General features: G+C 43.8%; 9 protein-coding genes across 17 annotated transcripts in view; 6 read left to right on the top strand and 3 right to left on the bottom strand.

Annotated features, from left to right (window-relative positions):
* Positions 1–1,712, top strand: part of armc5 (armadillo repeat containing 5) — a 5,736-nt gene extending 4,024 nt beyond the window's left edge. For both annotated transcript variants that reach the window (XM_084676547.1, XM_084676546.1), the window contains one exon: positions 1–1,712. This exon is cut by the window's left edge and continues 421 nt beyond it. In XM_084676547.1, coding sequence (XP_084532673.1) covers positions 1–1,104 — 1,104 coding nt within the window. In that variant the 3' untranslated portion in view covers positions 1,105–1,712.
* A 262-nt stretch (positions 1,713–1,974) lies between these two features.
* Positions 1,975–3,396, bottom strand: cox6a2 (cytochrome c oxidase subunit 6A2). Its single transcript, XM_084676564.1, has 4 exons — positions 3,238–3,396; positions 2,612–2,689; positions 2,367–2,509; positions 1,975–2,208 (listed from the first exon to the last, which is right to left on the bottom strand). Exons 2-4 carry the CDS (start codon positions 2,685–2,687, stop codon positions 2,119–2,121), a joined length of 309 nt encoding a protein of 102 aa, XP_084532690.1. The 5' UTR covers positions 2,688–2,689; positions 3,238–3,396; the 3' UTR covers positions 1,975–2,118.
* A 6,433-nt stretch (positions 3,397–9,829) lies between these two features.
* Positions 9,830–25,355, top strand: LOC146252964 (uncharacterized). Its single transcript, XM_084676801.1, has 39 exons — positions 9,830–10,002; positions 12,114–12,158; positions 12,275–12,322; positions 12,456–12,527; positions 12,904–12,933; positions 13,033–13,104; positions 13,254–13,343; positions 13,433–13,459; positions 13,765–13,806; positions 14,239–14,289; positions 14,644–14,694; positions 15,195–15,251; positions 17,242–17,289; positions 17,459–17,503; positions 18,237–18,272; positions 18,539–18,574; positions 18,691–18,747; positions 19,072–19,116; positions 19,211–19,261; positions 19,586–19,642; positions 19,753–19,779; positions 19,863–19,907; positions 20,397–20,459; positions 20,573–20,659; positions 20,753–20,896; positions 21,002–21,100; positions 21,593–21,631; positions 21,953–21,997; positions 22,171–22,233; positions 22,553–22,606; positions 23,037–23,183; positions 23,391–23,432; positions 23,503–23,562; positions 23,690–23,761; positions 23,936–24,013; positions 24,257–24,292; positions 24,463–24,501; positions 24,869–24,928; positions 25,061–25,355. Exons 1-39 carry the CDS (start codon positions 9,936–9,938, stop codon positions 25,063–25,065), a joined length of 2,232 nt encoding a protein of 743 aa, XP_084532927.1. The 5' UTR covers positions 9,830–9,935; the 3' UTR covers positions 25,066–25,355.
* A 444-nt stretch (positions 25,356–25,799) lies between these two features.
* Positions 25,800–29,121, bottom strand: prf1.1 (perforin 1.1). Its single transcript, XM_084677886.1, has 5 exons — positions 28,877–29,121; positions 27,920–28,459; positions 27,628–27,766; positions 27,224–27,438; positions 25,800–27,060 (listed from the first exon to the last, which is right to left on the bottom strand). Exons 2-5 carry the CDS (start codon positions 28,450–28,452, stop codon positions 26,193–26,195), a joined length of 1,755 nt encoding a protein of 584 aa, XP_084534012.1. The 5' UTR covers positions 28,453–28,459; positions 28,877–29,121; the 3' UTR covers positions 25,800–26,192.
* Positions 29,122–32,146: 3,025 nt separating this feature from the next.
* paqr4a (progestin and adipoQ receptor family member IVa) lies at positions 32,147–40,975 on the top strand. 2 transcript variants are annotated; one of them, XM_084678247.1, is made up of 4 exons: positions 32,147–33,469; positions 33,581–34,364; positions 35,742–35,960; positions 36,294–40,975. In XM_084678247.1, the coding sequence occupies exons 2-4, from the start codon at positions 34,091–34,093 to the stop codon at positions 36,725–36,727; spliced, it is 927 nt and encodes a 308-aa protein (XP_084534373.1). In that variant the 5' UTR covers positions 32,147–33,469; positions 33,581–34,090; the 3' UTR covers positions 36,728–40,975. The 2 variants fall into 2 exon arrangements, with proteins under 2 accessions (XP_084534373.1, XP_084534372.1); XM_084678246.1 differs by having other exon boundaries at positions 32,147–34,364.
* On the top strand, positions 36,808–47,036 carry coro1a (coronin, actin binding protein, 1A). 3 transcript variants are annotated; one of them, XM_084678240.1, is made up of 13 exons: positions 36,808–36,923; positions 41,258–41,358; positions 41,725–41,808; positions 43,224–43,427; positions 44,268–44,390; positions 44,585–44,714; positions 44,990–45,171; positions 45,341–45,460; positions 45,563–45,667; positions 45,830–45,975; positions 46,101–46,158; positions 46,279–46,491; positions 46,645–47,036. In XM_084678240.1, the coding sequence occupies exons 4-13, from the start codon at positions 43,230–43,232 to the stop codon at positions 46,732–46,734; spliced, it is 1,365 nt and encodes a 454-aa protein (XP_084534366.1). In that variant the 5' UTR covers positions 36,808–36,923; positions 41,258–41,358; positions 41,725–41,808; positions 43,224–43,229; the 3' UTR covers positions 46,735–47,036. The 3 variants fall into 3 exon arrangements, with proteins under 3 accessions (XP_084534366.1, XP_084534365.1, XP_084534364.1); XM_084678239.1 differs by having other exon boundaries at positions 41,702–41,808; XM_084678238.1 differs by lacking the exons at positions 36,808–36,923; positions 41,258–41,358; positions 41,725–41,808 and adding an exon at positions 42,104–42,206.
* On the bottom strand, positions 47,032–49,378 carry cldni (claudin i). The gene is made up of 3 exons (XM_084678248.1): positions 49,261–49,378; positions 48,286–48,418; positions 47,032–48,189 (listed from the first exon to the last, which is right to left on the bottom strand). Exons 2-3 carry the CDS (start codon positions 48,415–48,417, stop codon positions 47,692–47,694), a joined length of 630 nt encoding a protein of 209 aa, XP_084534374.1. The 5' UTR covers position 48,418; positions 49,261–49,378; the 3' UTR covers positions 47,032–47,691.
* A 2,003-nt stretch (positions 49,379–51,381) lies between these two features.
* ppp1caa (protein phosphatase 1, catalytic subunit, alpha isozyme a) lies at positions 51,382–57,438 on the top strand. Of its 4 annotated transcripts, none has more exons than XM_084678242.1 (8): positions 51,382–51,531; positions 51,798–51,915; positions 55,034–55,165; positions 55,308–55,538; positions 55,641–55,745; positions 55,907–56,130; positions 56,231–56,365; positions 56,552–57,438. In XM_084678242.1, exons 2-8 carry the CDS (start codon positions 51,861–51,863, stop codon positions 56,666–56,668), a joined length of 999 nt encoding a protein of 332 aa, XP_084534368.1. In that variant the 5' UTR covers positions 51,382–51,531; positions 51,798–51,860; the 3' UTR covers positions 56,669–57,438. The 4 variants fall into 4 exon arrangements, with proteins under 4 accessions (XP_084534368.1, XP_084534367.1, XP_084534370.1 ...); XM_084678241.1 differs by having other exon boundaries at positions 55,025–55,165; XM_084678244.1 differs by having other exon boundaries at positions 51,384–51,515.
* A 7,792-nt stretch (positions 57,439–65,230) lies between these two features.
* gas7a (growth arrest-specific 7a) overlaps positions 65,231–67,217 on the top strand; it is a 20,654-nt gene continuing 18,667 nt past the window's right edge. Inside the window, exon 1 of one of the 2 annotated variants that reach the window (XM_084678781.1) lies at positions 65,231–65,318. The gene's annotated coding sequence lies outside the window, so the exon portion shown is untranslated. Of the gene's footprint in view, positions 65,319–65,576; positions 65,694–67,217 lie in introns of those variants that run through there. The other variant, XM_084678783.1, reaches the window with a different exon arrangement.

Genomic DNA, 67,217 nt, shown 5'->3' with positions numbered 1-67,217 from the left:
GTCGTGTCCGGAGCCGAGGGAGCTGACGTTGGGTCCGAGTACTTCAGGGCTCTGCTGAGGGGGGGCTTTGGGGAAGCAGCCGGCGGCTCCGCGGAGGCCATTCCTATCAAGGACGTCAGCAGAGGAATGCTGCTGCCGGTGCTTCACTACCTGCACGGCTGCCGTCTGAACGCTGCCGCGGAGAACGCGGAGGGGAAGGCCGGGAGGGGACACTGCAGGGTTTTGGGATCCTTGGCCAGTGAGGGGATAGATATGTGGAGACGGGGGTCAGAGGGGAACTCGGTTGAGGACCTGGGTTTTCAGAAGACGCCTTTGGCGGAGGTGATGATTGGAGCGTGCCGTTTTTTAGTGACTGAACTGCAGAGGGAGGTGGAGGATATGTGTGTCGCCGTGCTCCTGTCTTCTGGTCGCACTGCACCTGATCTCTCTGAAGAGGCTGGAAAGAAAGCCTCTTCTAATATGGATCAAAATGGACCAGAGGGGGAGTCCGCTGATAAGTGCCTGGCAGAACGCACATCTGGGCTGGATCTGAGTGGTTCTGAAGTCCACGCCAAGTCCCAGACCAAACCGTGGACAGTCGGGCAAGTGGATAAGCTACATGTCTCTGGATTCTGTTTTCCTTCACAGGCAGAGGGCGAACTGAAGCCTGCCTCTGTACGAAGACCAAAAGCCAAAGTTATATCAAATATAATCTCAGACATAGAGACAATCTCCTCGATGGTCAACCAAACCCCAAGATCAAACCCCAGGTCAATAATTGGCAAAACATCGCCCCCTACAGGATCGAAGCTCACATCAACGCCCTCTGAAGGACATCTGCAACGTGACACAAATTCAACATGGGAGTCTTCTTGTTCTAAAGCCGTCCATAGGCGCGGTGTCCTGGGAGCCCTCCTTCCTCAGATATACTGTTTCTCCCAGGTCTACAGTTACCCCAGGCTGGGCAAGGCCTGTCTGTCTGTGCTGCTGGGGTCCCAGGGGTCCCTGCAGCCCTTCCCCTCCTCCTGGGCTGGAGACTGCCTCTGCAGACTAGCCAGAGAGGCCTATTGTACAGACCGTCTGAAACAGGACATAGTAAGCCTGGCCACAACGGCACTGAGCTGAGAGGGAGGAGGCCCTGGAGTTTGTTAACGGACGCAGTGGGGAAAGGGGGGGAGGGGGCGGGGGAGCTTGTTTAGGATGGAGAGGCTGAAAGAGATGGTGTGACGTGACTGAAAGAGAAACACATGTCGCAAGCGTTAAATTGGCGTTTTTTTTTTTTTCTTTCAGTCAAGCAATTTTGCATTGATAGCATTGATGTTTACAAATGAATTGGCCGTTAGAATCCAGCATTTACGTATAGATTTCAAAGGATCTAGCTGCCATGTAAAATGATAGTTGCCCAGTGAGCGCACAATGTAAAATTTAACAAATGGTTATAAATTGCTATATTATAATTTATTGAGAGTATTTTCATGTAATATGCTAATGACATTTAATTTAGAAAATGTTTTCCGTTGTTATTTTTCTTTATAATTTGAAATGTAAATACATCAGGAAGTAGTTAAGAAGACGAATAACAAGCTTGGATGACTGAAACAATCAGGGATGGACTGAGTGCCATTTGGTGAATGCTGTAAATAAAGGGTTCTAAAAGCTGCTAGCTGATTCAGAGATATAGATTTCACCCTAATGTGGATTCACACACCGAAATAAATTTTTGGTAACATTAATGCAGTTGCATTACCATAATACGTCTGTCATTGATACTATATCTGAACACCATCTGAATTTCGGCTACATTTTCTGCTACTATGAAAGCTAGTTTATGCCACATTTAGTTACTTACTTCTGAGGTGCTGATCCAAATCTAGACCCAGTCAATTTTAAGTGTGTTTACCTTCTTTTTTTCTTCTGTAGCAGGATATTTTACCAACACAGTGGTCATTGGTTTCAGGTAATAAGACATGAATAAAGGAAATGGCACTCATAGCATCAAGTAGTAAGTAGGATAAACTCAATTTTATTACATCAGACAGGGAACACCACACTGTAGGTTATTATTGGCCCCAGGCTCAGTGTTATCAAGCAAGGCATGCTGCAAAACAATACAGGGAACACAGTCCGGTATAGGTCCTTTCAGTGGTCAGACCCCTCAAAACCAGTAGGAAGAGCATTTGTGTGAGGGTTGTGGAATAGAGAGTGGTTTCCATCACCCCAGGGCCATGCCTGATGGAGAATAGACAAATAAATGGAGTCAACATTTCCAAGATAGTTTAACCAACAAAGTCATTTGACACTGAACTGTAAAATGTACAGTCGATGAATGTTAAACAGATGCAGTTAATCTCTAGTCGTGGAATATGACCCTTTGTGGCGTGTCTCACCTTGGTGCGGATGCGAAGGTGTGGGTAAGGGACAAACTCAGGATTCTCGTGGGTGTGTCCCTGTGTCTTCATATAGACGTTGGCCATGCAGACACCCACACCAGGCAAGGCCAACACAAAGCTCAGGATCTTCCAGGTCTTTGCTGCGAGATGTGACACTTGATCAGATCACAACGATCAAACTCACCCATATCTAGCGACAGAGATACGTTTTATATGACTGGGATTGAGGAAGACAGACCCACCTGCTTGCTCGTGCCCTCCCTGGGATGCGGCTGCCATCACCCGTCGGGCCACCATTGCGGTAGGAGACAGAGCCATATCTTGAAAAAGAGTACACGAAAGATGAAGCGTGTTAGTTTGGCGTGTGTTCCATTGAGAAAGAGTGTGAGAAAGAGATATGCTCAGTTGCCATTTATTTATTTTTATTTTTTGGTCCCACTTGCAAAGCTGAAATGAGTTGAAACTCTAACATACAATATCTAACATATTTAATATCCTATTGCCATATCACAAAAGCTAGGAAACTTAAATGATCAATGATCGCAAGCCCCTTCCTTATCTGCATGTCGAAGGTGTCCACTCGGGCACTGCTTAACCATAAACGTCACGTACACCAGGATCTTCATAAATAACAGGACGTGTCACCTCATTGCGATTTTAAAACTGGCTGTGCATATCTCATTCAAACCTTTCAGACTGAATTTTTTTTCAAAACATGTCGAATACATTATAATAAAAGAAATTTAAGCAAAAAAAAACAAGAGGCTGAGTTGAAGGCCTAGGTCTGTTAAAGGTGATATGCAAGAAAAGGCATGGTAATAATTCAGTTCTCATTAAATGGTACAAAATAATCAAATTGCAAACTTACCGTCCTAGATTCAAGCAGGTTTTTAATATGTAATAACCTTTGTTGATTTTTTTTTTAGGCCTTTCTTCCCGTTGCTTTCTCTTTCTCCACCTTTCAGTGTGTTTGTCCTTCAGTCTGTCCTGAACTGAACTTCACTAAGGCTCCTCCCCATTGCTGTCTGTCGCTCTGCCAAGAATCATGAAGTTTATATTTGGTCAAGTGCAAAGGCAGGCGAAATGTGTTCGAGGAAAGCAGAGAAAGTGGAGGACTTGTTGATCATTCTGCAGTTTTAGTTTGGCCTGTGTGATTTTAGGAAAAGCTTTTGAGTATGGTTGCTGTAAATGAAACAACTTTCTAAAACCAAGTGACCTCAAGTAGTAAAAAAAAAAAAAGTTTTCTGAATCATAGGCTTGTATAAGCCAAAGCCACTGTAAAACATGACTCCTAGTTCTGTTTACATATTCATGGCTGATAAGTTTATCTGCTAGTTACTGAACTGCTTGTCCTTTTAAATAACTGATGTCTCTGACTTGAATTAATTCCAGTTGGACTGTATTACTGTTCAGGAATAGCTCTTACTATGTCGCCATAACACGTGCTGTCCAAATCCGTGTGACTGCCCCACTACACAAACCTCTCTCTCTCTCTCTCTCTCTCTCTCTCTCTCTCTCTCTCTCTCTCTCTCTCTCTCTCTCTCTCTCTCTCTCTCTCACTGTATTTCTTTTTTTGTCTCTCATTAGGTCAGACAAGCTAGCATTAACAGCTAGAAAAGTGCTGTGTAACACAAAAAAAACATGTTTTATTACAATTTACAGCAAAACCCTATTTCAAACATATGATGGTTAACTGTCATGTCATGGCATACTGACTGTAATACATATCTGTTCTGTGTGTTTAGGACTGTTTTGTAAATTAATTTTTTTATGTGAATCCTGCATTTTCACACTATTTGTTGAGCGTGAACTGTCTGTGTCTGAGCAGCTTCCAGATCCAATGCAAACATCAGCCATCGCCAGGCCGTGAAGTCAGTGTGTCAGGGCCGGGGGTTAGTCACTCAGCTGGGCAGGCAGTCGGGCTGTCTGGGCCGGTGTTATTATGGGCACAGCCCATCTCTCACTGTACATGTGTGTATACTCATCAAGATTTAACAAAGATACACACACACACACCAGCTCATTACACATACTAGACAGTTTGACTCATGAACACCATTTCCTATCCTTTAACGGATCTCTCGTACCACGTCCACCTGTTTATGTTAACCTGGCATGCAGCGCCCAAGTTCAGAGACATCTAGACTCAACACTGCTCAGTGCACATACACGGTGCACACACTTACACACTCACATTTCTACTGCATGTCTTCCCAATGCCAAGACAAAGACGGAGACAGATAGATGGCTGTAGGTGCCACGTTGGCGTCGACACGAAGTTAGTGAGTGCGTGTGCCTGGTTGGATTGGGTCAAAGCAGGTCATGCTCCACTGGGAAGGCCTGCTTCAGGGTAGTTTGTAGACATTTCGGAGCTTCATTTCTCCTAATCCGTTGACATTACCCATTCCCCCCCCCCCCCCATCACATTAGTCTTCCCTCCCCCTAACGTTGCCATGGCAGCCTGCTTCAAGTTCTCAGTGACACGCTTAGAGTTGGGGCCGTTATTGCGAAATCCTATCCTGTCGCAGTAACTTGGTACACTGTATATCCAAACATTACCACATGCTCAAAACATAGTATACCGACTGAGCATGTGATTAGGACGCCTAATCTGTCAAATGGAGAGTCTGTTATTTATACAACCTTGAACTGAACTCAAACATCAGTCCGCATCAGTCTCTTGGATTGTACAAAACCATTAATTTCTTTCTGTGGTGCCAAATCAAGTTTAGGGCCGTAAAATAAGATCAGAAAGTAGTTTTATCATTCGAAGGAGAGCCTGGTGTATCTTTTCTGTGCAAAATCTGCTCGAATCTGAGATTTCCTTTTCTGTTTTGCCACCTCCTATCACTGAGTTGGAGGGGATATAGAAAGGCTTTGTACAGCCACACCTTCATGTGAAATTCTAGGACAGCGGTGACTACAAACATTGTATGGGGTGGCTGTTATAACCCAGATGTGGCAGAGAGTACAGGTCGAGCTGTACAGGCAGGAGGAAACAATCGATTGATGGAAGGGGAATAAGATGATACAGGACAGCCGTTGAGAGGATGCCTGCAAAAGCAGGTAAAAGAGAATGGGATAGGATCCAAAGGATTCAGCTAAGTAACGAGTTGCACTTGGCTCACTAAAGAACGAACAACACTTAAAGGAACACTGCAGTGTTTCTCTTCTTCTAGGGCAACATTTGCCCTCATTGTGCATGAACAAAAAATATATTTAAAAAATATGTTTTTTTTTTACTGTCTAGTATCTGAACTAGAGGATCTCTCTGCCCTAAACGTTCCTGACAACGGGCCTTCACATTTGGAGTAAAATTCAGCGAAAGCCGGGCCCTCCCATAAAAGCACATTCTGAAGGATATGATGTGTGTCTCTCTGCCTCTGTTTTTTATGTGTCTGTGCTGGACAGGGACTGGGCCTGTCTGCTTTGGGCTGGGTAACCCTGGCTGTAGACGCTTGAACAAACCTTCAACACCGAGAATCCACCATCAATATTGTCACTGTCTGAGTCGGTCAGCAGGGGATTGGGAGGAGAGACAGAGAAGTAATGTAAAAGGAAGGACATGTCTTTACAGTGGAATCTTCCATACTCTCGAGTCAACAGGTTAACAGGGTCCATTGTAGATGGAAAGGCAGCGTAGTGTCAACTGTATTTTTCTGTTTGGTTTCCGTTTAATTTCTGTTTTGTTTCCATTTAAATTACCGACTATAATATGATGACCGAATTCAAAGCTAACGAAGCACAACGGATCAACACTTTGGTTGAGTTTTGCTGCCCAGTGCATGGAAATTAACTAGACCAATACGGTTTACCAGTGTGAGGCTACCAGCATGGCTACTCTCACTGTACAGTATCCCCATGCATTACAGCCTCAATCACATCAATACTCTGACATCCTTTGAGAGCAGTGGTGTATCCAATTAGCATCTGCCACATCTGAACAGTGAATCCACACACAGACAAAAGGGTCTTAATCGTTAAGGCGCCAACCCCTTCCAGATAAACTGTCTCCATATGCCAATGATTTAGAGTTTCGGTACTTGGCACGCTGATTGCTACTGTCAGTGGACCTTATCATTGCTGCTTGCCTGACCTGTGAGGCAGGAAACAATAGATCATCAGAGCAGCCGAGACTCCCCTCATTCTCTTCGGCTGTCGTGGTGATTGGGCAGACTGGTCTGTTTGTAAATGTGACCGTCTCTCATCTCTGTTTTCGTCAGTCTTGAGACCCCTGTGTCCTTGAAGAGCATGTCTCTATCGATTTTGTCAAGGGATCCGTTCATCTCTAGTACATGCATTGATTTGGTGTCAGTTAGGGGGCGTCAGTCTGTTGTTGGTACAGTTCCTCGTTCGTCCTGTCTCTTGCACCTGCCCAGACAAGCCGAGTCTGGGAGTCAGGTGGTCTTTGTGTTTTCAGTGGTCTGTGTGGTCTGTCCTTTTGGACACGCTACACAGGGCAGCGCACTAATATTAGGACCTCCAACAGTGCGAGCAGAGCAGCTCATGAGGTAGCAGCGTGTGTCGCCCGAAAAGAATGAAACAAACACGAACATATTTCAGAGCCTGGCTTTGTCTAACCCTAACCCGGAATGTGATCCCGGGTTGGGATCATGTGACGCACTGGCGCATTATGTTCCCAGGTGTTCATCGCCAGGATCAAGGTTTCTACGGAGACAAATTATTGGTATTCAGAGGAGGAGCTCCGCCTGTCTTCTGTAGAGGGCACAGGCGGCCCAGACTGTCAGACCCAACCAGAGGGCATGGGGTGCTGTTAGCGACATTGAAGTTGCCGGCAATTATTTATTTTTAAAATTATGGTGTGTGTTCCTCTGTTTAAATGCATGTGAATCTCTCTGTGTGTGAGCACATGATATGAACGGTTGTATTAATCAGCGGATAAAGATTGCTTTGGCCTGTAGACCTTTGGGGATCTTAGCCACACTTGAATATGTAAGTTCAGAAGAGCAAAGTATTCTCAGTGTTTTCTGACCACACAGAAGCAGCTGTCCAGATGTCTGTCCGCACGTTGCGACCCCTTTTCCCACTTCCTCTCAGTCATCGAGCCAACACCGTCTGAACCACCTCGCTCCTCCTCCCCTCACCTGTACGTTCTCTCTAAAGAATCTCAGAACCAAGACCACACACCAGAGTTGTTCAGTTTTCAACAAGGTGCATGCAGTAGTTGTGGCGTGGTGTTTTTAAGATTGACGCTACTCTGATGTTGACAAAAGACACTCAGAGGTAGAACGTGGGTGGTAAAGGTACATTTTATCACAGATGAGTCAGCCGTGGGGTTTGTTATTCCCTTTACAACTACTGAAGACTAAGCTATGTGGTGTGGGGGTGGTGACTAAAGAAGTCCCACATTGTATTTTAACGTTGACATTGCTGTAACAGTTGACTGAGCAACTTATAGCCATAGTTCTGGATAGCACCTTGTTATGATACAGAGACGAAAAGAACACGTTTCCCAGGACGATGATAGTCATATTGTTTACAAAATGTTTTATGTGCGCTTAGATGTTTACTGTAGGTGAACAGTGGGCCACCTGGAGAGGAAGCAAAAAGTTGGCTCCTTCTGGAAGGGTCCACAGGTCCATGGACCAGCGCCTCTTGTTTAGGACTGAGATGGAAAACTTACGTTGAGCCTTACAAAGAGCTGAAGAATAGCTCTCTGAGTATTTGGATGGACATGATTACAATGTCTCTCTGTTAGAAGCTGATGAAAAAGTCCTTGGTTTTTGTGAACAGATGAGGAATATTTCAAACCGGTAACATAAAATTCCACTTTAAACATTTATACGAGAGTGCTCTTTGCTCAGACGCACAGCACCTGGCATAGGAGTCACCCCCAAAATGATGTCATTTTTACTCACGTCTTTCTCCCCATTAAGCTGTTTGTATGCATTTAGTACTTTCTGTTTGCTTGTTCTTATTCTTTGACTGTTCTCATTTTTTACGAGGTGCAAAGTCATGCTTGTTTGGTCAAAACAGGACTGCCATTAATTCTGTCTCACAGGTTCAGTGTTCCACTTGTTTTTTGTAACAGTTTTCTCATAAAACTGTCTCTCTCTCTCTACAAAAACATCCTCGTCCATCTATGCTTCACGCTGCAACCGTCAACTTGTCAACTCTCTCTTTTTTGGAGCATCGCACGTTGGTCTACTTGAGCGTGTGTGTTTTGCGAAAGATAAGTGAGTGCGAAGGACTGTGCACGCGTGTGTGTGCACGTGTGTGTGTTGCATTTGTATGTGCGTGTGTGTGTGTGTGTGTGTGAGATCATTCTCTCCCTTCTCCCGCTTTCTGTAAACAGTACAGTAAGTGAAGAAGACGCCAAGCAGGCATTGGGAGTGTTTGCTCTGGGCAACATCCTCAGCTTCGCTCCCTCGGGCAGGAATTTATCCCTCAACTTCCAGTCTTTCTCAGGCCTCTGCCTTCTCATAGTTCACCCTGGTCCTCTACGTCTGTCTGTCTCCTTTGACTGGCCTCTGCCTTCTCATAGTTCACCCTGGTCCTCTACGTCCGTCTGTCTCCTTTGACTGGCCTCTGCCTTCTCATAGTTCACCCTGGTCCTCTACGTCCGTCTGTCTCCTTTGACTTTAAATCTGCTCCAAACCAGCCATACATTATACTGTGGTGACTGTAAATCGCCCTGTGTGCTGAGGTAATGTGACCAAGTGACCTACACAAACATTGGGTGGGGTTTAGAAGAGGGGTTCAGGGAGGTTGTTAGGAGGCAAAGGGGAATTCTGGGAAATGGGATTTGATCTATCAGGATGAAAGGTGGGGGCAGAGGAGTTTGGATGGGCAACCCATAGGTTTAACCCTGTATACCCTCTCAAACGGGAGTTTATGGAACGAAGATCATTTTCAAGTGGTTGCAAATTCATGATTGACTTAATGTAAATCCCAATGGAGGAAACAATTATTATATACATTATTATATACATTATTATACAATGTATAACTATGATACATTGTACGATAATGCATCACTATGACAACTACGACAAGAATATATTTTGGCAACGCACCTCAAATGCCTATAAAAATTTCCCATCTAGCCAATGTTAACCGCTGTCTATAGCTACAATGGCTCTCTGTTTCTTTGCCCATACCTTGCCATGATGTCATCCATGTGTTCTTGAATCAAAGAGATGGTTCAAACAAGTCATGTCGTCAACACACATTTATAACAGATCAGTGTAAATAGACTTCTTCTTCCTTCTTCTTGATCAGCCGCTTTGTGTGTGTGCGTCTGTGTGTGTGTGTGAGAGAGAAAGAGAGAGAGAGGTAAAAAGTTGAGTCTGACTGTTTGCAGATGTGGAGGGTGCCTTGATTCAGTGATGCCCAATAGCATGGTAGAGGCCAGGCCTGATCAGGGGGAGGGCGTCAGCGAGAGAAGCATATAAAGACCAGGACAAACACTGGGGCTGTCTAGTTGTGCTGCATCCCTATCCAGCCAGCCAGTCTTCCACTTCCTGTCTCTTTGTCTCTTTTCTTGTCTGTTTGTCTGTCTGTCTGTTCATCTTTCTGTCTTTCCTCGGACCAGGTCTTCCCATCATGCTGGTACGAGCCTTCCTTCAGACCTCGCTGGTCCTTTGGCTGGCACGGCACACTCTGCAAGGAGGTAAGACAAACAGAACGACGTGTGTGATGGAGAGACATAGCCAGAAACGAGAAAAGCAAATTATTTTAATTACTGTAGTCCAAAAGCTGTACTAAGGCCGAGGGAGAGAGGAGAGGACAGAAGACAGGAGTGAGGGGAGAGGGGAGGGGGGAGAGGAAAGACAAAATTAGCACTTGATTGATTAGACTAAGAAGACGTTCCTGTCTAAAATGATCATGCATGTAAATTTGCCATCTTAAAAAGGGGGCTCCAGAAATTAAGCTACTTTGCACGTGGCTGCAAATGAATGACCTGATCTTTCCTACTCAGTGAAACGGTGTCAAAAGAAAACATACATCTTTAATTAATAGTTAATGTGTTCAAAATGTGTTGGGAAAAAAAATCACATAATGAATGAGCTTTTTACATCTAGAGTGCATGATTTCTTGATATTGATTGTGAATTATATCCTCAACAATTATTTTCAAATTACTAGCTCATTCCTTCTGAACAATCAACCTACGTGTTCTGAAAAACCGTCTGAAAATGAATTACAATATTTTTTTACTGGATGATCCAGGTTTTCAGTGGGAGTTTGGTTAATCCCAAGTAAAGTAGCAAAAGTAATAATCTGATAGTCACTAAAACTACTATAACATTTCCAATCTTTTATTTGGCTTTGACAAGACATTATCCTGTACAAATTATCATGTTTAATTTGTACTTATTCAACATAATTGAACATTGTACTGTACTACATCAACTCTAGATGGCATGGCTTTCATAAGGACATGCTGTGTGCAATGACTGATGTACAGTACAAGATTTTACAATGTGTCTAAAGCTATTAAAAATCTATTTGAATATCAAGGTCCGACAGTTGGTATACTCTTCTGACTGTCTCCAATATAGCACTGATGTGTCAAATATTCGATGACTATGACAGATCAGGTATATGAAAAATCAGGGCCGAGTTCCTAGAGCTCAGCTACGTGAACGTGGTCCGCCCGAGCCCAGCGTTTTTGGCAAGTCTCTGAAGTTAATATGGTCCGATAGTTTGGAATCAAAGCGTGGAACGGTGGAGTGGCAACGGCGGTCAAAATTTGACGACCCGTCGCGAGTGAAGACTTTACAACTGAAGCACAGTCTCTTCACGTTGTCTCTCTTTGCCCTCCATCAATGGATGACTGTTTCACTCTCCTACTGAGCAGTGAAAGCTGACTCTACAGAGATCGGTGCCACTCTTTGACGTCACCCAATATTTAGTCAGATGTCAAGATGAGATTTCCCATAAAAAGTCATGAACATACTCTTTTCTGAATGACATTTAAAAAAAATTGTATTTCAAATGTCTAAATTTAACATAATACATACATTTAAAATCATTTTGGATTGTTAAGTAACAATGGTACAGCCAATAAGACTAATCTCAGTAGGCCTACATAACAGTGCTGGTAGTTTGGGGCCAGGGGCATGCTATCCCAGGTACAAAATATTTCGGCCTATTATGGTGTTCTTATAAATAGAACAAAAAATGATTTCCTTACTTTTAACTGTTTCAGTAATTTCATATGAGACATAAAAATGTGTGGTAGGCGATGTTCAACCCTGCATAGTCTGAGAGGGCCTTGCCTGTAAAAAAAATTGTCCAGGCTTGTCTGAAACCCTAATTTAAAGAGTACTTTAATTTGTAAATTATTACAAGAAGAACATGTTTTAAATCTTTAATATGTAAACGTCAATTTCTGCATAATCACTACACTGTATTTCTGCACTATCTTGATACTATAGCTTGTTGCATGGTTCCGATTTGAACTTTAATTAAACAAGCTCTTAATTAAAAATGTATAATATACATAGACAAACTATTAAATTGTTCATGTATCTAAGAGAGAGATACAATTCTGTCCCATGAGCGTATGCAAGGGGATACATGTGAGTCCTTCGCCATAGCATCGAGGAGTTTGACACCTCAGGATTAGGTTTCTGTCCTTTGTAGATGTGCTTTGGGGCAGCATTTCTATTGGTTGTCTCGGCTACGGTGCATGTGACAACCATGTCTGAGCAACGTTTTGTCACTGACCCATAAAGACATCCAGCTCAACACAAACATTCTGTTTTCCTCCTCTTAGGAGTGAAACCTGGTGCAGGCATGGGAAGAATGATGCCAGGACGGGGTAGGAACAAACAATTCATGAAATCTTCCACCAATAATTGACTTTGAGTGTGTATTTGCATACATGTTTGTGCCTTATAACCACTCATCGCATCTCTCGTTCTCCTCACTCCTCAGGTGCCAGTCTTGGCCCGGGTGCAGGGATGGGAGGGGGCAGAGCTGGAGGTCAGTGGCCGGGGGCTACTCACATCCTGTGCTTCGCATCACCACACAGTTAATCAGAGCAACCAAATCTGTTTCAGTTCATTGTAGTAAGTCCTGGCAGTGTCTAACACTCTTTGCTTCATCGGTCTCTTAGGCACGGGCTCTCTGGGGATGCAAGGAGGTCGAGGTTACGGTGCCAAACCTGGGAAAACTGGTGGAGGCGGAGGTAAGCCGGACACGCCAACTACACACGAGTAAACATAGTCTGACGCCAGTGGGGAAAATCTGCTATCCACTTTGGCGGGGACAATTATAGGACATTTTCTCAAGAGCAATTCCTGAGGGGGACACCAAAATTACTGCTGTATAACAGCACATTAAAAAAGCGCCATTGCGTCCATAATCAGCAAAGCACTTTCATTGAGTATTATTAATATTATTGAAATTACAACGTTATGTTTACAGTGATTTATTGGGGGGGACGAATCCTATTTTTTGCCCAGGATAGGGGGGTCGTGTCCCCCCTGTCCCCCCTGGGATTTACGCCTATGTCTGACGCCCTTGTATATCTTACCGTACTTGTGTTTTCTGGGGAATCTCAGGTCGTTATCCAGGAGCTCAGCTTGGTGGAGGTGAGTAGTGTGTGGTGTCTCAATGACAGCATTCACTCTCCACACGCTTGTATGTTGTCATGAGTTTGTGATTGCGTGTCTCTACTGGTGATCCCGCAGCAGGCTACAGAGGCCCAGTGGGAAGAGGAGGAGTGAAGCCAGGATATGGGCTCCAGGGAGGGGCAGGTGGGGGTAAGGACAGACCCTCTTCTGGATATCTAAAAACCAAACTGAAGGCGTCATCCGAATATTAAAGCTTGAGTCTTGATTCACTACTCACGGATAAAGCCTCACATCTCTTAGAAGCATCCCACTGCTCAATTCTATTTGTCTCAATGCAGGTGCCAGTCTCGGAGCTGGGATGGGAGTGGGCGTGGGGATGGGGAACGGACTGGGAATGGGCCTGGGCACTCAGGGAGGGAAACGTGGAGGTGAGTAAAATATGACGAACACCAGAATGTATTCAAATCATGTTCAGCACAGTGATTAATACGCTGGTGTGTGTGTGTGTTTTTGTCAGGGTATGGTGGCTATGGGACACAGCCAGGTGAGTGTATGCTTTGTGATTCTGCTGTTTGTTTGCACAGAACAGAATGCGCAATTAATTCCTTGTCTGTTCAATCATGACCCTCCACCATATTTGTTTGTCAGATTTAATCTCAGCACAACTTTATCATTATCTGTAACCTTGGGATATCTTGTCAATTGGTTCTTATTTGCCAAATCACAATTTGACCTTGAAATACATGACAACAGTGCCAGGTTCCCTACAGTAGAACATGATTGTATGTCGTAGCTGAGATTTGCAAACGTGTAGATGTCCTTTGACCTTGCTGCTGGTCTTGTTGCTAGGATACGGGGCTGGAGTGGGACCAGGAGCGGGCGCCAGACCTGGTAAGACCAATCACAGCTGACCAATCACAGCTGACCAATCACAGCTGACCAATCACAGCTGACCAATCACAGCTGACCAATCACAGCTGACCAATCACAGCTGACATGGCTCCCGCTTACTCAAAGTCCATACTGCTTTATCCAGGGGAGAGATTTCTCACACAGCTCAAACCCATCAGTTCGTCCAAGAGACCGTGAATTGTCACCCTTGGCTGTGTGCGTTGTGGATGGATTTAACATAAAATCTCCCCCACCACAGAGGTGACAAAGGAACTTTCAGAGTTTGGTCACTTTCGAGACCTTAACAGAGTCCAGGTCACCTGCCCCTTTCCACCTGCCCCCTTCCAACCTGCCCAGGGGGTAGCAGGTCGCCTCCTGCTATCCCCTGGTTTAGCTGGCTCCAATGACCATGTCCCTCTCTGACATCACTAGGTGCTGGAGGTGGATACCCCACTGGGCAGGGGGCTAAGGCACCTAAACCGGGTAAACATTCCATCACTGCTGTCTACATTCATGTGTGTTTGTCATCGTCCATGTCGGTCTGTCTGTGTCTGTGGGTTGACTCCATACCAGTTACATCCATATCCTTTGCGCAATACATTGTGTTGCGCAAGAGCCATGAAACAAATGCATGTGGGTTGCACATGCATTTTACGCACGCAGGAAAGATCACCCATGTGATCATCAACACCTGCTGTGTCTGATAACAGGATTAGTGGACTGCATGTGAGCGTAGCATGAGCACATCCAGTCTAAATGAGTTCTCCAAGCCCGTAAGCATAGAGTAACAGGTATTTACTATGCAGGGTTGAGTCATATTAATGTTGTGGTCTCCAGGCAATGGTGCAGGAGCTGGTGGAACCAATGGACAGGGTGCTAGATCCAACGGTAAACTTGTACATATTTGCCTGCTGCCCCATCCCATGCTAACGGGAACGCAAAGTGCACAATGCATGCACCGTACCTTGATATTAATCTCTGGGGATAGATTTTTCCTGTTATGGATCCTGGCGGGTTCATATCAGGCATGTATAATTCATTCGCATGTGATGGTTGACACAGCGTGCTAAGATCTATCCTATGAAATACTGTACACGTCCAATCGCAACAACAGTAGGTGATTGTTGACGTTCACGCGCGGTTCTGTTTCTAACTGACCTGTGTGTATCACTTGATTGGGTTCCCTCTAACAGCACGTGTTTGTGTTGGCATGTTGGACGAAGCAGTATTAAGTCATGATCAGTATGAAGTGTGTTAAGTTACTTCAATACATGTTTGCGCTTCTCTGGATGATTTTAACGATGTTGTCGTCTGAAGTAAGTGAATGAGGTTTTCTTCCTGTCTCCGTTGGAGTAACTTGTTTTTAATATGAGTGTTGTGGTCTCCAGGCTATGGTGGAGCTGCTGGTGGGCCTACTGGACAGGGCGTTAAACCACCCAAATCTGGTAAAGCCTTCTCTTCTCTAAATATGTGCTGAGTTTCTGTGAAATTTATATCTACTTAGAAGTTACATTTCAACTACTGTGTGTCCTCTGCAGATAGATTCAATCCATATTCCTACGGTTTAGGTGCAGGTTTTTCAGGGACTAATTCCTCACTCTGTTTGTGGCGTTCCTGTTCTTTCTGTTTCTCACTGTTCATCCTCTGGCTTCGTCAGTTAACGATGTTGGCTGAATGTTGTGTCTTTGTCCCGCCAGGTCACACAGACTGTTGTCTTGTGTGTGCCAGACATGGTGGCAGTGTCTTGTGTTTCAACGTTGCGTAAAACCTGTCGATGTTGCTTTGTCTCCGTCGCTGTCTTTGTGTGTGTGTTTCTGTGTTAGTCCGTGTGACTAATCGTCGACCTTGTGGCTCAGCGGGTTGTCATAGTAGCGGGTTGTCGTAGTCGTCTTTGCTGTTTGTCTGTGTCTCGACGTGGAAGTGAGGGGTCATGTGACCCAGGCCATCTTCAGCTCACGTTAAACCCTCGTTTCTCGTCTTGTCAGTGTTCCTTGTCTGCATCCGCTCGTCCAGTCCTGTCTCTCTGAGGAGTGCTCTTAGTTTAGTTTCTAATGAATGCTTTGGGACCTAGAGACATAACGGCTGATTTAAGTTTAATTGGATTTTCAGCCTTGCGAACGTTTGAAGTTCTTACCCATTAGAAAGTGCCATTTGTTGAGAACAGAGGCCAGCTCCAGGTCCCTTGCAGTACTGGCGCATGGTGATGATGTCTCTCTGCCAGGTGTGTCTGCGGCAGATTTAGGAGGTCCTGGGAAAGGCAATGAGGGCAGACGTGTTCAGACACAGGATTTAAAAGGAGCGAAAATCCAAGGAGCTCTCAAAGAAGGTTCCAGCAGCTTTGGACCTGCAGTGCCAGACACCAAGGGGCCCAAAGGGGGCCTTGGATCACCTGTTGTTTTTTCACCACAGACTGGAAAGGGTCTGGGACCGGCAGCCTCACTCGGAAAGGAGTCCGAAAGTGTCAGTCCCGGAGTTCAGCAGTCATCCCAAAAGGTCATAGGTTTTAGTACTTCTGTCGTAGTCAATATGGGAGTCAGGAGCCTGGGGCCCCAGGGCTCAGCTGAGAAAGGGGGGGTTCGTCTCGGTCCGTTGGCTCAACCAGCACAAGGAGCCCAAAACAGTGAACCCCAAACCCCAGATGGTCAGGGAAGCAAAGGTCTAGGTTCTGTCGCTCATGATGGGCGGGGCTCTAAAGATGATGTCACTGTTGGACAAGGCGCAAAAACTCTTCCCCCTGTGGAGCAAGATCTCACAGGCTTCAAAGTGAGCGAGTCCACATTGCTTGCTGGGAAGAGCATCCAGTCGAATAATAAGGGTAACGTTTTCATTACTTACTCTATATCTGTTTCTGTCTTTTCATAATTTATTTTCCATCCTTTATACCATTCAAACTGTCTGGCCCCTAGACTCACCCAGCATAAACTTTATCAATCAGCCGACTGGGAAAACTTGGGATGTGACGCCCATTTTCTGTCATATGTTTGAGTAGAATGTGTGTTTCTTCAGCCTACTTCCCCAGTTTTACGTCTTCAAAGAGTGGACCTCGGAGAAAAGTTGTAGCTTCTTTCTTTGGTTCCAGACGTGCACATCAGGGATCAAACTGGACATGTTTGAGGCAGATGCGTTTCATGGTGTCAGTTGATGAATGAATGCCCCCCCCCTGGTTTGGTTTTGAGCGTGGGACAGACATTTAAACATTGCTTGTGGCATGCTGGGAAAGACGTCTCAAAGTGCCTTGCCTAAGCATCTGGATTGCATGAGTAGTAATGCATTTATTGGGATTAGGTACAGTAACTTGAGGTCTCAGTAGTGTTAAAAACAACTGCCGCAGCATTCTCAAATGTGTTTACCTTTTCTGCTGAATTGCAAAGATGATGATTTAATCTGAGGTTCTGTGTAGTAACCAGATTTCAGTAAAGCTGTTGTGGTCTCCAGGATATGGTCCAGGAGCTCGGTTGTCCACTGGAGTTGGTGCTAAGAATGGTAAAGAATCTCTGTATGTCACGACCACCAGTTTCTCTCTGTTACACAGCATGTCAATGGTCTTCGCCACTCTTTATGTGTTTATTATGGGTGCAATTGAAAGCAGAAGTATCTTGATGCCACTGAAAAGGGTTGTGTGAACAAAAGTAACCACTGTTGTGATCTTCAGGATATGGACCAGCAGCTGGGGGTTCCAATGGTCAGGGAGCCAGAGGTAATGGTGGACCTCTCTTACTCTGGTCTGTCTGCCTGTCTTAGTGCATCTATTAGTGGAAACCACTAGAGTTCCTGTCATGCATGTATGGAGATGCTACTATGACATATTAAAAGGAACAATGAAAAGCATGTCTTTGCCATGTTGATTATATGGAGCATGTTTGGCAATGCACTGCTGCCACTGGTCTCAAGAGTACATTCCTGGAGCATAAGGGTCACCTGGTGCTAGAAGCAATGTATGTGCTGTATGTGATGTGTATTGTGATCATTTGTTGCATGCGTCCCAGCCCCTGTTTGGAATGAATTGAACATAAGGCCTGAGTCTGTCTCAGATGTTTCCGAATGGTGAACAAACATTATGGTGGTTTGCTGGGTAAAAGCCTGCTAACTTATTTTTCTCTGCATTTCAAAGTGAACCTCTATCTATTTCCACCGAATGAGGTTTAGAAACATTATTGCATGTTGTTTTATGCTGTGATTGGAATGAGCATCTCAACTTGTTACAGATTAGTTGCTGTCTTTGCTTTTGAATAGTCACGATAAGATTAGTTGTGATCTTCAGCAAATAGTTTTGAAGCTGGAAGTCCTTCAGTTCCTAAAAGCAATTGTAAAACTATCTTGCATTTTAGGTTTTGACTGGTGTTTGCATGATAAAACAAAATGTTAGAACACCGCTGTTTATGCGTCCCTGCAGACAGTTTTTTATAACGAATGTTGTGGCCTTGGTCTAGGAGCGGGTGTGCCTGCTGGAACTGGTGCTAAGAATGGTAAACTTATTTAGCTATTTTTGCTTCAATCTCAATTAGAAGGTAGTTAGAAATAGATTGTGCGTTGACTGTTGTTGTGATCTCAAGGGTTCAGTCAATGGTAACCCTCAGCTAGTTCAGAGTTAAGCTTTGACTGTTTATGGTTGCTGTTTAACAGTTTGGTTCTGTTATTACGACACAAAATATTTGTCAAGAAACACCTGAACATCATGGAAGTTGAGACATGATAAAATCCAAACTATTTTGGTCTCTGTGATACATTCCAGGAGCTGGTCAGACAAATGGAGGTGGTGCCACAACTGGTAAATGCTTATAATAATTGATTTTCTGCTTCCATCTCTATGTAAGGATTCTGCAACCAATTGTTTTGAGATGTTGGCTAAGTAGGTTAAGTATGTATGGCTGTTGTGACCTCTAGGGTACGGTCCAGGCGCTGGTCTGGGAACACTTAATGGTCAGGGGGCCAAAAGCAATGGTAAACCTTTACTGGCATGTCCCTCTTTCTGCCTGTCTTAGTCGAAGTGAAGCAGTTTTTAAAGTGCATGTTGGGAGCCATTGTTAGTCAGGCAGGTTATGGTTAAATCAAACTATTGTGATCTGCAAGATATTTTCCGAGAACTGGTATGCCAATTGTAATTGTTGCTAAGAATCGCAAATTTAGTTTTCCTTTCGATGTGTCTGTAATCATAATCTGTCAAATTAATAATCTCTGAATGCACGTCTAGAGCTCTCATTGATTGATTGGTCTAGAGTATTCTGAAGTAGATTATAAATGTCTGTAAAATGTTATGTTCTACAGGCTATGGACCAGGAAATGGAGGTCCCTCGGGTGCTAAAAGCAATGGTAAATGTCTGCTGGCTCAGTCATATCTGTCGCAGTTGAATTCAGGAGGATCATGTAATTGTCTAGCTAAATAAAGTTTTATTGCGATCTTCAGGAAATGGTGCTGGAGCAGGAGGTCCCAATGGTCAGGGTGTTAAAGGCAATGGTAGTCAGTCTGTCTCTCTGTCTGTCTGTCTGTCTGTCTGTCTGTCTGTCTGTCTGTCTGTTTGACTGTCTGTCTGTCTGTCTGTCTGTCTGTCTGAATATGTGTCTGTCTGTCTGACTGTCTGACTGTCTGAATATGTGTCTGTCTGTCTGTCTGACTGTATGAATATGTGTCTGTCTGTCTGTCTGTCTGTCTGACTGTCTGACTGTCTGAATATGTGTCTGTCTGTCAGCTTTTACCCTGTGGTTTATTATCTGCCTTGATCTTCATGTAAGAATTCAGTTGAGACGGTGGTTAAGTATGTACGTCTGTTGTGACCTCTAGGGTACGGTCCAGGCGCTGGTCTGGGAACTCCTAATGGTCAGGGGGCCAAAAGCAATGGTAAACCTTTAGTGGCATGTCCCTCTTTCTGCCTGTCTTAGTGGAAGTGAAGCAGTTTCAAAGTGCATGCTAAGATTTGATGCAGAATCTTATCGGTTTACTCTGTGTAGGATTCGCCAACCCAGGCGCTCAGAACGGTAAACTTATTTTACAGTTGACTCATTCAGATTTTTTAACACAACGAAATGGAAAAGGTGTAAATGAGAATTGCGATCTTCAGGTGCAGGAGCTGGAGGTCCCAGTGATCAGGGCGTCAAAAGCAACGGTAACTCCTACCTTCCATGTCCTACAGCCATGCTTATAATTGCATGTCAAAGGTGATGATGCCCTGATTTCTCCACCCTTTTCGATGCGCTCGGTTCTTTTTTCAAATCACTTTCAAAAACGTTGCCGTAAATGTTACTGACTGTTGAGAAGGTTCGCTTTCACTTTTGGCTTGTTTTCACTCTAGCTGAATTCATTGCAAAACACAGTCTTTCTTTCCGGTCACACCTACGTGGTGTGCACGAACGAGGTCTGTAACAAGCCACAGCCTAGTCACACGGATGTGTCAGGTGCATGGATGTTGTCTGTCCCTTGGGTGTGAGCCAGCAGCAGTATTGTGTGATGAGCACTGTCGTCCCCCTCCCCACCCTCCACCCTCCACAGGATTCGGACTAGTCTTGGTGTTGTGCAACAGGCCAAGGGGTTGTGTTTCTCTGGCTCAAAGCCAATCAAAGGGGCACATGCTAACTTCTATTGACATGTTCCACAGGCTACGGTGGCGGGGCTGGGAGCTATCCAGGCAACGCTGGCCTTGGCAATGGATACGGAGCAGGTAATGAAGAATGTTGGTCGAAGAGACGTGAAGATGACCATCATGCCCATGTTAGCTGTTGCAGTGGAGGTTTACATGTCAGTTTGTGATGAATGGTTGGCTCTGCGCCTTAGGTCTTGGACAAGGGGGCTACCCTCAAGGTGGAGCAGGGGGCTACCCACAGGGGGGTTACCCACAGGGTGGAGTAGGAAAATCTACTGGTGAGGCTTGTTTACCTCCAACCAAATAAACTTATTTTCATGCTTGCTGTCTTCCATTTTCATCCTACTTTTGTACTCTTTATTTTCCGGCAGGTGCCAGTCTGGGACAAGGTGGCTACCCACAAGGGGGCTACCCACAGGGGGGCTACCCACAAGGGGGCTACCCACAAGGGGGCTACCCACAGGGGGGCTACCCACAGGGGGGCTACCCACAGGGGGGAGCAGGAAAATCTAATGGTGAGGCTTGTTCACAACCAAATAAGCTTCTTTTCATGCTTGCCGTCTTCAGTTGTTTTCCTCTCTGTCCTTTCCTTCTCTTTTTGACAATTTTTTCCCCAGCAGGTGCCAGTCTGGGACAAGGGGGTTACCCACAGGGTGCATACCCACAAGCAGGATACCCACAAGGGGGATACCCACAGGGTGGAGCAGGAAAACCTACAGGTAAGGCTTTAGGTCTCACCGTGTTCTCCTGCATTCTGTGCGTCTGTGTGTACGGCACGCATTCAATGTGTCCGTCCTCCGGTCCACCGAGCTTGTTTGTGTGTGTGAAGGCAAACTGGACTGTGTTTTGTTTAGGATCACTACCACAGGTTATGGTGATTGGATGTGATGATATTCATGGCCTGAGGCCAAGGAAGTGGTTGGGAGCGGCTGTAGAAATTGAGTTAGTTAGAAAGCTTCCAATGTCCAATTGTAAAGGATGCTGAAATACAACCAACAAGTCAAGGACAGTGCAGAGATGAAGACAGTGATGATACAATATCTGGAATCAGGAACATGTACTTTATCTCTGGAGTGACAAACAAGGATTTGGGTCCTACCCTACCTGGAGCCAGCTACATCACAGCAGACAGAGAGAGAGAGAGAGAGAGAGAGATACTTAGGTTACTGCAGTCAGCCAGTAACCACGTCTCCTCCACTCCTCCCCCACAGGCGAGGGCAAAGCGGGCGGGGCCAAAGCAGTGCCTGCAGGTATCAGGGTGTCGGCATGAGTGTCTGAGTACATGCATGTAATGCACATGCCTGCCCTCCTCCATCCCCCATCCTCCCTACCCTCTCTCATTTAATCACCCTGCCATCCAATTTAACAATCTGAAACCTCTCTCAGGCAAGAACCACAGGCCAGGCAGCAAAGCCAGGAGAGCACAAAGTCATTCTGCAGTGTGTGTTAAGCAGTGTGTGTTAAGCAGTGTGTGTTAAGCAGTGTGTGTTAAGCAGTGTGTTAGGCAGTGTGGCTGCGTGGGAGGATTTCCGGTCTGAGATGGGCTGAGACGTTTTCTTTACTTTCTACAGGCTATGGCAACGGCTACGGCGCTGGCGGCGCTGGTTACGGTGCGGGTGGGTGTCATCGTGGCAGCTTCATTATCCAGTAGCTCATTCAATGACTCACGCATTGACTCATTCATTCAATGACTCACGCATTGACTCATTCATTCAATGAATCACGCATTGACTCATTCATTCACTTACTTGCGCATGATTACATTTGCTGATTACTACTTATGTTCCAGGAAATGCGTACCCAGTGTTGGCTGATGGTGCTGGGCTGGGAGGCAAAGCAGGGAAGGGTGGAGGTAAATACCCAACAGCAAAAATATCCCAGTCATGAAAACAACTTTAACCTATTATTGGCGAGGGCAAATTGTATTAGACAGTTACACTAACATGACTGCTTTGAGATTTACGAATCAGAATTTTTTAGGCCAGGCAGTGTATCAGTGTCTCCTCTAGGTGAAGCTGATATCTGCAACATGGAAATGATGCAGGCAGTTATCTGTAGGTTATCTGTGGTTATCTATAGGTTATCTGTAGGTCTGTTGTTTCTTGAAGCAGTCTTCCTCAGTGCTTTGTGACCCCTGAATTAACCTCCAGTGTTGCTCTCTGGTGCTCTAGGCCTTGGAGGCGGAGCCTATGCGGGACAGGACCAGGGGATGTCTGGGAAATATGGTGAGAAGTCTCATGGAGGAGTCTGGGAAGGGGTACAACAGCAGTGGCTACAACTTCTTCACATTTACATTTAGTCATTTAGCATTTATCCAGAGTGACTTACCGTAAGGACAGGGACATTTCCCCCGGGGCCAGTGCCTTGCCCAAGGCCACAACGTCAATAAGCGCAGCCAGAAATCGAACCGGCAACCTTCTTATTAATAGCCCGATTCCCCAACCGCTCAGCCATCTGACTCCTGTCTAAAAAAAAAAATTAACAAAAAAAGATGTGGGGAAGGGGGCGGGGGGGGGGGCAGTTCATGTTGAGGATGGGTCACTAACACTTCGGTGTGTGCTCTGTATTGTGTCACTCTGGATTAGGGTTAACTGTTTGAATCTTGGTCAGCCAGCCTGGTCATTCCCACATGCAGTACCTTGTCTTTGTCTGTAGGGGGTGCTGGTCCAGCTGGTGCTCTGCCCTATGGAGGACAGCCTGTGGTGCCCGCTGGTCTGGGGGCTGATGGGAAGTCTGGAGGATACGGCGGAGGGCCCTATGGAGGCGTTCAACCCCTGGGTCTGGGCCCTGACACTGGCTTAGGTAGACACACCCACAGCGAAAAGAGCCAAAGACAGAAAACGTTGAATCAATCAACAAAGAAAGAGACAGAAAAGCAATGGACGTTAAGAAATTAACTTTATTCAGCTCGTGTGTTGATGTGTTGCGCGAAGTGTGGACGCTCCCAGCGTTTTGTTGATTTTGCGTTGTTTTCGTATGAGAGTTTTGAATCCACTTGTTGTTTTCCAGGGGCACTGGGTGGAAGAATGGAACCTGCAGGTGGCAAATATGGTGAGCTCTAGTGATTCACTTTACACTGTGTGGTTCGGGTTTGTTGCTGACCTGATTGGGTTTCATACAGGTGGAGGAGTTGGTCAGCTTCCGTACAATGGTTCTCCAGTCATTCCTGCTGGACTGGATGGTGAGCTTAATGTCCTTGGGTAAATGTGTGCGAGTGTGTGTTAAAATGGTTATGTTAATAAAGACCGGTACTAATAGGTGCAGGTGTTGATGTAAACAGAAACATGCATCATGGGTCCTTCTTTCAGGTGATGGCGGCTACCCTTATGGGGCACAGCCTCTCAGCACAGGAAGTGACGGCAAATCTGCCAGCAAATATGGTAAGAGGGAAAGTTGCATGTGAGGTGAAACAAAGAATGCGTGTGTAGAGTATGCAGTATTTCAGTGACTCGCTGTGTGATTGCAGGTCTGTGTGTTTGTTGTGTACATGTCATTTCCATCTAAATCTGTATTTGCTGTCTCTCTGGGCCTTTTCCTGCAACTGTCTCTTTAAGGAGACGGTGGGGTGGCACTGGGTTCATATGGACTGGAGACAGGTGGTGGTGGTGGTGGGAAACCCAAATGCAAAAATGGTACATGTCTGTCTGCCTGTCTGCCTGTCTGTCTGCCTGACTGTCTGTCTGTCTGTCTGTCTGTCTGTCTGTCTGTCTGTCTGTCTGTCTGTCTGCCTGTCGGCCTCACTGTTTGTATGAGTGTCTGTCTGTCTGACTGTCTGTCTGTCGCTGTACGCATGCTTGGGTGTCGTTTCTGTACCATATACGGCAGTGTCTGACTGGTTTGAGTTCCTCTCTTGTAAATGTCGGTTGCTGTTACAGGAAATGGCGGGGGCTACGGCGGAGTGCAACCAGCAGGTGACTGAACTCACATTCTGTCATGAAGACATGACTTGTACCTGCTGCATGAGGAACTTTAGTCTCAATGTCTGTGCATGTTCTGTGCCTTGTATCATCCTCTTTCTTTAATACTTTATGTTCTGTTTGATAATGATTGTTGTGACCTGCCTTGGCATGTGACTGCTTAGGTTATGCTGGACAGCTCGGTCAAGGTCAGGGTGCATATGGTAAGCTATAGAGCACCACTTCTTGACACAACGATCTCATTTCTGTTGTCGGCTTTCCCGCAGCTGTTTTTCTGGTTGCTAGTTCATGGTGTGTCTAAGCATGACTGAAAAAAAAAAGAAAAAAAAAAAAAAAAAAAATATCGTAATCCATCCATACGACTGTATGGATTACCTAAATAGTGTTGCAAATAACCTAGACCCATGTCAGAATGTTAAAATGCAAAAACAAAAATAATTTACATTTTGGGAAAGGTCAAGTTCAGTTTGGGACGGTTAATTTTGCACTTCAGGACGGTACTGGGACAGTGAGGGAAAAAGTTAGTTGCAAACCCTTCTTTTATGGGACTGACTGGTTTTCCTTTTACAGGAGGGCAGGGCGGCAAATATGGAGGCGGACTGAATGGATTCTTTGGGAATGGATTGAAAGGTTCGTTGCCTGTTATTTCTACTGTTTATGCTGTAGATTTTCCAGGTACTATGGTTGTGTTCCACTGTTTAAAGAATCTCTTTTATTCCTTTCTTCCTGTCTTCCATTCCCCTTTTCACAATCTGACTCCAGGTTAATCCAGTCATCCAGAGCAACTTTGAGTGAATATTTTTCCTGACAATAATGTATTCATTGTGATGTTATTTGTTTTGTTGTGTTGTATTTTTGTCATTTCGTGTTCATTCTGTTTGTCCAATGTTGTTTGGCTGTTTACATGTTTGTTGTCTTTGTCTTTTCTATTGTTGTTGCTGTTGATGTTTGTTATTTCTCTTGCCAATGCCCCCTTCCTGCTTATTTCTACAGATTGTGTCACCCCTGTATATTTGTGTCTGTATCAACACTAAAAGTCAAAAGCTCCCATAACCTGTATGATGGCGTCTTCCTCTTTTTCATGTTAATATGTCTGGTGAAGACAAGGTTTTAGGAACTTTGAATCACTTGTCCCATCCAATAAACACACAGAACTCAACAGATTATATCAATTCATAGTCGGTTACGTAACGTGTAGCAACTAACAATCGACAATGTAAATCTGTCTGCACACTTTGTTCCCTCTGTGGCTTCCCCAAAGCCTCTTCCGTGCACAGGAAACTATCGCACTTCCCTTCTCATGTAGGTCAAGTCAGCCCTAAACAAATTAATCAGACAAACAAAACTTGTGGTTCCTTTAAAAGTTTGTGTTGTGTGTGTGTAGATTTAAATAACAAATGTGCCTGCATGCAGTTCCGTGTATCGAAAAAAAACTCACATTAGCATTTAGGTCGAAATGTCAAAGTCAAATTTATTTAAAAAGCACAACAACTTATGTCGACCAAAGTGCTGTAGGCCTACAGTCAAAACATATAACCAACTAGACATATTTATGGGACATGACAAACATACACGAAAATTCCTACCCAATTGCAGACTGAAATGCTAAAGAGAAAAGATTCAAAGTTCATAAAGCTCTCAGGACAATTCTGACTTGAAAGCTTTTTATAAAACATGTGCTCACACTTCCAAGGCCAGAGGAAATAAAGAAAGACACTGTAATACAAGTGTTCGCTACACAAATCAAAATGCTCCAAAATAATACAGAAGTATCACATAAATGAGAAGACAGAAGACGTTTCCATTTCCATTGATCTGACCTCGAACATTTACAGAGTTCAAATGTTCACGTTTTGGTTGACGTGTAGGTTAATAAATACATTGAAAATCAACCTCACTCTTTGCTCCTGGTATTAAAGCTTTGGTTATCTTGGAGCTTTGGCTTGTCCACAAACACCCCCATTTTCACCAACATCTCTCTGGGAACAGGATGGGCATAACGTGACACGTACACCTTCTCAAGGTGTGGGTTCATTGGAGAGGGTTTGTAGTCCATGCAAGTGGGACCACTCAAGCTTGGTGCACAGGTCACCTCCCATTTGTAGAACATCTTCCCGTGCTGAAGAATGCAAAAGTCCTCCAATACTCCAGCAGAAAACTCTTTCTCACATTCCCCTAATAAATCGTCGTCCCATTTGCTGTCCTCATCCCAAACCTCAAATCTCACTTTACTAATGACTGAGAGATCCATGTTTCCTAGGTCAAAGGTCATAGCCCAATGAGGGTTGTTGCTGTTGTAAATGACGGGAGTACGTTTCTCATCGTGCCCTTCGACGATCACCTTTACAAAGCCGTCTGTGGCGGTAGAGTGGTCTCCCCACAGTGCCTCACCCCTCTGCACAGTGAGGACCACGCGAGCCAATCCCCTTTTCCTAGGACAACAGTCTGAGCCCACAGCAGGGTCATTTTGACAGCTGCAGACACACGGGTCTTTGAAGTCTCTCTTGATGCCTTCCTGGCAAGGTTCGGAACAGTTCTTCCAAAGGGCCTTCTCTAAGATATAGTGGCTGATTGCCTTGCGCAGGTTCTTCCGCTGTGGGTTGGTGGTTGGCAGCAACTCATGTAGGGAATCAAGTGAGTAGGACACGATGTCTGGGTGGGTGGGGAGGGTCGTCAGCCACTCCTTGTAGGATGCTGGATCTTTATCAGCAGAGAAGAGAAGCTCTGGCTCTGTGGTGTGGCCACCCTTTATCTCTGTGAACCTGGACACAGAGAGAACAGAGAACAGATATCAGCAAGGGAAATGATGTAATAATGGATGTGGGAGAGCGAGGAAGAATCTGTGTCAGGAAGGCTACAGTTACACACTTTTACTATTCATGTATTGGGTGGGACAGTATTAATTACACACAACCTATTGCTTACCTGTCATTGAACATGCTGGAGAAACTGGCTTTGTTCTCTGTCTTTGCCTTGTCCTCCTGGCAGCGTTTAAACTCTGCCTCCAGACTGCTACCTCCCACACTGGCTGATGCTTCCACATCCAGGCATACCTGCACCTCCTCGACACGGAGGCCCTGTAAGCTGGCCTGGCACTGCCTGATGCTGGTCACAGACTGCACCGTTCCACCAAGGTTCACCTGATAAAACTCCAGAGATCAGACCTGGAAGATTTCATGCAAGGCTGTGGCAAAAGGCAAGGACCGTATTGGCTGCACTCCAAGGAATCTTACCAAAAACTGTCTGATTCGTTCATTTCCATGTTCCTTTAATTTGTGAATTGGCAACTAAGTGACAATTTACCACGTTTACAACAAGCACTCTCTCACCTTAGTGATGTAATGGGTGCCAAAGTTGTCAATAAGCTTGTAATAGCGGGCTTTGTATTCTGGATCAAATGTTTTGGGGAGATTTTTCACAGCCTTGTGGAATTCTCTGTGCAGCCTCGGTTGGCTGGAGACTCGATAGCTGTTTCAAAACAGATAACAGAACACAAATAATTATGAGTATATTTATTCAATTATTTAATATAAGTATATTCATAGATGATGTATAAGGAAATTACATAAGACAATTATGAGAAAATGACACCTCATAGTGAGGTTATAGAACCACGTTTACCTGTAAAAACCACAGGCTATGCTGTGGCTTGTAAAACTGAACTTGTCACTCTTGGTTTTCTCCATTGAGTATTCAGACAGTCTAGACGTTGTCCCAGCCATCATTAATTTTCCACTTTTATCTGCGACATTTACATCCAAGTTGATCTTCCAGTTATTATTTACTGAGGAGCTGGCGGAGCCAACGAGAGACTCACTGGAGCGGTGGAGTTTACTCGAGACTTTCATGCTACATTTTTGGCTTGGCCTCCAATCCACCACAGCCAGGGGCAGTTTCTGCATCTTGCCCTCCAGATAGGGGTTCCGGCACAGGGTGCAAGTCTTGTCTTTGCGTTGCCAGAAATTCATGTCGATGACAAAGGCTCCTTTGCGTTCCATCTTGGTGATGTCAAAACCCTCTCCAGCTAAGTTGGATCCTGGAACAAATTCAGCTTCTTTGCACTCTTTGGCCGAACCATCGGTGCATGCTTGGGAACTTAAGGATGGCAGGGAGAGCAGATGCCCTGCCCACAGGGAGATGGTAATAGCCAGCATACTGAATCTGGATGAGATGACAATACACAACAGCTACTGGTTTGAATGAAGTTCAGTAATAAAGTTAGGGTCAGGCACATGTGGATTTAGGGATCCACTCTTCAAGCAAAGAGAATAACACAATATGAAATTGATTCTAGTTCATTGGTGTAAGGCCTACTACCCATCCAGTTCTTTGAGGAAATTGCAGCACACCGTTGCCAACTTTAATCTAATAAAACATAATTTCTTAACAACAAAATTGTGGCTAATGGAGATGCCAAGTGGCCAGTAACTTTGAAAAACCATGGCACAATGGCTGGTGGCCAAAAAAGGTACTGTCAAGCGTTGGCAACAACATATGCTTCATACAGTTATAACACAGTGCAGCTTTTACAGCACATGGTAAAAAAAAATATTTGCATGGTAAAAATAAAATCCTTACCTTCGACTGTTTGTTCACAATGTGAATAAATGTGTGATAGTTGGTGAGGCAGTAAGGTTCTTCAGTTCCGTCAAAAAAATAAAGATGTTTGCACCTTGAACAGAGGGAGAGACTGAAGCTGTAAATTGTGGTGTTCCTATAAATGACGTTACCGGGGCTGTGGTTTCAGAGAAGCTGCTGGGGGTGAAATGGTGGTCTGTGTGAGTTAAGTGGAAACTTGATGTTGTCGGTTTGTCACACAAGGTCATTTCTCTGAAGTGAAGAGGTGAGTTATTAGGAAGTTGAACTTTTTATTCAAATCACATTTACATGTATTCATTTAGCAGACACTTTTATCCAAAGCGACTTTACAAGAAAGAGCTTTACCAAAAGTGCATAGGTCAATGATCATAAACGGCGAGATAGCCCCAAAAACATTGCGGGTAGCCAAAATATGAAGCATACATTGTGAAAAGAAAATAAGTGCCAATGGGTAGAACCAGAAGAGCATGTAGTTAAACAAATTACAATTAAACAACATGATCCTCGAAAGTGCTGGAGTGCACCTCAGTATCAGAACCTTTATGTTTAGGGCAAAAGTCTTCTGTAAACCCATTTATCATGTCATTTTAAGAATTTAACCTTATAAGGATTTTGGATCGATCATGTCTGACACAAATGAAACTTGCAGACTAAGAACAAGATATTGGTGGGTGAAACCCAGTACTTTAAATACTTTCATTTACAAAACAGTCTTCTGGTAGGCCTATATCTGTGCTGCCGACAAAGAGAATAGAAATGTATGATTCTATTCTCATCTGCCAATTAGAATGTTTCACCCTAAAATGTATGTTAAACCAATCACATTTCTACATTAATAATCTATATCCAATTGTTTTCATTTGTAGACTGACATTTGCTCTGCATACATCAAACACTAGGAGTTTGACCCTAGAACCGACATTGAGGAAGACCCCTTTTCCACCAGAATAAACCTCAGAGAAGCTGCTGTGGGTGGAGTGGTGGTCTGTGTAAGTTAAGTGGAAACTCGATGTTGTCGGTTTTTCACACAAGGTCATTTCTCTGAAGTGATGAGGTGAGTTATTAGGAAGTTCAACTTCCTTTTTTATTTAAATCACATTTACATGTAATGTATTCATTTAGCAGACTCTTTTATCCAAAGGCTACAAGTTGTGGCGTGTGAGCATGTGAACTGTTTGAAATCCATGTGTCTGGTCAATGCGTGAGGCTTGAGAACCCTGCCGTTTTCGCAAGGATGCTTGTGTAACAGACGTGGCCATGCTCCGTCACAAGGTTTACCGGCCGATGTTCGCCACTCGCTGGGCTCGAACATGCCACCACTACCAGCTATACGCCGCCGTTATGGATGGTTGCAAGAACGTTCTTCAAAAGGCCGTACTTGCGTTCTTAGCGTTCTTCTGATTGATTGTCACGCTAGCGTTGCTTAGGGTGACCAGAGGTCCTCTTTTACCCGGACATGTCCTCTTTTCAAGACTTAAAAAATGCATCGGGCAGGAATTCCAACAAGAACGCGAGTACGTTCTTTTGAAGAACGTTCTTGCAAGCATTTAGAACGGTCTTGCAAGCATCCTTGCGAGAACGGTCTTGCAAGCATTTAGAACGGTCTTGTAAGCATCCTTGCGAAAACGGTCTTGCAAGCACCCTTGCTAGAATGGCAGGGTTCTCAAGCCTCGCCTTGCAAAAAGAAAAAGTATATTAAGTATACTACAAAATTGGATAGTACACTTTTAGTTCACTTTAGATATACTTAAAATGTATGCTTAGAAAATAGTTCACTTTTGATATACGTTCAAAAAGTATGCTTAGAAAAAAGAATTTGTATACATTTCTTCTGGAGTAGGATGAACTATTTTATTATACATCAAAAACAGTCAAAATACTTTAAAAGTACATTACAAGTTACATTTTTTCGATTCATTTTGTATATTATAAAAAATCATGTCTAGGAAAATCTATATATTATGCATTGCAAATTGTTTTTTGTTTGTTTCTGAAGCTGTCACCTTAATTACTGCCAACAATTTTAGAAGCCTTATACTCTTATACTACACTAATAATTATCAATTGGAGTATTAATGAAAAAAACGAAATAAGCAATCCTTGAGAAAGAAGCAGACAGAAGGGTTGCATTATGTATTTGAAGTTATAATGTCAAACTGACTGAAAAACGAAATAATACGTGAAAAAATGAAGATAGGCTGGTCAATTCCCATGATGCAAGGCGGTAAATAGAGTGTTTAAATTTGCTGATTAGTTTGCTGTTTGTTCGAAATACAAATGTAACTTCATGTTTTTTTTTTTTGTCTGCTGAGAATGTAGTGTTTTGTTGCATTGTTCTTTCAACTAATAATCTGCAGTGTCACTTGGGAGGACCCGTTCTAGTCAAGTGACGGAGGATTGGTGGCGTTTGAGGGGCCCCGAACAATTAAATATATTAGTAAATCATAGTAAATGGATATTTATTTACTATTTATTTACAAGTTTACTTCTTGAAGTATTTACATTAATTGAAAGTGCACTTGAAAGTATTGTAAAGTATACTTTGAAGTGGACTTGGAAGTAGCCTATACTTCATAAACTGAAAGTCCACTACAAAGGTTACTTTAAAGTATTCAAAAGGATACTTTTAAGTACTTTAAAAAGTATCTTTCATAAACTGAAATTCCACTACACAGGCTACTTTAAAGTATTCAAAAGTAAACTTAAAATACACTAGCCTAAGTGTACTAAATGAACCAGAAAGTGGGCCAATTTAGTTAGTATTAAAATAGTATATAAATAAGTACACTGCTAGTATACTTTAAGTACCATTATAATAGTATACTTTTTATACCTAGGTATACTTACAAATAAAACTTGAAGTATACTTTTTTTCCGTAAGGGTCACACATTCACTGTGAGACATGCATTTCAACCAGTTCACACGCTCACACGCCACACCTTGTAGCCTAATTCTCACACTGAGAAGGCAACATGTGGTGCATGTGATCTCACTCCAAATTTTTTATCAAACTTGACCACCCTGGAGAAAGGTCTTGCAAGCATCCTTCAACGGAAAACGAATTGAGATGCGGGTTTTCTTGGCTATTGCGCAATACCCTGGACTCGCAGCAGTAGACAACACTGGCATTATCAGCGCATCATTTTATAAACGTTTGCTGTATAGTGCTTGTGTAGGCCTATTAGATTTGTGTTATATATAGGCTCATACTTAATACATTTCAAAACAAACTCAACATTTGTGTTTGTCATTTCATGGAAATGGCAGTCAAAGCAGAGGCGTTGTTAAGACATAAAACTCTACTGGGGCACATGGCCCCTATATCCCTTTTTTTCTTACAAACTTGCTGCGCACAATGCGCTACTCGGCTATAGAAACTCCTATTGCTTAACCCACTATACAACAGTTCAGGGACGCAAGTTTGATATTAGCTTTGGCAGGGACAATAGTTAATGCGAGCTGGCACATTTGTTTCACATTCATTTGACTGCAAATACCTTTTTTTGAGCTTCATGTAATATTGTTTGTATGTTTTAGTCTAAATAGGATGATCGGTAGACCTATCATTTAGAAACTATCTTTAGTTTTGTAATGTTTTCTTAGCTACCTCAGCTTGCTCACATGAAATTATGCGTGCATCGGTTTGTATTTTCGGATATTGCGTTTATTTTTTCCGGGACTATCAATCTAAACGCACTGACTAATAAAGAAAATTGTTAAAACTCAAATTTTAGATTTTACCGGGGCACAGCATTTATACTGGGTTAGGCTACTGCTCCAAAGAAAGAACTGATTTGAAATTAGGCTCTGGCTCCGAACCAGCACTCAAACTGCCTTGGTGTAAAAGGGTTTTGTACCCCATGTAACCCATGTGTCGTCAGGCTCTTTGGTCATTGTTAAAAGCCGATGGTGGGTGGAGTTGGGTGGAGTCTTCAATGGGTGGATCAAGAACCGGCTTTCAATGGGTACCAAAAAGGGATGCTCGCAATGCGTGCGAAAATACCGCAATGCTTAATAATTGGTCGACACTGAAAGTTTGTGGATATTGTCTTTTATACACCTGCCTAAAGGACTCGGAATCGTCATTTTTTTCTGCATTCTCCTCTTTCAACGTAGCCTACACATTGCAGTCACTGCCGCCACTGTACCCACATTGGATTAGAGGGGTACGTCAGCGTCCGTAGTAGGCATCACATCACATAAGCAATACCCAAATCGGGACGAGCCAAGGCCGATGAACAAGCCTTATCTCACACAGAGAATCCGAAGTCAATGGAGAAATTGATTAATTGCGTGTGGTGACGAGAAAACGATCAGTATTCAGGGTGTGGACTTAAGCTCTCGAGGGTCATCTTGTGCAGATCGTTTGAAATCTACCGGTTCGAATCACAGCAGCATACTAGATAGCTACAGTTGCTAGTCAAGCAATGCATCGCCAATTGACATTTTAGCTAACACGTTACTGTAGCGGGCTAACTGTACCCCGGCTGGCTAGCCTCGCAAAACATCAGCAGTGTTACTTTATTCGCCAACAAATTCTCGCCAAGCAAAACATGGAGACTTGTTTAAATGTAAGCGGTCGAGTACGTTAATCGAGTGGTAGTGTTCTGCGTTCAATAAACGTTATGACCCCATAGTCCTCTGTTACAAATCCGACTGTTAGCTAAATCTATTCTCTGTAGTCAGCAGTATCAAGGTGACGGACAAATGGAAGTAAGCTAACGCTAGCTAGCTAGCTAGCATCACTGGACCTGTGAGCTAACTGGCAGTGCACAGAATACCGTGGTTACCATGGCGGTAATAAGTGCTGTGGAATGTGGCATCAGTGAGAACCCAACGTTACCAAGATGAAGACTTTTTTTTCTTCAAAAAACCGATGGCTACTGGTATGGTGTTATGCAGACAATTAAATGCCACATGTAATGTATATCACAGGCTTACACCATGTGTGTGGTTGGCCTCGTATATGTCCATCCCTGCGGATGACACCGGTCACTGTTTTTAAAAGCAAACAGCGGGATAAAAGCGCTGTTGCCGGGTAGTGGTGCTGAAACGAGAGGACTGATTTAGTTGTTACACTACAGTAGTTAGAAACGATCTAGAGCTAGCTGCACCAGCTAGCCTAGGTATCTGGCTAGATATGTAGCCAGTTTAAGCAGCACAATAATTAGAAACACCACAGATCGATACCAATGGTGTCTAATAAATTTTTATTCGCAATAATTCTGTTAAATGTGTATATAGGTGTACAGTCGTTTTTTTACTTTTTTGGTGGCGTGGTTTTAACAGTTCTGGTTGCTATGGCATTTTTAAATGGCCCTAGACTATTAGACTGGGCCAATTCACCTCCCCATCTTCAATTCAACAAATACGTACTAACTGGATACAGACCGATCTCCTCAGTGCAAGACTGTATCAGAAGCCTGTTTTATCTGCACAACGAACTGGGAAACATTTACACACATGGTGAGTAGTACAAAGTATTGGACAAGCCCGCCAACTACTGTATTTAACCTTTGACAGCACGGAATATAGCATTTTCAATAGCAGTCAAAATAAACAACTAGTATCAAGTATGCAACTAGTTATAAACTATCCCAATTCAGTTTGCTCTCTCTCTTTCTCTCTCTATCTACTGGAAAGCAGTTTGCTCGGTTTACAGTAAGAGTAAAGAATAAATCATTGCTTTGCTGTTTGTTTAAATCCTCTTTATTTTTCATTTTCACAGGACCTGTAACAATACATACCATATCATAATCTCTAGAAAGCATAATGAATAACATTGACCTCTAGTAACCTTATCTGTCCAGAAGGCTTTTCCACTGTACAAATAATGCAGGCATTGCCATCGAGTATTTCTCTGTGAATCACTTTGTTCAATAAGATGCAGAAGGATACACATCTACCGATTTGTCTTTCAGCATAGTAGAACTGATTAGTGTGATTGTCATAAAGCACATGTAAGCTTGACAGGAGGAAGCGCTCATTACTGTACATTTAAAACACACAGATGATTGATGACTCACAGCTGAGCACGTGTCCTAAATGCCCTGCTAACCCTGCTATCTATGTAGGCTTTTAAACTGGATTGGATTATGAAGCATGTACTTTAAAAACATTCTGAGAAGTGTCTTTCCTTAAGAATCCAGCAAGAAATTTAAAGTGTATTGTGTTGATTTATCGACTAGATATACAACAAAACATGTGAAGTAACTATCCAAGGTATATGTTCAGTCATTTGTTTAATAAGTTATAAAACAAATGTCTAGTTAACTCTTAAAGGTGTAGCATAGCAGTAATATTTGAGTACAAATAATTGACAATTGTCTGCTCAGTTGGGTCCATTCAAAGGGGCCTCCTAGAACACATTCTAGTATTGCGCTTGAATAGCTGGGGGGTGAGGGGATAACATACTCAAAATAGATGTATTAGATGGCAATGGCAGTATCACCAGGCTGGGACAGATGATTTGACTTTGGGAAAGGCAGAGTGAGCGAAATAAAAAGGGGGGTGTGGTGGGGGGGGGGGGTCTATAAATGAGGATAAGCGTGTATATGTCTGTATCAAATTTCAAGAACCAGATGAATTTGTCCACAAAGCATCTACATGGCACCAAGTACAGTAACCTACAGAAGTCCTTTCTCACTGCAGTGCTGTGGCAATTGTTTTTTTCCTTTCATCTGCTCATGGAAGGTTCCCGTGCTGCTCCCAGTGTATACCTAATTGTCATGTACTTTGTGCAGACCTGCTTTTACAATTTGTAGTCTTCACCTTTTATATAGGCTTCGCCGCTGCACAGGTTAGCCTAATGTCACAAGCCAATTGTCCCTTCCTGTCCCACAGGCATCCCTCTGCTCTGCTTCCTGGTCCTCCTTCCTCTCAACATCCCCTGGTCCCAGATCAACGTCACCTGGCTGGGCGTGGTCCACTTCTTAGCCTGCCTGTCGCCCCAGCTCGGCTCCGTGGTCTACCACCTCTTCATGAACCATGAGGGAGGGGAGCCCGTCTACCACACCCTCCTTACCCTGGACATGTGTGGCATCTGCATGATCAACACACTAGGTAAGCCAGGAGGGACCTGAAGGATTCACCACTCCAGTCTCCTCCTTGACCCTGCCTTTGTTTGTTCGTTGGAACATTTGCATCATTTAAATAATTTTGACGGACCACATATAGTGACATTTACATAATGTCAGTGGGTAGCCTATTTCCATGTAAGGGGAAATATCTTAATTCTTATTTTATTTGGGTTTGTGTTTGTGCGAGGTTAATAGCATTCAGTAAAATGATAATGAAAGCAGGTTACAGGATAGTGTAATAAAGTTTGTTGTATATAAAAAAAAAAAAAAAAAAAAACAGACCCTTTCTGATTATCTGTGTGTGTGTTTGCCTCAGGGGCTCTGCCCATTGTCTACAGCACACTACTCTGCTACCCCTTCACCCGCTCCGTGGCTCTGTTAGTCTACATCCTCCTGTCCAGCTACGCCATCTACTGTGCCATCACGGCTCGGAGCAGCGTGCGTCGCCTGCGTTCCTTCGCCTGGCAGGCCCTGTTCCGCTTCTCCTTCTTCCTGCTGCGCTGGGTGGGCGTGGGCGGCGGCAGCCCCACCTCGCTGCGCCACTTCCTCACCATGGACGCGCTGGCCTTACTGGGCGGTGTCATCAACATCGCGCGCATCCCAGAGCGCTTCCGCCCGGGCCTGTTTGACTACTGGTGCAACAGCCACCAGATCATGCATGTACTGGTGGTGGGGTCCATTCTCTACCTGCACTGGGGGGTGCTGGATGACTTGCTCTGGATCAACAGCTACCACTGTCCCTCAGACTAAAACACACCCAGGTGCAGCAGGAGCCTACAGGGTTTTAACAGGGACCTCTAGGGGTGGGGGGGGGGGGGGGGGAGAGGACTTGAGGATGAAGGGAAAAGGCGTTCCAGTGAAACTAGGTGACGGAGGATGTTTGGAGAGTTAAAGGTTGGACGGGCTAAACCAGGAGGTGCTGCATTCATAAAGCTGTGCATGACAGGTGAGATTAAGTGTTTGGCACTTCATGCACTCAAACCTAGAATGTCCATATCTCCGTCAATCTTGTTTGTGTATTTGTTAGTTGTTTTGTAAAAACAAACCATGACCAGAGGATATTGTAACCACACACACACACACACACACACACACAAAAGTACACTTTAATGATTAGATATCAATGTTTCTGAAACACTTCTTCACTCCCATCTTTAGCAAGTGAAGCACCACTTGAGCAATAGTAGACTACTTTGACTAAGATGCTTATCCTCAATCATTCATAATCACTCAAGCAGAAAGATCATTTGACTAAATGATATCATACTCATCGAGAAGGAAGTTCATTCTTTCCACCTCGTTTTTGTGACCTATGCAGCATATCCACTTTTGAATGAACATAATATACTTACAACAGATACATCGCACACAGGTACACCAAGGCTAGTAGTGATACACATGTAATGACCATCACTCCCAGCCCAGTCTAAGTCCTATGGAACTACTTGAGTTTCTGTATTTTAATGTATTAGAGGAATGTCTTCATTTTATTGTTTTGTCCATATTTATGTCTGTCTTGCTTGGTCCTCTTGTCTTTCATCTGGCACTTGTTTTTGAATATGTTTTCCTTTCTGCCCCTATTTGAGTCTATCTCACAGTTTTTGTTGTGTGATTTGGTGGAAATGAATTAGGAATGGGTGAGGGGGTTAATTTCCTGGTTTGTTAGTGAGCTGCTTTTAAGGCACTTTCTAGACTACATTGTCAATGGTGAGGTTGGCGGTGCTGTCCACAAGAGTACTGTTTTTTGATTGGACACCCTGTGTCTTTGCGTGACAGCCATTTTGAATAAGGAATAACATCTTAGGTCATGCTTCATATTTACTATTTTATGTTACTTTTGAGTTATTTAATAACTCCCAAGAGCTCTATTCATGGGTTGATTAATCCTTCGAAACACTGTCCTTTATATTATATATTTATTAATCTCTGTTTATATTTAAAGGGACCATTTCTTACTTTAAGATAGAAGATATTCTGTTCTGAATCATGGTATGCCTCTTCAAGTATTTAGCTTTTTTTGTGGAAGTTTCTAAAAGGGATTTTAATATTTTAACTGTAGGTATTTTACTATTTGTATGTTTTGCACATCGTGTATATCAGTTAGTAAACATGCCATTTATTATTATGCATTTGAATAGACTGAAAACAAACAGCAAGGCCCCAACATAGATGTCACAAGGCTTCCACTTATTTAGCACAGTCTGCTCTATTAAGATGTTTTATTTTCGATGCCACCCTACAAGTGGGGATTTTGTGCCACAGGTAGAAATGCCAACCTTCTTGACAGCAGCATGCTGTCAGTATATAGATCGTAAAAGAGTCATTTGAATGCACTGTTTAGCACAAAGAATCTGGTCAAAAGCACTGAAACGTTGCTCTACTCGGCTTGCACTTATGTTTTAACCCTGAATCGTGGTAGTTAGATAAAGCTCCAACGGCGTTAAATGATGTGTGGTGTTCAGGGAGAACTCAACCAGGAAAGAATTAACCCCAATTCATCTCTCTTTTTTTTTTAAGGTAAGGTGCAACAACCATATTTATTTATTGTCCCTACTGTAAGTGAAAGATCACAATTGAATTGGTATAAAACGACGCACTTATGTTTTTGTTATTGTTGTGATTAATATAACAATGTTTACGTTTTAATTTTATTTATGTAATTTGAGAATGTATGTGGAAGGTATACACCAAGCATTTTGTGTCATATTTTTCAAAAAGGGACTTTTTATTTGTCCAACTGCTCCATGGGACTAGCTTTTGTTTAAAGTTTATATAGTTTCGCTTTCTGTGTGATATTGCACCTTTGTAGTCCACTCGGACTGTTCTTTCCCACTCGCTCGAATATCCACACAGGCCTCAGGAGTAGCATTTACTTTGCTCACATTGAGTCAAGCTTGAGGGAGGATCCATAGTCTCCCACCCTGGCTTCAGTCTGCAGCCCCACCCCCACCTTGCCAATGTGTAAGGCTGATTGACCACAGCTTTCGAACTTAGTCATCATTACCGTGATGACGATACTATAACCACGACCCTTTGTATCGTTGCTAGGACTAATGCATTGCAGTGCACTGAATGAGTCTGATCGTTGCTAGGACTAATGCATTGCAGTGCACTGAATGAGTCTGATTAATGCATGTTAGTAGCTCTCAAAAAGAAACTGATGTCTCACAAGAGGATTTTAGCTTAGTATTAGCCAAATGCTTGTGCATTGAAACCGGTGACACAGCCTGTGTCTGTCACTCCAGCCAAGAGCTTGTACCTGCGCCCGGAAAAACGGAATGTGTTTTAGTTAGGGGGGAAATAGTCTGCCCCAGAGGAACATAAGGGACTTGAACAGAGGCAATATACACTATATCAAATAAACTGCACTGTTTATTTTTTTCAAAAGGGCTTTGGATCAAAGTGAATACCAATAATGAAACTTATTTAAAGTCCATATAAATAATGTAAATATGTGTATGTAGATTATGTATACATACAGTGCAAACGATATATACTCTGATACTACTTTTTATACATGTACGTAAGTCTGTAAAGGGAAAGAGGAGTAATGACGTATGTGTACATCAGTCCAAACTCAGCTTCAGAGCAAAGGCTGAGGCTTGCCACTGTGTGTTAACTATCAAATACATCTGTATGTGAACACACAGACGCACCTGAATTTCAATTCAGTGCTATTGTAGATGTGGGTAACACTGAGGGGCTTAGTGATAAACCTTATTGAGAATGCGTGTATCATTGAAATGTTTGTATTATTTTGTATCTGAACAAGGCAGTGAGAAGGGGGCGGCATGTGAACACCTCTGATTACAACTGGATATCTATGCATTATCAGATAAAACATTTTAATTAACACTGAAGTGGTGTGTTAAACTGGTATCTCAAATGTAACAATGAGACAAGGGCCCATTTGAGCTCTCTGGCTTTTGAACGCACTCTACGCGAGTGCTGCTCTTGAACATCCTGGTTTCGCTTCTCAGGGTGGCGTAGCGGCAACGTCAAGGCCTAGCGTCTTGTCTGAAACATGGCTTTTAGGGAGGCAGAGAAGTGTCACTGTGTTTGTACCTACCGGGTACACAAAGAATGAGTGTGAGGCTATCTATGGAAGAAGGGGTTATAGGACATACTGAGGTGAGTAGGAGTAATGGAGGCTTCAGGATGGAACTAAACATCATTTTTCAGAAGTGTGACCAGGCCAGCAGTCATTGTCTGTATATACAACATGATGTTTGGAAACCTCACAAACGGCGGAAAACGTTGAATTTTTAGAACACGGGCGTCGGATAGCCTGTCAACAACTATTTACAAAGGATTAACTGTCAGAACTATTGTTATATGATAATAATGACGATAGTGATGATCCTTATAACTATTATTAATATTGATACCGTTATTCTGTGGAAATTGGAACTACTAATGTAACTTGTACACCAGATGAGACTACCCCTAACCCTTTTAGATGGAGAGAGGTTTCCTGAGGGCCTGTATATCTGTCTGTCCTCGTTTAGTTTTGGCGTGCTTTTGTCAGCAAGGAAAGTGACAGTCCAATAGACCCACCTGGTGGACATTTCTTGTAATGTTGCAGCCCATTGCAGACACTGTGTATTTTACTGTATGAGTGGCTGATTGACAAGTCATGCTGCTGGCCAGTGGCATATTCTCCCTGCACTCACGAAGTGGCCAAGCCCTGTGTATTCAGGGTTGCACAAGCCAGTTATTTTGTTTAAATGGACCATGTGTGATTGAACTTATGACTTGGATATCAAACTAAGTTTGATTTTTTTTTTCTTTTCATCTTGTCTGTCCCATTACGTGTTAAAATGAGTAAACGTGTGAGTCCCTAGCATGCCTCATTGCCACACTTCGTTTGTGCACATACTTTCTTTTTCCTGTGTCTCGTCTATGTATTCATCATGTGTTCTGTGTGAACACAGACGGGCCCTCACTCCTCAGTCTCCAGCAACGATTGTGCAATAAAACTGAAGTCTATATTTTTAATCCTGCCTCTGGCCATCTTTCTTGTCCTGTTTTGTGTTACTGGTCCCCATGTTTGTTTTCGTCACATGTTAAAATGAGGCCTGGGATTTTTTAAGTAAATACTCTTACATTTCACACGTGTGTGTGACCTCTACAGCCATATTTTAAGCATCTTCATCAATTTATATTCGAGTTGTATGGGATTCAACTTGCGCTTGTGTTATTTGTCACGGTGTCCTCAATCAGAGTATAGATTCAATATCAATGTGATACCTTGTGATCCTCTTGCGATGTCCTGCCCAGGAAAACATAAGCTGTGTGTTGTGCTGTTCCAAGTGGACCGTTATCTTACAGGGAGCAGTCTTCGGAAGAGGCTGAGACAAGCGATGTCCACGACCTGGCAGGTAATGTTTCCATTTTCTCCTCTCTTTATCCAATCCTAGTTAATGCCTGGAAGGTCTTCATGCAGCTCCTAAATTGATGGCACGTCTCTAAGTGCGCTAAAAGATGCACGTCACTTTAACGGTTTGTGTGCTGGATCAAATAGAGAAGAGCATGTGTATGGTAGGCTGCTGAAGTCATAATGATTTAAAGTTGACCTAGAATTGGCCTGTAAAAATCCTCGGCACATACGGTTTTGACCGAGTCAGCTTTCTGTCAGTTCCCTCGATATCAGATATGAATTTGCAACCGCAATGCGAAACAACCACTGAATGAGACACCTCCCATATCCACCTTTATCTGAAGGTCTCACTTCCTCCATCGTATAGAGATCTACAGCCCTGAAGCACCAGCACAGAGGCTGTTCCTCGTTCTGGTAACTGAGCTCTAGCTACACTCATCACCCAAATCAGGTAAGCCTCTGCATCCCTCTCCAAGGATTTTGTGCAACACACACTCACACACACACGCACACTTTAAAGTCCATAATTAGTTCCAGCATATGTAGTGACGCTATAATTGGCTTTCTAACAAAAAATACTCAGAGTTAAAGAGTTTGTTTAGTCCAGTATGTTTGTGTGATGGATGGAAAAAGAGGAGTCACTTGTAGTTGATGGGTGTGTGTATCTGGCTTATCTGATCCTTGATAACATTAAGCACCACTCGGTACAGTATAATTACATTTGGAGGGTGGTCAGCGGGGTCTTGTGATGCTTGGTGGCAACAAAGACCGTGCTCGGTTGAAGGGACTCTGGTAAGTCGATGCTTAGGCGCGGCTCCAGGTTTGGGGAACTAAGGTCTGCCAATGGAGGTAAACTGAAATATTAGCTATTTTTACATCGTCCAGAATTCATAATTTGAAAAAAATATATTGTTTCTGCACGTAAATGACTGGTAATATGTAAGAACTGCATGGATTTAAACAGGACTACACAACAGCATTCTTCAAATGTAACCAACATTTTTATTATGTGAATCTGAAGTTTGAGCTTGTTTAATCTTATGTGTATTTAGACTGATCCCATGAGGAAGTTAATGTCTGTGACAAAAAATTTAAATCAAGGAAGGAGAAAATGTATTTGTGGCATTGGTATCCGCTCAGTAGGAAGTGGTTTAACTGTTGCATGGGGCTTCATTTACACCCTTCTCCTCTGAATGCTTCTGGAGCCATGCTACACAAGCAGCTTAGCTTCCATTTTCTTTCTTAACATTCAAACCCATAAAGCATTGATGTGACGGTCACATATATTGATATAGATTGACTGGGAGCGATCGAACGTGTTGCACACTAGATCTGATGCATGTTTCAGAATCCGCGGGTAAAAGTTGTGAAAGGGGCTCTTCTCCTATTTCATCCTTCCTGTATTATCTTTCCTTCCTGTATTCTTGTGTCTGTTAGTTTGTTTCTTCATGACACATCTGTCTCGGGGGCTCTGTGGGGATTGCATCAGAGAGTTAGGACTCAACAGAAGCCCTCAGCACTCACTGACAGTATATTTAACAATGCTAATTTTGAACATTTCTCTGACCTCTCTTTACCTTCATCTTCTGCTCTTTGTCTATTCTCTGTCTTTCTGTGCTTCACTCTCATCCGGCCTCTCTTTCTCTATTTCCTACTTTGAACCACTGCAAATTCTCCTTGATGTGCAACACTTCCTTTTATAGAAATGTCTAGTGTGAGAGCCGTCAGGCTTTTGAACTTGAGACATCACAGTCACCATCTTTTTAATCTTGGATTTCCTCAAATGCAATGTCTGATACTTAATATCCTCAATATCACGTTTTTACTACCCTTCTTTTATTGTCTGCATGTTTTCTCTCCACGCAGTTCACCATGTCCAGGAAAGTTGTCCGGGCCAGTAAGTTCCGCCACGTCTTTGGCCAGGCGCTGAAGACTGACCAGTGCTACGATGACATCAGGATTTCCCAGATGACCTGGGACAGCAACTTCTGTTCGGTCAATCCCAAATTCGTGGCCATGATCGTGGATGCCAGTGGAGGAGGTGCCTTTATAGTGCTTCCTCTGAGCAAGGTGCGTTTGTCCACAGATCACTGGTGACTGACCGTGGTATGAAATATTCATTAATATGTTGCCTCAGGCCATAGTGTTAGAATGTCAAGAAACGTCACTTGTGAGTGCACATGCATCATTGCAAGGTTGATTTATCCCAACCGCTGCCATTTAAAAATATATATATTGACAGTCAATCTCACCCCACATTCGTTCTGAAAAAGGAAGTTTGGTGTTTCGTTTCCACATGTCACTTGTTTGCTCGGTGCAGATGCCAGTTCTTTACCATATTTGGAGTGCTTTGGTGTCACACAAGTGTTGACAGGATGTGGCCTCTATACAGTTAGAAATCTCTCTTCGAAACCCCGTTCAACAACCATCTGCAGTTGTTCTTGTGACTTACACAAACAGATTCTCACATTTCCTCCCTTTTCACAGATCACCCTTTGTTATTTAGTTACAGCCATCATAGCCATGTAAGGGAAACCAAGGCCCAATGTTCTGACACAAGTGCACATCTACTCAGTTATCTCACCTGTAAACCATGGAGAGTAAGCCAGACAGGACTGGACGGGCATGCCCTCAGAGTATCATGGGAACTGTGCACCCTTAAGACACAGAGGAATCCCCTCTGTCCTAACACACTTATCAGGCATTAGGGATAATTGGAGGCATAGCTATGCAATTGACATCAGCTGACCATCAAGTTTCTTGCTCCTGAACTTTCAGCTGTCTCTCACGCCCACGTCTGACAATACAACATGTGGTTTCCTTACTCTGGGATCTGAGGGGCTTGCATTTGACCTCTTGTCTTTCTTAGCTAATAAGGTTCTGTATATGTTTGGTCTCATCTTCTGCTAGACTGGTCGGATTGACATGTCCCAGCCCACTGTGAACGGACACACAGGCCCAGTTCTGGAAATCGAGTTTTGTCCTCACAATGACAACATCATTGCCAGTGGGTCGGAGGACTGCAGCGTCATGGTGAGGAATCCTGACCTTTCTTTCTTATTTTCTTTCTTCACGAGCATCGTCAGAGCATAAAGAGCACACAGCAGTATGCACTTGTGCCACACGAAGGACAACGTGAATGGATTCAGATGTGATCTGTGTAATCATATGTTTAACGTCTGCAGACCGCATGTGAGAATTGAATAGGGCCTCTTTCTCGTTGACAGATCTGGGAGATCCCAGACGGTGGTTTGGTGACTCCTCTGAAGGACCCTGTTGTCAAGCTTGAGGGGCACTCCAAGCGAGTGGGCATCCTGAGCTGGCACCCTACGGCTCACAACGTGCTCATGAGTGCAGGTATGAATGCTGCTTTTGTGACTCCACCCTAGTACACTAAGACAATGACAAATGTCACACACGTGCACATGATCTGGGACGCCAGCAGGAGTCCCTTGCATACCGTCACCACGTCTGAGACTCATTCACTTGGCTTCTTAGTCATAGTCGCCACGGCCTACCTTTCGAGATGTTTCGCGTGTAAGCATTGCTAGTATGCCAGAACCACTGCATGCGCATGCCCTTATGCCGTGTCCGTCCCTCTGCCTGTCCGGCTGGTCGTCGACCCCCCGCAGGATGTGATAACGTTGTGATCCTGTGGAACGTGGCGTGTGGTGAGGCAGTGGTAAGGATCGATGACGTTCACCCAGACACCATCTACAGTGCCTGCTGGAACAGGGACGGCTCCAGGATCGCCACCTCTTGCAAGGACAAGAAGCTACGTGTTCTGGACCCGCGCAAGGGCACTGTCATCGCCGTGAGTCTCTCTCCTCTCCCCGCTTTTAATCTTCGGTTCCATGTGAAGAGCTCTGATTTTGTTCACTCATTTGCGTGGGTATATTAGAGGCGACATCAAATCATTTCTTGCCTGTGTTGAGATGCGACGTGTCTGCATGAATCGCCTGTCCCTCGCTCTGCCCCCACAGGAGAAGGACAAGGCCCACGAAGGCTCCAGGCCTATCAGAGCCGTGTTCATGGACGACGGTAAGATCTTCACCACAGGCTTCAGCCGCATGAGCGAGAGGCAGGTGGCACTTTGGGACCCGGTGAGTGTTTTTTTTCTTCTCTTTAATCGCTTCTTTTGAAGGGTTGTGTGCTTCTTTAGAAGCTTGTGGTTTGATCTACATGGATTGATGTGTGATTGACAGAAGAGCTTTGGAGAGCCTCTCACCCTGCAGGAGTTGGACACCAGCAGTGGTGTCCTCCTTCCCTTCTATGATCCTGACACTGGTATCGTCTACCTCTGTGGCAAGGTAAACCGATCGAACCAATGCACCCGAACGCACATACATTCAAAGGGGCACCTTCGCCTAGGCCAGGGGCCTTGAAGGAACTTCTTCTTCTCCTGTCCGATACTTACAGACATATTTGCGCATACTTACACAATTTGGTCATCTTTTGTCTCCTGACTTCAGGGTGATAGCAGTATTCGGTACTTTGAGGTGACGGATGAAGCTCCCTATGTCCACTACCTTTCTATGTACAGCAGTAAGGACAGCCAGAAAGGCATGGGCTACATGCCAAAAAGGGGCCTTGAGGTCAACAAATGTGAAATTGCCAGGTAACAGCACTGAAACAGTGACCGAACACACAATCTTAAGACCATATAGTCTCTCTCTCTTTATCTCTCTTTCCATATATATTTCCGAGGTATCTGAACACAGTTGTGTTTATTTTAAACTTTAGATTCTACAAACTTCACGAGCGGAAATGTGAACCCATTGTCATGACTGTGCCGCGGAAGGTAATACATCTTCTAGCTTTCAATCAGGACATCGTCTGACTGACAACTGGAATCAGTCAACTGATCTCACTGTCTTTTCTATTTATTCAAAGTACTCTTCTATTTGTCTTGTCTTTGCAGTCGGATCTTTTCCAGGAAGATCTGTTCCCTGACACAATTGGTCCAGAACCATCTGTGGAAGCTAATGAGTGGTTTGACGGCAAGGACGGCCAACCTATCCTGATCTCCTTGAAAGATGGTTTTGTGGTAACCAAACCCAAAGAGTTCAAAGTTAACAAAAGTCTTTTGAAGACCACAAGTTCCTCCGTTGGGTATCAGCAAAACAACAACGAGGTAAAGAAAGTATTTTTTATTTTAACGGAGCATAATGAAGTTTAAGAAGGAGAATGGAGTTTGATATTGTGGGTTGTCTTTCCTACAGTTTACCTAATAACACGTTTATCTCTGTCCCTCTCCCTTCCTTTCTCTACACCTCTTTCCCCCTAGGCACAAGTGTTGCAGGAAGAGGTCAAAAAACTGAAGGAGGCAGTAGAGGAACTGACCAAGCGTGTGAGCGAGCTAGAAAGCAAGAATTAGAAACTAGTGAAAGAAGGATGATGGTGTGTAGCTGAGTGAGGAAGAGCAGGAGATTTTACCAAGAAGCTCAAGGAGGACGAAAACCAAAAAGTTACTGAATCATGAGTTTAGAGAAAGTTAAAGTATGTTTGAATGAAAGGTGGATAAAGGGAGGGGTTAAGACAAAAAAATTGTGGAATTTTTAAGAAAACAAATATTTTATGCCAGAAGTTCAAATATGTCATTTTCTAATGTTTTCTAAACAGGTTTTAATATATGCTTACAAAGTTTGAAATAAAAGTGCTCTTATTTTCAAAATAAAATGATAGTACTCTGAGTTATTTTATTTAAAAAATTGAGTTAACATTTTAAGACACATTTAAATCTAAATACACTTGAAATTGTATAAGACAAAGTAAAGTAATAGTAATATTCAGCAACATACAGTACAGGGGGAGTTTGAACCTGCTGCCTCTTGATCTACAATCAAGTACTTTTACCACTGAGCTCCCTCCCATTTATTTCTGTTAATGTCAGAATTACAGGAATGAACCGTTTGCTTGTGTACAGTGAGTGGTGCTGACATCAACACATAAACATGGTATCTATGGTTACAACATTGCGATTCCTGAAATTACAATCACTGTTTGATTATCAATCTGAACGTGGATTTTAACAAGCTATTGTTATGTATGTACAACATATAAAATACAATTTATATGGAAAATAAAAGCCAAAATTGTATTTGTTGCTGTTTTGTGACAGTGTAAAACCTTGACACCCCATCTGAATAGGTCTCACAAGACTCTACCTACAAAAGAATCTGCATGCTAAACTAGTCCTACTCGATAAGCAATATTTACACAGTAAAATGTTTCACCACGATTCCCCCTTTCTGCGTGTTTATCTGCTTCGACACCACCACCATCCTTATGCCCATTTTCCTAAACCTTACACAAGAACAACCTGCTGAAGGCTCTAGACGTAGTTCTTGCTGGGGGCAGAGGCACTGTTGCTGTAATACTTGGCAGTTCCCCCAGAGCTGCTGGAGGTGTTTCGGCTGAAGCAGCACAGAAGACCTCCACCCAGCACCAGCAGCACCCCTCCAGCCCAGCCCACGAAGATGCAGGCGCCCAGCTCCTTCTTCTGCGGCACCAGGGGGTTATAGAAGTCCCGGATCACAATGTGAGCAGACCAGCTGACGGGAATGATGAGCAGGATGCCGGCCAGCAGCAGGCCGATCCCAGCCACCAGGCTGATCTTGGGCTTGGCGTTCTCGTTCTGCACACACGTAGTAAACTCGGCTCCGGCGCACAGGAGGAGCAGGCAAAGGCAAGTGATCATGCAGCTGATGATGATCAGAGCACGGGCAGCCTGGAGGTCAGAGGACAGGACTAGCAGGGAGTCGTAGCTCTTACACTGCTGCTGGCCTGTACTCTGCACCACGCACGTCTTCCACAGGCCGTCCTCAGTGCTCTGTGGAGAAAGACTTGCGTCAATATGCATTTTCCAAGCCTTTGCATTTGGCCACACGACTGTACAACGGTTGATATTTAGTGAACTGTTTGTTACCTGGGCAGTTACGATGTTGGATCCACTGAATGACGACACTTTCCATCTTGGAACAGCACAGCACACAATGGCGCCGACGAGACCCAGGATCCCAAGGGCCACGCATACTATCTGCACTCCAGCAGATCCCATTCTGGAGTGGGTAGGAAAGGGTGGGTAACACGTGAGTATTTACGTGAGTATAGTATTATCATCATATCATTGTGAAAATGAATGTTGTGGAAAAAAGTGAAGCATAATTATTGTACATGGTACAAAACACAGTAGTACGACCACACAAACCTAGCCGCACCCACACAACTCAACATTCACACACACATCCACCGTCGCCATGAATACATACACTGACTCAGTCACTCCCCAGTGACAAGCCTGTACAAGATTGTCTAGCTCCAAGCTATGTTTAAAAACAAAGTCTGAGAAAATCCAAGCTGTAGGGGCTGACTCGTGTTTGGACTGGCCCGGTCTATCAATGCCGTTTCACTCTGCTGCTCTATGGCTAACAGCCACTCCTAGAAGACATCATCCCCATCAATCTTGAATGATCTTTCTAGGATATCAGAATAAGAATAGGGTGACGGTATAACTGTTATACAGATGTGAATTTTCAGAAAAGAGTATGATCAATTTACAGTCAACCTATAGGATCATTGAATAGTGTCAGGAAACCAATGCACCAAGATCACAACGGTTGGGGGAAGAAGAAAAAAACGCAAATTTGCATTTGAGCAAACTCATCAGCTGCCAGATCTTTTATGATCAAATAGTAGTATACACACCTCCTTCTGATTTGTACATTTACTGTATTCAAATCTATTATTTCACTGGGGTCTCAATGTTTTACATCCTCTTCCAACCCATACTTGACAGAAAACAATTATAACAAAATGTAAAGTTGTGATACAGATGCAGAGAGATGAAACATTTCAGAATGATGCTATAAGAAAGTAATTGGTTTGCTGAATGAACAAGTACCTTGATGTGTTGATTTGGAAGTTGTGAAAATAGTCTTCTGAAGGGATTTCTCTTTTTCCTAAAAAGCGCTCTTGCTTTAACAAATCCAGATGTTGCTTCTTGGTTCTATAGCAGAGTTGAGTTGTGTGGAGATGGTGTGACGTGTGAGGAGTTTTGTAGTGGAATTTGAGGTGTAGGGTGTGGCAGGGGAAAAAAGGGGGAGTAAGGTAGGAAGGATGTACCTCTGAACAAGACTGAACTTGTCAGGTGCCTATCAAGACCTCCTTCTCTCATCTTTGAATTTCCAATAGGATTTGGGAGTTGTTTCTAGCAACAGTTTTTGCTTTTGTAGAGTCAGTCTGCTCACGTAACACAATTTTCTTTTGAACCGCTTGTATAGTGTTGATGGCCATGTAGATTGAAATATTCAAATTGAATATTTCCAAAACTAATAGTTTCAGGAAATACTGTAGTTTCACCCACTTTCTCTATAAACAATGAAAACATGAGTCACTACTACACAGCGTTCCTGTTGACCCCCCCCCCCCCCCCCCCCCAAAAAAAAAAAAAAACCAAACAAACCTTTTCCTCATTGGAAAAGCATACAGGCATACAGGTCCCGAAACTATGACTACCCACTTCTAAAAAATAATGGATTTGGAAAGACTGAGTTGGAATGCAGTGAGGATTGAGTAATGGTGACATTGGGAGATGCCTGGATTTGTGGAGAGTACCTAGATCAGTGGATGAAGTTGCAAAATATTTCACCTACACACACAAACATAAACATACAGACAAACCCGACACCCTTTTGAGTGTAAAGACACGCCACCTTAAATACCTTATTTACCTTATAACACACGTTTTAAGAGATGTAGCCTAGGCTACTTCAAAAATAAAACAATAAATTATCATGTGTTTTTGCACCTATATCATTCATCTAATAGTTTTACAGTAGTAGTCTACTTCTCCGTCAAGCGTACCTCGCCAACCTGATAGTGTATGATGTCATTATAAAAGTCAAGTTGAATTTAGTAATTCATCACAGTGGCAAACATGTTGGAAACGAGATTGTGCCAAAACGAACATTATTTCTTCTGTCAGAACATATGAATGTACCAGGAGCCATTGTGGATATGTTTAGTGGCTTTACCACTCAGAAAATAAGAAAAAAATACTGGCATAGCCTAATTAAAGTCGGACTGCTACTTTGACATGACCAAACGTCACCATGTGGTTCGTTCATCAAAATGCTTTCAAAAGCGCGCCTAAACATACGAAAAAAAAAACATACGAAAAATATCGTGTAGACTTTTTACATTTAATTCTGTATCATTTTAATTTGGTTTCCGCTTTTTTTTTTATTATGCAAGAAAAAATACAACATATAAGTAACCACGTACATAACAAAGAAGATACATAAATAACAAAAGAGAATGCATAATTAAGTCAAAGTAAGTTATATTTATTTAGGATAGCACACGTTTTCCCTGCCTTTGTATTTAAAATGTTGCATAAAGACAAAGTGTAGGCTACATGTTAAAGTCATTAATAAATTGTGTGAAATTTGGCTTGGACAATGACCACTTACATTTATGAATATGAAATGTACCCATCAAAATCAGTAGTTGGATAAAATAAATACAATCCGAATCAACATCTGGATTGATAATAATATCAAAGCTATTCATTGTTTTAACATGACGTGTTATGTTATGAATATGATGAACCAAAGAAGACCAAAAGGATTTAGTATAAATACAATTGCAAAACAAATGAATGATAGTTTCATCCTCAGTAACACAAAAAACACATTTAGGATCAATATTCAGTTTAAATCTCTTATTCACAAGGTGTGTCACTGGATATATCTTGTGTACAATTGTAATGGACACTTCTTTAACTTTGTTGGTAATGCAAAATTTGTTAGAAATCTTCCAAACTTTCGTCCAGTCTATATCTTCAAAAACAAAAGCCCAATAAAAATTTGGTTTCCGCCTTGTGGATGAATCTCAACTCTCTTGACGTCATCCAAGTAGAACTGTAGGAGGGGCACAAGTACTAAATTGACGTGTTTTGTAGCCTATTGCAGCGAAGTACTGGCCCAATCGGCATTGAGTAAATGTAAAGAAGACGCTTTGCCTTTACCTCCTTCTTTTCTTGGTTCCGAAAAACACGGCCCTTTTAAAGTTCCGCGGGGGAAGAGTGAGGGGGGCACTGAAATACGAAAGAAAAGGGACGAAATAGCGGAAAGGGAGTCCTGTCCTCGATTCACGGTTGTCAAATCAAAAGGTTTATTTCATATTCCAAGTTCGTTTGTATCCCGTTGTTTGATCCTGTGTAGATAGAAAAGCTAGCCAGCTAGGATGAAGCTAGGAAGCTAGTTGGTATAAGCGGGATGGTGGCTGCCTGACCATTAGCTAGCGAGCTAGGTAGCAAATTGCTATGCAAGCCAGGTCAGCTCTAGCGCCTGACTGTCATCTAATTTCTATTGATTGTGGAAAATATTGTTTGCTTATGTATTTGATTTTCTCAAGACCGTTTTTTTGTTGTTCTAGGTATTGAAGGATCAACGCGGAAAGGAGGTCTTGGCTGCTTCACACACGACAGAAATACGTAAAATGGCGGAGCCGGACAAATTGAACATCGACTCCATAATTCAGCGTCTCCTGGAAGGTGAGAATTTATATCTTGCAATTCTTCCATTAAGTCGATTGAAGGAACTTATTTTGCAGTAAACAATAATGAAATGTGAGTGTATAACTAAAAGGTAATAAGATGCAGTAAATGCTATGTTTGATTTGTCGTGGCTAACATGAGCAATTTAGCACAAGCTAGCTACATCTGTGTTGCTCAACGCTTAGCTCGAGCCGGAGCTACACCATCACCAAGCTCGCAGCCCTTCCCGGTTGCTCATGCTCTTATAAAACAACTGCCGCTCACGATTTGAATTCGTACTTTGCAAGGGACAATTAAATGTGTTTGTAGAGCGTTATGGAAAGGCTGCAGTGAGGTAGACTACGTCTAAGTCAGTCATGCCGCTTACACGGGCCCCCTAGTAGGTTCATGAACGGTTCAGTTGTACGCTAACCTGATGTGTTGGAGGGGAACACAGTATGTAGGCCTATGCATTTTTAATATTTAAAATATTATCTAAGATCGTCACACGTGTAACAACCTCACAAACCAGACATCATCTGGATATTATTTACGTGTGTGTTTATATGTAATAAGATAAGACCGTAGAACTTGGGACAAATTTATGATTTTATGATAAGTTTCATAGGTCCTGTTATTGTCTGCTGACAAGTTCGTCAAACCCTTCACTCAGGGAACTCGAGTGGTGGTTTTATATTGCTAAACAGGTTAATTTAGTACATATAGGTGTTTATTTCAGTTTAAACAGTAATTAACTCAAAAGCAGTAACCTTTTTTGTTTTGCACTTACTGCTATCATGCCGCCATTTACAATCTATTGTATTTATACAGGCGTATGCTGCCTTTCCCAGTCACTTTGACTTTGGGGCTGGAGCCGCCTGTTTTGTATACAAACTGTTTTACTTGGGCCGTGCTAATCTTGTCTGCCCAGCGAAGGAGAAAATAAACAAGCCAGATAATGGCAGTATTTATATCTTATGTAATCTAGCTGACCTTTTTTTCTTCTATCAAAGCGTGGTCACACACTGAATATTTGAAATACGTTGTAACGTTACTAAGGAATGGGTTTTATTCTTTTTAATACTAGCCAGTTTTCTCCTTAGTGGCTGAGTCGGTTTGCTCAGTACAGTCAGCTGATGGGGAGGCAGTGGATAGTGCTGGGCCTTCCTAGCAGGAACCAGGAAGTCCCAATTCTAAGTAGAGGTTGTATCCAAACCACCCGAAACTAGAATGTGAATCAAAATCTGGTTTATTGTCAAGTAAGTTTACACGTCCGAGGAATTTTCTTTGGTAGGTGGTGCATAACAATTGATATAGTGTTATTAAACATTGTGGTTTGGCCATAAAAAAGGCCATGTCTGAAGCTACGTTTTCTCCCCGATTTTGACCGGTAAAGAAGTATTTTCGTCTTAACCCACCACTGCCCCTCTCCCTCCTCGCCCTTGTCCCTTCTCTAAGTAGTGTTGTCCATTGGCCATGTGGCTAACTTTAGAGTAAGCTCTGTCGAGGCTTAGCCACCCATAATCCAGGTTTAAAGTGACCAAGGAGCACTACCCTATTTATACATACTTTTCACTTGGGTCACAACCTCAAGCAGTCCAGGCCTGAATCAACCCAAAAATGATGTTTTGCATTGGTAAAAGCCCCTATCGCTAAATCATGGAAAGTGGCTAAAAATAAGAGTGGTGTGTTTTGGATTAAGACTGACATTGTCATTAATATTTGGGTTTCATTAGGTTCCTTTGCCATCTAATTTTTCCTTTTGTGTAAAGTTCACAAGTTTGATGGTCAGTGTGTCTGTCCTCACTTAGTGTGATGCAAGACTAAACCATTGAGCACTTACAAAATAATTGTTTTGTTTGTCAATTTTGAAGAATTTACAATAAAATGTCTTGTTTTATGGTCCTTTTTTTTGCAGGACTGTGTACAGTTGTATGTCAGGTAACCTTCACCTGGTGCAGCCAGCAGAACGTGCAGGCGAGGGGGAGGAATGAATTCTGTCATGACACAAACAAACCCAATTCCAAACTCCAATCTAACGCGGTCTTGCATAAGCCCACAGTACATGAGTCACTGAAATGCACGTACATTAGCTGCTATTCCCTTGCCTGGAATTTACCATGCATATGTAAATTTTTAACAGCAGTCATAGGGTGATTTGCTAGAATATGGATGAGCTTCAATCCCTGTCCCTGTCAAAGGTATTGTTAATGCTTTGGTCTAGGGTGAGGGCAGGAAGTGGAAGCCAAAGCAGAAGGTTACGTCACAAAAGCCTCAAAGCGTCCTTTCAGTCAGAATCGTGCAGATGTTAAGACGTCAAGTGGAAAATCAGCTACGTGATAGTCCGGTGTGCTTGTCTGTTGTAGACAAACAATTTGACTCACATATGTGCCTTTTTTGTTTTGTGATTACATTCTAAACTAAATAAGATTTCTTTCTCATTTCCCATTCTTGTGGTTTGGATGTGAATGCAAAAAAAACACTTGCTCCACAAACCTGCTAGATTTTTGAAATGGCGTGAAGACACCGGAATGTTTAGTGCAGGACAACGCCTAACTCGGCAACGCCCATGTGACACTCCCAACACGTCACGCTAACTGTGCTCTGAAATGGAGTTGGCATTCGTTGATGAAATCTTGATAAGATGGAATCGAGGAAGTGTAGTTTGCTGTCGCCTATGTGGTGTTTATTTCTCAGTGAGCCAGGCTGTGTTAACAGATGATGTTCTGGTTGGATGAGGTGAAAGAAGGCATGCCTACTCATACTAGGTCCACAGATTCACTCTGACGTAGCCTTTGCTTCAAAACGCTGGCCTCTAGTATCGATTGACAGAGTACCGTGGACATATAACCGTTTCTCAAACATTTAGTCAATTAACAGACGCCTTTTCCAGTGTGACTTACAGTAAGTACAGGGACCTTCCCCCTGAGGCAAGTTGGGTGAAGTGCCTCGCCCAAAGACGCAACTTCATTTTTCATGGCTGGGAATCGAACCAGCAACCTTCTGATTGGTAGCCCAACTCCCTAACCGCTCAGCCACCTGACACTCAGTGCTGTTACTGTGCATTTCTCTGACCTTGGGTTGATGACACGGTGCGTGATGTTACCCTTGTTCTCCCTGTCTTCTGTTGGTACAGTTAAGGGCTCTCGGCCAGGCAAAAACGTGCAGCTGACAGAAAACGAGATCCGCGGTCTTTGTCTCAAGTCCCGTGAGATCTTCCTCAGCCAGCCCATCCTGCTGGAGCTAGAGGCACCACTCAAAATCTGCGGTGAGTTCTATAGGAAGCTGGCAGTGGCTTGCCACTAGCTACAGAGACCTCGATTTTTTTTTTTCTTCAGTTGGGACATTGTATGCCAAGCAAAGCGTTCATGCGTTTTTCAAGGTGTTCATCTTTGTGGTGTTCTCTGTAGGTGATGTCCATGGTCAGTATTATGACCTCTTGCGTCTGTTTGAGTACGGAGGCTTTCCCCCGGAGAGTAACTACCTGTTCCTGGGAGACTATGTGGACCGAGGGAAACAGTCCCTGGAGACCATCTGCCTGTTGCTAGCCTACAAGGTCAAATATCCAGAGAACTTCTTTCTGCTGCGCGGCAACCACGAGTGCGCCTCTATAAACCGCATTTACGGCTTCTATGACGAGTGTAAGTACAAGGTCTCCTCCTGTGGCGTACATTCACTACACACACACACACACACATCGTCATCCGGTTAACGGTTGTCCGTTGTGGAACCTTCTGTCCTAGGTAAGAGACGGTACAATATCAAGTTGTGGAAGACTTTCACAGACTGCTTCAACTGCTTGCCTGTGGCTGCCATCGTAGACGAGAAGATCTTCTGTTGTCACGGAGGTAGGTGGCGATGAGGCTACGATGCTCTTGTTTTATCTGGTATCACCCGGCAACGTCCGTTCGTTGTCGATTGGTGGGTGATGGAATTTATGATAGAGCTGAGTCACTCGGTTATAAGTGTGTGTGTGTGGCTCATCATGTGTTTGATGTTTCTTGCCCAGGCCTGTCTCCGGATCTCCAGTCCATGGAGCAGGTACGCAGAGTAATGCGCCCCACAGACGTGCCCGACCAGGGCTTGCTGTGTGACCTGCTGTGGGCCGACCCAGACAAAGATGTCCTGGGATGGGGCGAGAACGACCGTGGAGTCTCCTTCACATTTGGGGCAGACGTGGTGGCCAAATTTTTGCACAAGCACGATATGGACCTTATATGCAGGGCACATCAGGTAAAGGCTGTTGGGATAACAAATATTAGGTCAAATTGAGCTACGTATCTCGCTCTGTCTCTCTCTCTCATATTTTTAAACCAGCCATCCTTGTCCATAGGTCGTAGAAGATGGGTACGAGTTCTTTGCAAAGAGACAACTTGTTACCCTGTTCTCGGCTCCTAACTACTGTGGGGAGTTTGACAACGCTGGTGCCATGATGAGCGTGGACGAAACCCTCATGTGTTCCTTCCAGGTATGCAGAAATCTCAGCGTTTCAGCCGTAGCCTGGAAGATTCCCTGCTGCTTTTACCTCCTTGCATGCTTCTTCCGTCACTGTCATGCTCTCTCTTGTCAACTTAAGCATGCCTGTTTAGTTTCAGTCTGTTGTGGTGAATGTCTCTTGCAGGGCTGTATAAAGACTCGACTCTTTGTGCCCTAGATTCTCAAGCCAGCCGACAAGAAGCTGTACTCTTACGGAGGAGGCGGCGGTATGGGGTCTGGAAGACCTGTCACTCCGCCAAGAAACTCAGCCAAGGGCGGAAAGGCCAAGAAATAACACCCGCTGAACTTCTCTCCCCACCTCAGCCGCCCCCCCGTCACCCCCATACTCTTCCTCTACCTTCCCACTTCTTGTTCCCTCTTCACCAAACAGCAACATAGCAAACAGTACCCAGGGTTCAGTCCTGTTTTTTCTCTAAAACTACTGTTTTTAACTGTTTGTATGAATGCGTGAGAGAGAGGGGGTTTGTTGTACTGTGTGTGTGTGTGTGTGTGTGTGTTCTCTCCCCTTCTCCTGCTCTGTTATCCTGTCACTTGATGATGAAACTGGCCCTTCCTTTCAGTGGTGTACATGCCCACGCAGATGCTGTGGAGGATAAGGGGAAGGGTGGGGCGGGGGGGAGGATTGGGGAAGGTGTCTACTGTGTATGTTAAGGCCCTGCACTGTTTTAATGCTAAACACAAGCTTTTGTATATCCTGTTTGAGAGGTTTGTGTGTATGTGAGTGTGTGTGTGTGTATGTTGGGTAAGGGGGGGGGGGGGGGTTGAGTTGCACGGTCATATGGTAACGGCATGCACCACGTCGAGCACAGGTGGATACGTGCAGATGGATTCTTGAGTCGATGGATTCACTTGGAGCAAGCAAGGTGGACAGTTTTCTTTTCTTTCCCTTTTGAAAACCAATGATTTGATAACACAATCGTGGATGTGAAATAGTTTTGCTTTTTTTTTTTTCTTTTTTTTTTTGTAGAGGATTCAAAAACGAACGGTTTGAGTTTAGTCTATTTGGAAGTCGTTGATTAAATAAAGAGAACCATTTATTTGAAATTTGCCATCATATGTTTCACCGTCTTTTCACCTCACCGTTGCTTTTCCGTAGATGTGCATTGCTGAGTTCTTAACCAACTGTCATCCCTACTTGCTCCTGTTTGTCTTAAAGGTTCAAACTCAGTTCGGTGTGGGCTGTCAGTGACTAAGAAATATCCGTTCTCTGTGCTGTTTCAGGATGTCTTTTCTATTATCCTTTTTTCAATGACATTTTGTCTGTTCCCCTTTTCCCCCCCACCCCTCTTCTCTCACTGCCCTTACATATTCACTCTTTTTTTTTGGTTTACTATAAGAACTTTGTACCTCGACTTTGACCACTATGCTTCTGCTTCAACCCAGTTATTTCAAGTTTCATGTGAAAAGAGATGATGCTCAACGACTTAAAAGACTGCATTTATGGTCATTTGATTTGCAAGGTTTTACCTTTTTGGGCAAGAGACCCCAGGTTTCGCACTAAATGAACTTAAGTTGCATCTCAAACTTGCCATTGCATCAGTACTAGAGGATTCATTGGCGCTGGACTGACGTGTCACTCGCCCTTCTGATGGGTACTATACAGCAGCTGGTATAGATCTAACTGATTGAGGGGTGGTATGTTGATGACTTGAGAATTGCAAAAGAGATGTACTTGGGGTACTGGGGGGCAGGCAGGCATCAGTAATTAATGATTCAGAAACGGGTGGTAAATCATATTCGATAGAATAAAGGAGTAACTTTTAAAGTCGTGCTGGATATGTTTTTCAGACCAATTAAAATGACCTCGTTTCATACAATGCTTTAAGATTAAGATCTAGAAGTCTAATGTAGAACATCTGCAATGGTAGTAAATGCGCAAAAGCAAGCTTGACTAAGACGTTATAATGGAACTATTTGTTTTTCCGTTTATCAAGTTATTGATAAACGACATTGAAAGATTTTTGCAGGCCTTAGTAATGCTGTCCCGAAGAAATTTCGCTTAAAATACGGTTCACTCCCATCCCTCTTCATATAGCTGTATAAACGTCATGCTTGCAACCTTGGTCTTTATAGGTATTTTTTGTTATTAGAACAATTATGAATATTGTTAAGCGTAACACCAACAATCTGCTATAACTATAAACATAAATCTTTCTTTTGATGTTATGTTTTTACTGACATTTAGGGCAATATAGATACTGCGAGCTTACTGATGTGAAATGTTTTTGTTTTTTAATAAATCAGGGACGTTTCCTCCATGCACTGTTGCTGGATAGTAGCCAACAGGCTTTTAAGCTGTCATATAGACATATAGATGAGCAAATAAAGAACAGAAGAAAATCTAAAGAATGCTATTTTTTATTTGTATAAGTTGTTTTCAAACCAATCACAAAATCGTAGAAGTCTATGTAACCGGGTAGAAAATAAAATGTTGAATTTGTACACCCTTGTGTTGGTCTTCATCACAGAGGTTCTTGGGTACTTTGTCCTGTGCAGCCTTTAGCCCAGTGGTTCTCAACCCCTGTCCCTGTCCTCAAGGACCCCCTGTCCTCAGGGACCCCCTGTCCTGCATGTTTTAGATGTTTCTTGGCTCCAACACACTTGATTCAAATGCATGTTCGTTAACAGGCTTCTACAGAGCTAGATAATTTATTTGAATCAGGTGTGTTGGAGCAGGGAAACATCTAAAACATGCAGGACAGGGGGTCCCTGAGGACAGGGGGTCCCTGAGGACAGGGGGGTCCCTGAGGACAGGGGGTCCCTGAGGACCAGGGGGTCCCTGAGGACAGGGGGTCCCTGAGGACCAGGGGGTCCCTGAGGACAGGGGGGGTCCCTGAGGACCAGTGTTTCATATCAGTGAATAATATTGAATATGTTGTGCTCCATCTGTTTTTTTCACTTGGGATATGATTATGTTATGACCGTCAAAAATAACTGTTAAGTAGGCATTGAAAAACATGGAGCTGCTTTCTTCCTAATCAGGAATGTTAAGAATGATTGGTGGTCTTGAAGCAAACCTCCTGTAACTCTCCTCCTAGTTAGGCTATTGCCATTTTAATCAACAAATTATAAAGCTTTGTAGTATACGCCAATCAGCTATAGAATTATGACCACTGACAGGTGAAGTGAACAACACTGATTGTCTCGTTACGGCACCTGTCAGTGAGTGGGATTGCATTAGACATGTTCATTACAAGTGAACATTTTATTGTCAAAGTTGACGTGTTGGAAGCAGGAAAAATGGGCAAGGATTTGAGCGCCTTTGACAAGGGCCAAATTGTGATGGCTGGACGACTGAGCCAGAGCTTGTCCAAACTGCAGCTCTTGTAGGGTGTTCCCAGTCTGCAGTGGTCAGTACCAGAGCCATAGAAAAATTGCTTTTTTATGGCTCTGGTCAGTACCTATACTATCCACACATTGCTTTTTGTCCACCACACATTCGCCAGCAGAGGGCGCTGTCGGGCAACACCCGGACAGCTCAGACGTCTTCTGCTATGATGTCTTACCGCTAGTGGTGCAAATGTGTTTCTCGACTCACTGACAGTTAGTCTCTGTTTACAGCTGCTACCGAGCTACTAGAAAGCCTGATCTGATCAAGGCCCATCTGCAAGTGATGACTTAATTTGGCTTCTGTCCACATAGAGACAAAGCCCCCATGAAACCCACCATTCATGCCTGTTAGCTGTAGCTAGCGTTTTCTGGATCTGAATCCGCCCTGTCGAACTACACTGGGAAGCAAGCATTCAAACTCACGGACCCGTCTGTTACCATGGTTACCCCGTAGCGATACAGAAGCGATGCGTTCCACACGCTCGCAGATACACACCAAAAGAGTCAGTGGCTTTTGAGAGATGTGAAATGTGTGTCTGTATGAAGAAGGACTGCACTGCTTACATCTGCTCACTCCCTCGACAATGGAATCTCTGGATCCGTCTCTTCTCGTTCTTCATTTTGTCGTCTGTCTGAGTGTCAACCCATAGATGGACTGACTCATTGACTCGTTTTACACAGTGGTAATCCGATTTAGCCCAACTGGAGGGTTTGGGCAGCACAGACAAGGCCTTGTTGAGTCTGAGCAGAGCCCAGCTCGGCATCACACTGCTGGGCATTGTTCGGTGGGCTGTTAGGACCAGGGCTGGAGGAGTCCCATCTGGGTAAGGCCTTCTGAGGTTCTCACATCTGCCAGATCCAGACAAAGCCTCATAGAGAGTCGAGTTTCACTCTCAAGACATGTCTCTGTCAGGCTGATGCGGTCTGGCGTAAATGAAGGGTTGTGGCTAGGGTTGAAGTTGAAAAGGCAGCCTGTCTGTTCTTCTATCCATCCAATTCCTTTCTCTCTCCCTTCCCTCCCTCCATCCCTAGCCTTGGCCCTAGGGAGTGGGTCTGTCTGGGATGTTATGAGACTCCCATGTGTGTAAAAGACTTTCCTTCCTCAGAACCGTTGTGTTTCCGTCCGTATTGCGTGCCGCCTTCAGCTAGGCTCTCAAGACGCAGCACAGACACTTATGAGTCTGGCCGATATGGTAAGGACTACTTCAAACACGCTCTTAACTGTCTATATTTGTCATTTGATTGTGATCTGCAAGTAGTGTGTCACAAGCAGGCATTTGTTTTGCGGTGACGGATTAGACTTGAAAGATCACATCTGTAACATGACTGATGGTGTTGACAGCAGTGTTGCTCTCTTAGCAAACTCACATCTTCATCTTTATCTTCCTCGTATATTTCCAATCCTGCCATTTGTTTTTCTTTTTCCTGTCCTTTCTTCTCCTCTGCCTTGCTCTCCACCTCCTGCTCCTCCTTTGCCCTCGTCCCTCCTGTCCTCCTGTCTCTCCTCCACCTGTTCTACAATCCTCTCCTTACTCTTCCTGTCTCTCCTCCACCTGTTCTACAATCCTCTCCTTACTCTTTTTTTCTACCATCACCTAGACAGGTGATCTGGGTCATTCTCTCCTTCTAATGATTGCTTCTCTTCCAGTGCAGTTTCTTCATATCCTGAAGCCACGTAGCTATAACACTGTTTAGAATATATATTGATAGACTCATGAAAGTTGTGATGCTTAGAGGTGTGTGCTGTGAATGGACTTAATTTGGTAACCTCCTTTATTTTGGATTTTGCTAAAAATACTTTGTAGTGTCAATATTTGGCTCATTGTTGTGTTAAACCTGAAAATAACCATGAATTCAGCTGAAAAGCATGGTAGGACATTAGGAGGTCGTTTGTTGGCATGGTTGAATAGAGTCTTTGATCAACTAAATCTCTTGAAATGACTCACCTATAACACAGTGCAGCTATCTGTATTATTTCCATTGTCAGTTCATTCGAAAAGGAGGTAATTCTCTCATCCCCAACAGCTAGGAGCTAGACACCCCCATCTGTGAGAATATATCAGTGCTGTCCAGTCATCTTTTGGGGGAATTATGAGTCTGTGTTTTGAAAACCAATTCCCGTCTCAAACCGTACCGCCTTCCCTTCAGAGACACTAGGCCTTTGAGACATTCCTGGATCGAATCCCTGCCGGGTTGAGAACTAAGCCCTGTCGTTAATGTGGAGAGGAACCAGTGCTGGTGCATTGTGGGTCTTCACAGGAGGGTGAGGTGGAGGGTCCTGTTATCCTGGGGCCTGCAGTGGAGGATTGTGGGAGTTTGGCAGAGAAACCAGCAGGATATGAGGGTTCTCAGGATTCCGTGAAGGCTTGGACGCCGTCATGCTTTTCCTACCCCGCTGCTGGTTGTCACGGGGATCTGTGAAAGGGTTCGGCTTGGAGGGGAGGGAGGAAGATAGGATGATATGGATCCCCTGATAAGGATCTTTAATTTACATTTCCCTGGGCGGAAAAATTAGCTAACGAATCATGTTGCAGGTAACAGGCAAAACAGTTCATTTATGTGCCATGGTTCAATCAGTGTGCGTGTCCTCACATTCTTTATTCATAATTATTTTTCGTGTGAACACGGATTATTGAGGTTCACCCTGTGTGAAAAGGCAGCTATAAACTGTGGCGTTGTCATAGTGTGTGTGTTATCTAGAGTTAATGGCCTGTCTGAGTGTAGTCAAAGAGCTGATCTATTGCAGCTTAAGATGGCCAAGGCTGAGCCTCTGTCTATAGTAGTCACTGTGAAATCTCAGGCCGGAGCTTCAAATCAGTGTGTATGTGTGAACCAGTTACTCAAAACAAGGAAGAGAAGGGAAAACAGAGTGAGGGGGAGAGGAAGAGAAAAATGAGAAAGAAAGAGAGAACAGGGGTCGAGCAACGGGGAGAGTGAAGTACAGAGACGGAGAGTGAAGTAGAGAGACAGGGAGAGGGAGAAAAAGATATGGAGAAGGATAGATAGAGGAATCCCTTTTATGTTACACTTCAAAGGAGTGAATCCTCCTACGCTTGCATGACACTCTGGCTTCACTGTAGAACACAGGATCCCTCTGCTTTATCATTCCACCAGCATCCTCATGCTCTCCTCCTCTCCTCCCTTCTCTCCTCCCTCCCTCCTCTTTCCGTCCCCTCCTCTTCCCTCCATAATTTGTCCCCTATCTTCCCTCCCTCCATCCCTTCTCCCTATCCTCCCTTTTCCCTCCCTCCATCCCCTCTCCCCTAGCCTCCCGTCTCCCTCCCTTTATCCTCTCACCCCTGATTCCCTCTTCCTGCCTCCATACTCTCCTTCCATCCTCACTCCTCCTCTCTCCCTGCAACTACTCCCTCCTTTCTTGTCCCCTATTACTTTCTCTCCCTTTATTGAGCTTGACTAGTGCTATAGAATGCATGTTCTTCTCTATTTTTCATTCCAACCCTCCCTATTTTTTCACTCTCTTTTCACTTCCCCTCATCCCTTCCCTCCCTCCCTCAAACCCCCTTCTCTTCCCCCCTGAATGGAGTACAGAGAGGTCCTGGTAAGATGTGCAGCACCCTGCTGAGTTAGAAAAGTTCAGCAGTGCCTCTCTTTCACTCTCTCTCCTCCTCCCTCCTGCTTTTCTCCTCTCCCATCTCCAGCTCACCACTCGCTCTGTTCACCTGTCTCCTCCTCCCTCTGTGTCACTTCAGCAGTTTTTCTTCTCTCCTTCCATCTCTCTATCCTCCATCCTCTTCCCTCTCTCATCCTCCTCTGTTCCCTCCCCAGCAGGACATTTCTGTCAGGATCAGAAGCCCTTGAAGACAGACTCCAGGTTTTGATGGGTCCATATAGACACCTCTGCTTCCTCTAATGTTGAACACCTCTGCTGCCTCTAATACTGATCACTCTGCTGCCTCTAATGTTGAACACCTCTGCTGCCTCTAATACTGAACACCTCTGCTTCCTCTAATACTGAACACCTCTGCTTCCTCTAATGTTGAACACCTCTGCTGCCTCTAATGTTGAACACCTCTGCTGCCTCTAATGTTGAACACCTCTGCTGCCTCTAATACTGAACACCTCTGCTTCCTCTAATACTGAACACCTCTGCTTCCTCTAATGTTGAACACCTCTGCTGCCTCTAATGTTGAACACCTCTGCTGCCTCTAATGTTGAACACCTCTGCTGCCTCTAATGTTGAACACCTCTGCTTCCTCTAATACTGAACACCTCTGCTTCCTCTAATACTGAACACCTCTGCTTCCTCTAATACTGAACACCTCTGCTGCCTCTTATGTTGAACACCTCTGCTTCCTCTAATACTGAACACCTCTGCTTCCTCTAATACTGAACACCTCTGCTTCCTCTAATACTGAACCACACCCCAGTCTCACCTTGCGCATTGGAGATGTTGTTAAACAACCCACAGAAAAGGATGCCCATGAAGTCTGCAGTGGTTCTGTGTGTGTGTGTGTGTGAGCTAGTTTGTGTCTGATTCTGTGTGTGTGTGTGTGCATGTGAATATTGGTGTGTGTGTGTGTGTGTGTGTTTAGAGACTCCTGCGTGCGGCTGATAAGGTTTGAGGGACAGTTTATTTACCCAGGTGAATGATGGATCATCTCCCTGAATGGAGCCCCACCATGAAGCCGTACTCGAATGAGGAAATGCTTTGTCAGCTGGGAAAGCAGCCGCATTGTTAAAGCACCACAGTCAGAAGGGCAACGGTTACATTTGTTGGTAAACATCTGCTTACTATTATATGGTGTAAAATGGTTGTTACAGCTTTATACTGAGTGGGACATCCCTTAAGGATGCCTCTGAAGTGGAATATTTCTGAATCAACTTAACGAACTTGTACCTAATTAGAACAGATTCTTCTTACACAACTAAATTGTGTGTGTGTGTGATTGTGGCTGAAGGTGAGTGTGTATGTTTACACTGTGTGTGTGCGTGTGTATGCATGCGTGTTTGCAGGACAAACTGTAATCATGGAGAGAAAATCACTCACAAGAAGCACCAATTGGCAACATTAGAGTAAATCTCCTCTCCACCCTCATGTGGAGATCCAGTTAAATGTGTTTCAGATGTGTTGCAGAGAGCTCAGGCAAACAGTGACACTGCAGGCTGACTGGATCCAATCTGTATTCTCAGTGAACGGTCACATGTCGTGCAGCATCCATCATGAGATGGCATGAGCTCGACTCAAACTGACTGGGCTCCTTTAGTCTCTATCAGTGTGTCTGGTGTGTCTGTGTGTTGAAGACCGAGGTGTGTTCTGACATGAAATTTGTAGTGACATGAGAGGTGTCTTTGTGTGTGTGTGTGCTTTGACATTTGTGGTGACTTGTGAGGTGTGTGTTTGTGACAGAAGCCTGTGGCTTGCAGCCCGTCCCCAGGAGCATCAGCAGAGCCTGACACTGGCCCCCTGCCCTCCCTGCCCCCCACAGCCCCCCAGCCCCCCATAGCCCCCCTGCCCCCCACAGCTCCCCTGCCCCCCACAGCCCCCCTGCCCCCCACAGGCCCCCTGCCCCCAGGAGGGAGAAGCTACACCTCCTTTGAAGGTCGCTGTTACTCCGTCCACAGCTCCAGCAAAGGTAAGACAGACCTGCGGCTCCAACGCTTTCATGCAAACGCTCCATAACTTGTTCCCTTGCACACTCAATGTTTACCAAGGCACTACAGATTCAAGTCAAAGCATATGATTTAGAATTACCCCCCCCCCCTCCACATTCACATATGTGCACCCACATACACATATACACGTCAACCTTTAAAAACCTTTTTTTTAACTTATTTTCCACACGAGACACAAAAACGGTATTTGTGAAACTTTTTTTAGATTTTTTTCTTCAAGCTTTTGAAACCCGCTGGTTCAGAACCATGATGACGGGATGTGCATCCCATTGTGACATCACTGCCAGCGGCACCAGAGAAAAGACAAACAGGGAGACCAAGCTGTGTTGATGAAGGTTAATGGATAATAATAATCATCATAAGAAGGCCTAGTTACTATGTCGAATATGCAGAGACAGTCTAGTGTAATGTTTTTTGGACACTTTTTGTTGGAAAATATTTGTTCAATCTTTCAAAAATATCCAAATGTTCAACCTTTCGAAACACACAACACAACTTCCAAATTATTTTCTTTGGTGATAATATTTGTTCAACCTAAATCCCACTCTAGAGTTCTTAACTGTTGCTCAAACACTTTCACAATATCTCCTTCACTCCAACCAAATATACCGTACCAGTTATCCCACCCCCCAGTAAATATATCCCTTCATATTTCCAAATACTTGAAAATATGAATAGTCAACAGGTTCATTCTCCAGGTGACAGCCAGAGCCCATCTCAGTGCTGTGTGGTCTGTGATGAGAGGGGAGTGAAAGGGACGCAGCATCACCAACTCTCTCTGTGCTCCGTTTGGAGACCATAGTATCCACATCTGCCTCCAGACGGACTCAGAGGAGTCATTACTATCACAAGTCAGACAAACACACAGATTCAGAGTCATTTACTCTCTCTCTTTCTCTTTCTCTCTCTCTCTCTCTCTCTCTCTCTCTCTCTCTCTCTCTCTCTCTCTCTCTCTCTCTCTCTCTTTCTCTCTCTCTCTCTCTCTCTCTCTCTCTCTCTCTCTCTTTCTCTCTCTCTTTCTCTCTCTCTCTCTCTCTCTCTCTCTCTCTCTCTCTCTCTCTCTCTCTCTCTCTCTCTTTCTCTCTCTCTCACACACACACACACACACACACACAACTGCACGCTTCATATGGGGTGGGTGGCATTGGGGATGGATTGCAGTTTCTAGTATTTTTCCATGATAATCTAACTATCCCCAACGTGAGGCATTTCTGGGGCTCTCTTGGTCGGCGTTGCCAGGTCTTCAACCCCCCAACCCCCTCTCTGTGCTAACATGGGAATAACCCTGTTTACCACCCTGGAGACTGGGGACTGTGTGAAGAAGCAGGACAAATAAGCAGAAAACATTTGATACTGATTCTTATCAGCTGTGTGTGTGTCTGTGGTTTGTCTGGTGTGAGGGCATGTGTGTGTGTGTGTGTAAGCACGGTGTCTGTCTGTGTATGTGATGTGAGTATGTGTGTGTAGAGGGTGTACTGGTGTGTGTATGTGTGTGTAGAGGGTGTACTGGTGTGTGTGTGTGTGTGTTTACTGTTGGAAGGTTCCAGAAGGAGCACCTAGTTTCCAGAGGACTGGGCTCCCAACACACACCAGCACAGCTCTCTGGCAAAGGCCTGCACCTTGGCACACACACACACACACACACACACACAGTCTCACACAAACACATGTATACTCACACATTCACACACCCACCCACACACAGTAGTGAGCACATGAAACACCCAGGGCTATTTCTACATGCTGCATGGCCATATGCTACAGTGCTCTGTATTATTCTGCAGTCTGGGCCTGGATTTATGACTGTAATCATTATCCCGCTACTGTAATCAGTGATGCTGTTATTCATGTTGGCCACT

Source organism: Hypomesus nipponensis, chromosome 17 (genome assembly GCF_054491055.1).
Source record: "Hypomesus nipponensis isolate SF chromosome 17, ASM5449105v1, whole genome shotgun sequence".
NCBI classification, from domain to species: Eukaryota; Metazoa; Chordata; class Actinopteri; order Osmeriformes; family Osmeridae; genus Hypomesus; species Hypomesus nipponensis.
The sequence above is the reverse complement of the archived record's forward strand: the minus strand, read 5'-3'. Positions and strand labels throughout refer to the sequence as shown.

Coding starts and splice junctions, on each gene's coding strand:
- cox6a2 (XM_084676564.1), bottom strand. CDS start 2,687: ATGGCTCTGTCTCCTACCGCAATGGTGGCCCGACGGGTGATGGCAGCC. Junction 2,510..2,611: donor GGGAGGGCACGAGCAAGCAG/GTGGGTCTGTCT, acceptor CACATCTCGCAG/CAAAGACCTGGAAGATCCTG. Junction 2,209..2,366: donor ACCTTCGCATCCGCACCAAG/GTGAGACACGCC, acceptor ATTCTCCATCAG/GCATGGCCCTGGGGTGATGG.
- prf1.1 (XM_084677886.1), bottom strand. CDS start 28,452: ATGCTGGCTATTACCATCTCCCTGTGGGCAGGGCATCTGCTCTCCCTG. Junction 27,439..27,627: donor GCACCCATTACATCACTAAG/GTGAGAGAGTGC, acceptor GAGTTTTATCAG/GTGAACCTTGGTGGAACGGT. Junction 27,061..27,223: donor TCCAGCATGTTCAATGACAG/GTAAGCAATAGG, acceptor CTCTGTGTCCAG/GTTCACAGAGATAAAGGGTG.
- cldni (XM_084678248.1), bottom strand. CDS start 48,417: ATGGGATCTGCTGGAGTGCAGATAGTATGCGTGGCCCTTGGGATCCTG. Junction 48,190..48,285: donor CCAACATCGTAACTGCCCAG/GTAACAAACAGT, acceptor CTTTCTCCACAG/AGCACTGAGGACGGCCTGTG.
- ppp1caa (XM_084678241.1), top strand. CDS start 51,861: ATGGCGGAGCCGGACAAATTGAACATCGACTCCATAATTCAGCGTCTC. Junction 55,746..55,906: donor GATCTTCTGTTGTCACGGAG/GTAGGTGGCGAT, acceptor TTTCTTGCCCAG/GCCTGTCTCCGGATCTCCAG. Junction 56,131..56,230: donor TTATATGCAGGGCACATCAG/GTAAAGGCTGTT, acceptor CCTTGTCCATAG/GTCGTAGAAGATGGGTACGA.
- paqr4a (XM_084678247.1), top strand. CDS start 34,091: ATGGTGTCTAATAAATTTTTATTCGCAATAATTCTGTTAAATGTGTAT. Junction 34,365..35,741: donor GGGAAACATTTACACACATG/GTGAGTAGTACA, acceptor CCTGTCCCACAG/GCATCCCTCTGCTCTGCTTC. Junction 35,961..36,293: donor CTGCATGATCAACACACTAG/GTAAGCCAGGAG, acceptor TGTTTGCCTCAG/GGGCTCTGCCCATTGTCTAC.
- LOC146252964 (XM_084676801.1), top strand. CDS start 9,936: ATGCTGGTACGAGCCTTCCTTCAGACCTCGCTGGTCCTTTGGCTGGCA. Junction 23,762..23,935: donor CAAATCTGCCAGCAAATATG/GTAAGAGGGAAA, acceptor TGTCTCTTTAAG/GAGACGGTGGGGTGGCACTG. Junction 24,502..24,868: donor TCAAGGTCAGGGTGCATATG/GTAAGCTATAGA, acceptor TTCCTTTTACAG/GAGGGCAGGGCGGCAAATAT.
- coro1a (XM_084678238.1), top strand. Junction 43,428..44,267: donor TAGTGCTTCCTCTGAGCAAG/GTGCGTTTGTCC, acceptor ATCTTCTGCTAG/ACTGGTCGGATTGACATGTC. Junction 44,391..44,584: donor CGGAGGACTGCAGCGTCATG/GTGAGGAATCCT, acceptor TCTCGTTGACAG/ATCTGGGAGATCCCAGACGG.